General features: G+C 43.5%; 1 protein-coding gene across 1 annotated transcript; it reads left to right on the top strand.

Moving 5' to 3' along the window:
• Positions 1-50,945: 50,945 nt before the first annotated feature.
• slc32a1 (solute carrier family 32 member 1) lies at positions 50,946-53,167 on the top strand. Its single transcript, XM_078236148.1, has 2 exons — positions 50,946-51,320; positions 51,844-53,167. The coding sequence occupies exons 1-2, from the start codon at positions 50,946-50,948 to the stop codon at positions 53,029-53,031; spliced, it is 1,563 nt and encodes a 520-aa protein (XP_078092274.1). The 3' UTR covers positions 53,032-53,167.
• Positions 53,168-72,089: the final 18,922 nt, after the last annotated feature.

The raw sequence follows: 72,089 nt of genomic DNA, 5'->3' as shown, positions 1-72,089 counted from the left end.
AGCCTGTGTTACTGGACCATAATTTTGTACCCTTTCTGGTACTTACAGCAGAAGGCAAGAATAGAAAGCATCCCAAATAGTACACATCAGCCATGATTGAATGATAGAGCAGACTTGATTTGATGTGCCGACTGGCCTTGTTCTGCTCCTATATCTTATGGTCTTGTGGTCGCCAGGCCACTGTGGGCGGCACGGTGACACAGTGGTTAGCACGGCTGCCTCACAGTGCCAGGGACCCACGAACGATTCCCGGCTTGGGTCACTGTCTGTGTGGAGTTTGCACGTTCTCCCCGTGTCTGCGTGGGTTTCCTCCAGGTGCTCCAGTTTCCTCCCACATTCTGAATGATGTGCTGGTTGGGTGCATTGACCCGAACAGGCACCGGAGTGTGGTGACTCGGGAAATTTCATAGTAACTTCATTGCAGTGTTAATGTAAACCTTACTTGTGACTAATAAATAAACTTTACTTAATATTTATCTTGGCATCTTAATAGTTTATTTATGCTGGCCTATTTATACTTTTACGAATTTAAGATCAACAAATAAATGGTGATGTCTGAGATTGCAATCTAAACTTCCTCCCGCTTTTTGAACATATTTAAAAATGTTGATTTCAATAATGGACCATGAAAACCAATCATCACTCTGGTATCATTTTTTTGTAATAGAAAAGGGTTCAATATAAAAAAAAGCCTTAACACCTGCGACCCTCTCCATATTGTTATGCGTCCTGGGCACAGCCTGAACTGTGTTCACAAAGGTTATGCAGGCTTATAGGCCAGAATGTTACCACCCTGCCCGCCAAAGGAATCCGAGCGGGAGAGGGGCGGACAATGGGAAGGTCCATTGACCTCGGGCGGGATCTTACGGTTTCGGGATGAGAGAGACCGTAAAATCCTTCAGTGTAACTCATAACCATCCATTCCCGTGAAGCATTGCTATCGGTTCTGGTTGATCCTTGATGGTTTAGAGCCAGACATGAATAGGGTTTGATTACTTGTTGAACTGAATAGAATACTACTGTAATTAGGATCCTGTATTAGCAACAAAAATAGTGGTTGTATTTATATGTATTTGTAATTTATGCTTTTCTGCAAAATTGTATCCTGACTTAGTCTGACAGACAGAACATTTTAAGAACATAAGAACATAAGAAATAGGAGCAGGAGTAGGCCATCTAGCCCCTCGAGCTGCCCCGCCATTCAATAAGATCATGGCTGATCTGAAGTGGATCAGTTCCACTTACCCGCCTGATCCCTATAACCCCTAATTCCCTTACCAACCAGGAATCCATCTATCCATGATTTAAACATATTCAACGAGGTAGCCTCCACCACTTCAGTGGGCAGAGAATTCCAGAGATTCACCACCCTCTGAGAGAAGAAGTTCCTCCTCAACTCTGTCCTAAACTGACCCCCCTTTATTTTGAGGCTGTGGCCTCTAGTTCTAGTTTCCTTTCTAAGTGGAAAGAATCTCTCCATCTCTACCCTATCCAGCCCCTTCATTATCTTATAGGTCGCTATAAGATCCCCCCTCAGCCTTCTAAATTCCAACGAATACAAACCCAATCTGCTCAGTCTCTCCTCATAATCAACACCCCTCATCTCTGGTATCAACCTGGTGAACCTTCTCTGCACTCCCTCCAAGGCCAATATATCCTTCCGCAAATAAGGGGACCAATACTGACTCATTGCTTGAAACCAAGAGATCCCCAATGCACTGATTGTTTCCTTTTGTTGCCATTCTTCTTCCCAGGTTTTTCACTGCCCTTCTATAAAAATAAACACTTTTGAAAAAGTGAACATTTCATATATTTATACTTTGGGGCACCTGTGTATGTTGGCCTATCATGTTTCTACTACAATGTTTCAGCATGAATTAGCCGAGATGATTTAATTTTCCCATGCAGTTTTAACTTTTGCACTTTGATTTGATTTATTATTGTCACATATTTTGGGATAGAGTGAAAAGTATTGTTACTTGCGCACTATACAGACAAAGCATACCATTCATAGAGTACATAGGGGAGAAGGAAAGGAGAGGGTGCAGAATATAGTGTTACAGTCATAGCTAGGGTGTAGAGAAAGATCAGCTTACTATACGGTAGGTCCATTCAAAGGTCTGATGGCAGCAGGGAAGAAGCTGTACTTGAGTTGGTTGGAACGTGTCCCCAGACTTTTGTACCTTTTTCCTGACGGAAGGAAGATGTTAAAATGAGAAGGTTCCTCAGAAATATTACCAAATAATTAAATTGGTTTAATACATTCAGTGCCTTGAATGTTCATATTACTGCAGATGCAGATGGATCTCAGGATGGCTTTTTGGTTAAGACATCATTTGGTGGCGCAATGCATCATCCAAACCAGAAACTCTCGAGCTCATCAGCTGATCTGAGGTTCGACAACAGGTCTCACTGCCCCTGGGCTATGGAGAGTAAAATTTAGTAAGAATACTTTCTGATTGACATTGAAAGAACTTTCCTGGTCGAGTGTGTGCATGAGTGCAGATGAGAGAGAGTGTGTGTACATGTGTGTGTGTGTGTACATCAGCTGTGATCCAGTGTTTTCCATGATCAGGCAGCATTCTGACATTCATTGACCAGGTTCCCTTGTGCCAGTTGCCAAAGCTATTAAATAGTGACAGGCACCATCTAACAATGTCCCAAAAAAAATGTCTTCAGATCAGAGGAAGAACTAATCCAAAATCCTTGCTTTTTCATAAATCTACAAACCTATTTTTTGGAAACTATTGATTCTTTTTTGTGTTTTAACTTTATTCATTCCCATCATGCTTATGTAATTGTTTGTTGGATATTTGCCCGTGGAAATCCAGTTCAATCAGACACAATGCAGATTGATGGGAATGATTTGGTTTACTCATGATGGAACAATGTGTCTCCTCACAGCATCCTCTGTCTGCAGTGCTATACAAATCTAGCAAGGATTCATAACTGGTCGATGTGAAGATGCCTTGAGCTGAGAATTTCCATTTACTGACATGTACAGGAAATTGTTCCACTGCTAACCCTGCTCAGTCCTTTCTCTTGTGTCATTTTACTTTGGGGTTGTGATATCAGTCAATACTTGAGTCCAACAATGTGAATGCTTCTTTTTTCCCTCAAGAGCAGATTCATGTGTAAATATTCTTCAATTTGAAGGTCAGTATCTTGCAAATATTCTTTATGTGATAACTCCTACAACATACTTGCCTGTCAGAATTTCTATTGATTGAGACAATTGGGTTCAATTGATTCTTCCGATATCCGTATAAAAGCAAATTACTGCAGATGCTGGAAATCTGAAATAAAAACCAGAAAATGCCGGATAAACTCTGCAGGTCCAGCAGCATCTACGGAGAGAGAAACACAGTTAATATATTGAGCTCATATGATCCTTCCACAGAACTGAAGATAGATAGAAATTTCATGAATTACATACTTAGGCTGTGAACTTCCCCCTCCTTCTGGACTCCCCCCTTTTGTTTTCTGCGTTTTGGTTCCCCTGCCTTGTCCCAACACAATCCCACCCCTTCCCCAAGTGGCCACTGTCTCTTGTTGTTTAGTTTGGCTCCCACTGAGCACTGAGCTTTGTTTTCCTATCCACACATTCTGCTATGCTATCTTTGCCACTATTAACAGTCTTCAGTCCCTCATGGCATCATTAACAGCCCCTTTGTCTTATGTCCATGAATCTTAGTCAAGAGTTTTACAGCAGAGCAAGGGCTTTTTAGCTGATCAAGCACTGTCCATCAAGCGCCTATCTATTCGAATCCCATTTTCCAGCACTTGGTCCGTAACCTTGTATGCAATGGCGTTTCAAGTACTCATCTAAAGTGGGTGGCATGGTGGCACAGTGGTTAGCACTGCTGCCTCACAGCGCCAGGGATCCCAGCTTGGGTCACTGTCTGTGCGGAGTTTGCACATTCTCCCCGTGTCTGCGTGGGTTTCCTCTGGGTGCTCCAGTTTCCTCCCACACTCCAAAGATGTGCAGATTGGGTGGGATGTCCATGCTAAATTGCTCCTTGGTGTCAGGGAGGTTAGCAGAGTAAACATGTGGGGTTGCAGGGATGAGGCCTGGGTGAGATTGTTGCCAGTACAGGATCAATGGGCTGAATGCCCTCTTTCGGCACTGTAGGCATTCTATGATTCTATGAATCTCTCCTTAGCTCTGACCTATCACCGACTTTCCATTCTGCCCCATCTCCAAGTATATAATTCATCATATTTCTATCCCTCCTCAGTTCTGTAAAAGGGTCTGATGGCTCGAAATGCTAATTGTGTTTCTATCTTCGCAGATGCTGCCAGACCTACTGAGTTTATCCAGCATGTTCTGCTTTTATCCTGACATCCATGGTGATGAAAAGAATAATCAGAAGAAGAGTGATTTTTCTTTCCCTTTCTCTGAGGCCAACTTTATGCCAGCCTTATTCCTGAGCAGTTAACCCAGCGCACCTACTGAATTGAACTTTCCTGGTCACTATTGCTCAATTATACATTGAATCTACCCAATAAGGATGCTGGGGAGCTGCAATGGTATTAATAATGGAAATGTAATTCATTTGTTTTCCATAATAGACTGGTACATTCTTTTTATAAGTTGCTGTTCACATTTTTACAAGGTATAATTATAAAAGAAAACGGATGTCTTTTGCAAAATGACAACGTGTTTGCCATGGAGATGTCACCATTTTGACGCATCACTGCGCTGTACCTATCAATCAACTGACATGTACTTTTATCATTACAAATACTCTTCCTATTTATTATTAGACTTGTCAGACAGTCTATTTTATGACACAGTATAATTTAAAAACAAAACATCTTTGAAGTTATCTTATGTCAGTGTGATCTAATACTCTCCCCTTGTCTGGATGGGTGCAGCTCCAACAACACTCAAGAAGCTTGACACCACCCAGGACAAAGCAGCCCGCTTGATTGGCACACATTCCACAAACATTGACACCCTCCTCCACTATCGCACTATAGTAGCCGTGTGTATCGTCTACAAGATGCACTGCAGGACCTCACCGAGGCTCCTTGGACAGCATCTTCCAAACCCAAGAACACTACCATCTAAAAAGGCAAGGGCAGCAGACAGATGGGAATCCCACCACCTGCAAGTTCCCTTCCAAACCACTCACCATCCTGTCTTGGAAATATACCACCATTCCTTCACTGTCACTGGGTCCAAAGCATAGAATCATACAATCACTACAGTGCACAAGGAGGTCATTCAGCCCATTGAGCCTGCACCAACAATGATCCCACCCAGGCCCGATCCCCATAACCCCACATATTTACCCTGTTAAACCCCTAACACCAAGGGGCAATTTATCATGGCCGATCAACAAAACCCACACATCTTTGGACTGTAGGGAGAAACCGGAGCACCCAGAGGAAACCCACACAGACACGGGGAGAATGTGCAAACTCCACACAGACAGTCACCTGAGGCCGGAATTGAACCCAGGTCTTTGGCGTTGTGAAGCAGTAGTGCTAACGACTGTGCCACTGTGTTGTCCTAAATCCTGGAACCTCCTCCCTAACAGCACAGTGGGTGCACCTACACATTGACTGAAGTGGTTCAAGAAGGCAACTCATCAACATCTTCTCAAAGGCAATTAAGGATGGGCAATAAATGCTGGCCTAACCAGCAATGCCCACATCCCTTGAATGAATAAAAAAAATCTAATTAATTGTTGGAGAATTCATATTTTGAAAATGTATTGTTGAACTGTGGAATCACAGTGCAGAGTTAATTCACAGCGCCAGGGACCTGGGTTCGACTCTGGCTTGGGTCACTGTCTGTGTAGAGTTTGCATGTTCTCCCCATGCCTGCGTGGGTTTGCTCTGGGTGCTCTGGTTTTCTCCCACAGTCCAAAGATGTGTGGGTTAGGCTGATTGACCATGCTAAACTGCCCCTTAGTGTCAGGGGGATTAGCAAGGTAAATACACGGGGTTAGGAGATGGGTGGGATTGTGGTTGGTGCAGACTTGATGGATGAATGGCTTCCTTCTGCGCTGTATGATTCTACAATTCTATGATTTCCCCTTTTTGCATTTATTGCAATTTTCAGTATTCCATTATCTGATATATAGGACAAATCTCTGTTTGCTTTTGGTACAGGAATGTACCCTGAAGCACGAATTCAGCAGAGCAAATGTTATAAGATCAGCTGTCCTTATGGCTGACAAGAGTGAAATACTGTGGATGCTGGAAATCTGAAATGAAGGCAGAAAATGCAGGAAATATTCAGTGGCTCTGGCAGCATCTGTGGTCTCCACATTTCAGGATGATGACTCTTCATCAGAATAGGGAGCACTTAGAGATGGAGCAGGTTTTCAGCATAGAACATAGAACAGTACAGCACAGAACAGGCCCTTCGGCCCACGATGTTGTGCCGAGCTTTATCTGAAACCAAGATCAAGCTATCCCACTCCCTATCATCCTGGTGTGCTCCATGTGCCTAGCCAATAACCGCTTAAATGTTCCTAAAGTGTCTGACTCCACTATCACTGCAGGCAGTCCATTCCACACCCCAACCACTCTCTGCGTAAAGAACCTACCTCTGATATCCTTCCTATATCTCCCACCATGAACCCTATAGTTATGCCCCCTTGTAATAGCTCCATCCACCCGAGGAAATAGTCTTTGAACGTTCACTCTATCTATCCCCTTCATCATTTTATAAACCTCTATTAAGTCTCCCCTCGGCCTCCTCCGCTCCAGAGAGAACAGCCCTAGCTCCCTCAACCTTTCCTCATAAGACCTACCCTCCAAACCAGGCAGCATCCTGGTAAATCTCCTCTGCACTCTTTCCAGCGCTTCCACATCCTTCTTATAGTGAGGTGACCAGAACTGCACACAATATTCCAAATGTGGTCTCACCAAGGTCCTGTACAGTTGCAGCATAACCCCACGGCTCTTAAACTTCAACCCCCTGTTAATAAAAGCTAACACACCATAGGCCTTCTTCACAGCTCTATCCACTTGAGTGGCAACCTTTAGAGGTCTGTGGATATGGACCCCAAGATCTCTCTGTTCCTCCACAGTCTTCAGAACCCTACCTTTGACCCTGTAATCCACATTTAAATTAGTCCTACCAAAATGAATCACCTCACATTTATCAGGGTTAAACTCCATTTGCCATTTTTCAGCCCAGCTTTGCATCCTATCAATGTCTCTTTGCAGCCTACAACAGCCCTCCACCTCATCCACTACTCCACCAATCTTGGTGTCATCAGCAAATTTACTGATCCACCCTTCAGCCCCCTCCTCTAAGTCATTAATAAAAATCACAAAGATCAGAGGACCAAGCACTGATCCCTGTGGCACTCCGCTAGCAACCTGCCTCCAATCTGAAAAATTTCCATCCACCACCACCCTCTGTCTTCGATCAAATAGCCAGTTACCTATCCAATTGGCCAACTTTCCCTCTATCCCACACCTCCTTACTTTCATCATAAGCCGACCATGGGGGATCTTATCAAACGCCTTACTAAAATCCATGTATATGACATCAACTGCCCTACCTTCATCAACACACTTAGTTACCTCCTCAAAAAATTCAATCAAATTTGTGAGGCACGGGAAAGCAGGGAAAGGGGAGAAAAGGAACAAAAGATGGAAGGAAGGAGGAATGTCATGACAAAAGGGATGATGGTGCAAGATAGTTGGAGGTAGTAATGGGACAAGCAAAGAAAGAAAAAATGGTCCAGAAAAGGTTTAAGTGGTTCAACAGAATCATTACCAACTGCTGTAGCCAAACCAGAATATTTGTAAAATGCTCGGTTGAAAGATGAAGTTCTGTTCATTGAGCTGACATTGAGCTTCATTAGAATATTGAAGATGTTCAACAGAAGGTCAAGGTGGGAATGGGACAAAGAATTAAATTAACAGCTAAGTGGAAACTTGGAAGGTCACTTATGGCTTCTCTGAATAAGACTCTCAATTAACTAAGTTTTGTGGTATAAAATGGCAGCAACCCACCTTGACACATCGAATGTATATCACCAATCCAAGGCACAGAATATACAGACACATGAGGATGCAGAACCAAAGAAGAAATTGGTGAGAATAACCAAAAGGTTGATCGAAGAGGCAGATTCCTAAAAGAGTCTTGGAGGAGAGGGTTTCAGTCGGCAGTTTGAGAGGATGGAATGTTAATGGTGGCATGGTGGCACAGTGGTTAGCACTGCTGCCTCACAGCACCAGGGACCTGCATTCGATTCCTGGCTTCGGTCACTGTCTGTGCAGAGTCTGTACTTTCTTCCCGTGTCTGTGTAGGTTTCCTCCAGGTGCTCCGGTTTCCTCCCACAGTCCGAAAGACGTGCTGGTTAGTGCATTGGCCATGCTAAATTCTCCCTCTGTGTACCCGAACAGGTGCCGGAGTGTGGCGACTAGGGGATTTTCGCAGTAACTTCATTGCAGTGTTAATGTAAGCCTACCTGTGACACTAATAAATAAACTTTAAAAGCTTTAAAAATCAATTATCAACTGTGGGGTGAAGGAGGTAGGGATTCAAATAAGCAAATTCAGAGGAATGGGGAGCCTACAGCATTGGTGTGGAGGGTGGGGTGGAGTGGGGGTTAACAGCATTAACAGAGATTATGGAGATAGGGATAATTGAAACCATAGTGAGATTCAAAGGTAAGGACAAAAATGTTAAATTTAAGGCAGGAGGATGGAAACCTATATCCATAACAAGGATATGGTTGTACAGTGATTGGCGCTGGTTAGGATATGCGCAACAAAGTTTTGGATAAAGAAGAGTTTATAGAGTGTAGGTAATTGGTGAACAACAAGATGAGTAAAGGAGAAATGGAGCTTGGAGGTGATGAAGATGTGCATGAGGATTTTAGGAGTTGAAGTGTGAGGTCAGTCCTGAAGCAAGTGATAAATCAAAGGTAGAAGCTGGCAATCTTTTTGATGGAGAAAATGTAGCAAAAGGTCAAAAATGTAGCAAAAGGTCAAAAATGTCTGGCTTAAGCTAACACAATCACTGGTGAGAGGAGATTGTAGCTGCATCTGATGACTAATTGACTTTGGTCTCCACAATCTTAGCTGAAAGAAATTAAAAGTTATCCAAGGCTGAAGATTGGACAACTCACCTGTCCATACAGATGTAGTGGATGAGTTAAGGTAAGAGCTGGAGAAGTGAAATAGTGCGTTATCTGTGTAATGATGGGAACTGACCCAACATCAGTGGATCATTTCAGCAACAATATCTATTTGTGCCTTTAATATCGTCAAAAAATAGTCCCAAGGTACTTCACAGGGGCGTCATCAGATAAAATTTGACGTTGAATCACATGAAGAGATATTTGGATAACTGGCCAAAAAGAGGAATTTAAAAGAGAGAGATGAAGAGGAAGGGAGGTTAGGGAGAGAATTCCAGAACTTTGGATTCCGGCAGCTGAAGGCATATCTGCCAAGGATGGAGTGATGAAAATCAGGGATGTATAAAAGGTCAGGACTGGAGGAAAGCATTGATCTCATAATTTGTAGGATCGGGGAAGGTTACAAAGATTGGGAAGGGTTGGAAACATACAAAGACTCTTTTCAACCATTGCTTTAAACCTTATATTTTCCAAATGGTTAAAATTGTTAAGAATTGACAAAATAACTATGTTTGAAAACCCCAAGATCAGGAACATTTTTAACAATTTAAATTAAATATGTTAGAGGTACCCTGACACAGAATTAGAAGACGGGATACCGAATAACAATTTCTTCACAAATGCTTGGGTGTAGAAATATTTCTGCTTCTGTTCTGAATTTAGTTGGAGGCTGTTTATTACAAATATTACAAAAATTGAAGATGCAATGAGCACTGGAAGCCATACAGACGAAGTATGATTCATAGCAATGATTTATAGACATATTATCAAGCAGTTGATAATTGAATTAAGGTCAAAGCATCTGCCAAAATTAGGTTGTTAAAATTGATTTTCACAGCAGTCCACAGATTTGAATTGAGATGGAAATATAAACAGACATCCAACAATTATGTGCAAGGCCAAACCATATTCTGCAGGAGCATAAGATCATTAATGAAAACAGAAGATGCTGGAAATATTCAGCTCGCCAAGAAGCATCCCTGGAGAGAGAACCAGAATTAAAGGGCAGAATCTTCCATTCCAAAGTCAAAGTTCAGTGACGGATGTGGATATGGAAGTGGGTGTGATTCCCATTGGTGGGGTGGGGGGGGGGGGTGGTGGGGTGGTGGGGGGCGGGGTGGGGGGGAGGTGGCTGGGATAACTGAACACGCACGATCTTAGAATCCCTACAGTGCAGAAGGAGGCCATTTGGCCCATCAAGTCTGCACCAACCACAATCCCACCCAGGCCCTATCCCCATAGCCCCACGTATTTACCCTGTTAGTCCCCCAACACTAAGCGTCAATTTAGCATGGCCAATCAACCTAACCCGCACATCTTTGGACTGTGGGATGAAACCTGAGCACCCGGAGGAAACCCACGCAGACACAGGGTGAATGTGCAAACTCCACACAGACAGTGACCCAAGCCAGGAATCGAACCCGGGTCCCTGGCGCTGAGAGGTAGCAGTGCTAGCCACTGTGCCACCGTGCCGCCCATCTTACATTGTTCAGTTCATTATTTATGCATCCATGTGCAGCACGATGAATCTTGTGGGGGCGTGGTGTGCAGGTGGTCGCCCTCCTCACTGTAACCTCATGGGCTCAAAGATCTAGTCGCCATATTTAAAGGGCACCCAGACCACCTCCCTCCTTTCCCCACTTAGCCTGCTTCCTATATCTGGCCTCCGTTCCACTCTTCCACCTACCCTCCACCTCCATCCCCTGCCATCCAGCTTGGTGTAGCTTGTACTGCCATCATCTGATATGAGTGAAGTTATGAGTGGTGCCGAAGAAGGCAAAAGTAATGTCTCCTGACCTCAAAGTTGTGAAGGAGTGAAGCTCACCAGGTACACGTCACTTTCATACAGTGATAAAAGTGAATGTTCTAATTTCCCACTGGCAGGGAACTTCATTTAGGAGGGAACTTAATTCCAATGAGGTGGCCTTTTAATAAATATGCATGACTTGCTACTGTAGGCATAAAAGCTTCTTGATGTTGTTTGTCGGAAAGTTCAACCAGCCTTTAAAGTCCCAAGGACAGAATTCCGACAGTTCATCCCGGCATTCGGAAACTAATTTTTGCCCCCATGCCAAATTAAGTTCTCCCTGCTCACCGTTATTCCCACTGTTGGTGGGTTCTGAAGATTCCGCCTGTAGGGCAGGATCCTCCGGTCGCATCCGTGATGGGATCCGTTGTGAGCGAGAATGGAAAATTGGGCGTTCGAGCCAAAACTCAGCGGCGCCGGAAAATCGCAGCCGATAACGAGGATGGAAGATTTCGTCAATTGTTTCAGGTCAATGATTGTTCATCAGAATGGGATAACACTGCGCTCAAATCCTTGGAGTGGGATTTTGAACCCAGTGTGCAAACTCCAAAACTCCGGCATGGTGCCACAGTGGTTAGTGCTGCTGCCTCACAGCGCCAAGGATCCGGGTTCAATTCCCGGCTTGGTCACTGTCTGTGTGGAGTTTGCACATTCTCCCCATGTGGGTTTCCTCTGGGTGCTCCGGTTCCTTCCCACACTCCAAAGGTGGATTGGCTGTGCTAAATTGCCCTTTAGCGTCAGGGGGACTAGCTTGGGTAAATGCATGGGGTTATAGGGATAGGACCTGGGTGGGATTATGGTCAGTGCAGACTCGATGGGCCGAATGGCCTCCTTCTGCACTGTAGAATTCTATAATTCCACACAGACAGTGACCAAGGAATATAACCCGGGTCCCTGACACTGTGAGGCAGCAGTGCTAACCACTGTGCCACCGTGCCGCCCGCTCTCGAATATGATCTTCAGGTGTGCAAGTTTCAGAGTATATGGTGGATAAAATATTTGCGGGGAAATGAGGTTGAACTGAGTATGGTGATATTTTTTCAAGGGAATGCAAAAAATAACGTTGATAAAAAAAACTGTGATTCAGCGTCACCTTTGTATCATTTAAATAAAGAAATAAATACGATTGCATCTTTCTTTGGCTGCAATGTTTTTCAAAGCCCATCTTTCACTTTGTCATGTAATTCCCTTCCCGCACACCGCAGTCTGTTTCACTCCCTTTTCCATTACACAGCTGAGCGATCTGCGAATGAGTGAAGTTTGATTTTCGCAAAAGGTAATTAATTGACTTTCAACACTCGTTGCAATGCAGCAGCCCGAGAACGACAGTGGGCGCAGTTCATTTGGAAGCCTGCCAGAATAACTGAGAGTCATCATTATGTAGATCATCAGCTGTCTGTGGCAATCAAAGCCTCCGCGTCAAGTTAATAATGGCAGCTGCTGAGCTTTGACATACAAAAAAATTGTTGCGGCTGCGCACCGAATTAGGACGATGAGATTTATTTATCTTTTTGGAAGATGCTATTCAGCAGGGAAGGAAGCAAGCTAATAAATAATATTTCAAAGTGTATCGGCTGAGTAATTCAGAGGCCTTTTAGAATAGCTTGCTCGTGAATAGAATCTCTGTGTTTTAAACTATCTCCTGCTGTAATGCAGAGAAATCCATATGAGTTACATACAGGTTTAGGAATTTTAGGGCCTCCCTTCCTGCAGTGTACCTGGGTAAAATTATTTGATTTGATTTGATTTATTATTGTCACACGTAGTGGGATACAGTGAAAAGTATTGTTTCTTGCATGCTATACAGACGAAGCATATCGTTCATGGAGAAGGAAACAAGAGAGTGCAGAATGTAGTGTTACAGTCATAGCCAGGGTGCAGAGAAAGATCAACTTTTTGCAAGGTAAGTCCATTCAAAAGTCTGACAGCAGCAGGGAAGAAGCTGTTCTTGAGTCGGTTGGTACTTGACCTGAGACTTTTGTATCTTTTTCCCGATGGAAGAAGGTGGAAGAGAGAAAGTCCTTGATTATGCTGGCTGCTTTGCCGAGGCAGCGGGAAGTGTAGACAGAGTCAATCGATGGGAAACTGGTTTGCGTGATGGATTGGGCTGCATTCACGACCTTTTGTAGTTTCTTGCGGTCTTGGGCAGGGCAGGAGCCATACCAAGCTGTGATACAACCAGAAAGAATGCTTTCTATGATGCATCTGTAAAAGTTGGTGAGAGTCGTAGCTGACATGCCAAATTTCTTTAGTCTTCTGCAAAATTATATCATAATGAACTGTTCCAGATAGGAGACTTTTCAAAATTGGGCACATAAATGAATTGGATGTATCCTAATTAAAAGGAGGAACTGGCAAAAGAAAGTTCAGTTTGTAGTCGTTTAGAAAGAATGTACAAGTTACTTCAGAGGGCTTGAAGAAACTGTTTCACCTGCTCATCAACAAGATCAGAAGAAATAAGACCAGAACCATTCGGCCCCTTGGACCTACCCCACCAGTTAAAAAGATCATGGCTGACCTGACTATGGCCTTAACTCCACTTTTCTGCTTGACTATCCCCACCGCCCTGACCCCCATAACTCTTAACGCCCTCATAAAGCAAAAATCTGTCCAAGTCAATGTGGAATATATTCGACCCAGCCTCCATTGCACTCTGGGGAAGCGAATTCCAAAGATTAATGAACATCTGAGAGTAGAAATTCCTCTCAACTCTCTGAAATGGGAGATCCTGTTTTGTTAAAATATAAACCTATTCCCCTGTTATGATCCAGGCCAAAAACGCCAAGGTATTTCACAAAGCCAGCACTTTGATTTTGGCATGGGTGAGTATATAGTGTTTCACTCCAGGTATGATTCAAGTGACCCACCAGGGCGCTTTTATCAAACAAATGTTTATTTCAGAACACAGTTAAAACATAAATAGAAACTTGGTATAATTTCTACCAATTACAAATTTTAAGCATGATACAGTACAAACCTTAACAGCCAGCTAACTATAATGTTCCAAGCCAAACAACATCCGATTAACACACACCCCTTCTTAGACTTGGCACAAAAAAAGCTAGCATGCTCACGAGGTGCTGAATTTTGCAGGTTTTTAACATCTGCCGTGAATTGGCCCTTTGAAATATTGGATTACAATTGAGGCTTCCCAGTCCTGGAACTTTCAGCACACCTCGAGGGAGAAAGAGAGAGAAAGAGAGAGAGAGAGATAAAGACACCGCTTGCCTCTAGCTTCCAGCTCGCAACCCACAGACAGCAGGATTTCCAACACCAGGGAGAGAAACAAGAAACAATGGACGGAATTTTACCGGCACATCCGTCCGAGGTTTGTACAATCCCGCCCGAGGCCAATGGAGAATGCCGTTCTCCAAGCCTCACCCGCACACCGCACCCCCCCCCCCCCCCCCCGCCGTAATCAGGACGGGCGTGCCGGTAAAATTCCAGCCAATGTGTTCTGTCTCCAGTCCAAACAGCTTCTGAGCCAAAATGAATCTAAAGCCTGGGGCTTTGCTGTGGAAAAAACTGTCTTCCAGGCATTAACTGAACTGTCAATCATTCTCCACCAGCACTTCAACAGGATCATAAAAACCCTTGGACACTGCACTAGGCCAGATGAAAAACCAACATTGTTTCTATAATCCTGCTTCAGCAACAATAAAAGATACCGATTACAGACAGCACAGCATCAGTACAAAAGAATGCCAGGCCTGCTTGAAAAAACCTTGCAGAGAGCATGATTAAAATACATTTCTAAAAGGCACACTACTGTCATACCCCATGAGACAAAAAACATCTTTTCAGCATCCGTCCCTCATGCATAATAATTCTGGTAATTTTGGATTTCCCTGGAGCTGGCAATTATTTTAGCAATCAGATTGATTGAAAATGATTAAATGTGCCCCAATCATGGTATTTTCATATGCTGATCTCATGTCTTTCCTATATGGTTCAGTCTTGTGCAATCAGTAATGGTTCACCCATTCAAATTAATTGACTATAAAAATAGAGGAAATTTATGCATTTTGCTGTATAAAAACACAGCCTAATGTGGCGCTCTCCTCCATGGAAATATTTTGATTTTTACCACTGATATTTGAAAATAAGATGTTTTTCTCGAGGAGTTATTTGCCAAATTTTGCCTGACTTTTGTAAATTCTTTAATGATTTCTTCAATTTGAGAAAAGAGTAATTTCATGTTAATTTTCACAGAATAGCAATTTTGGGCTTACCACAAAGAATTGCTGTCCCAACTCTAAAACATACTTTCCCCAAACATGTTTAATGTGTGCATAGGGCGTATTAATGAACCAGGAGTGGGAGGTGATGAGAAGGTCCACAAGTGAAGCTTAGAAGTGAATTAATGGACTTATTTTTTCAGATTGAGCAGAGGTCCCAACACTGGCAGGAAATGAATGTCACCAGCACACATTAGCGGCCAATCCTCATCTCCTCATTCTGCAGGAGGCAGCCAAATAAGTGGCAGCTGCTGGTGATAGAACTCTAGTCAGGATAGAAGACCACCTCCCCCACAACCAATATCAGGGTGGCACGGTGGCTCAGTGGTTAGCACTGCTGCCTCACAGCGTCAGGGACCCGGATTCAATTCCCGGCTTGGGTCACTGTCCGTGTGGCATTTGCACATTCTCCCCCTGGTTTCCTCCCGCAGTCCAAAGATGTGCGGGTTAGGTGCATTGGCCATGCTAAATTCTCCCTCAGTGTACCCGAACAGACGCCGGAGTGTGGCGACTGGGGAATTTTCACAGTAACTTAATTGCAGTGTAATGCAAGTCTACTTGTGACTGATAAATAAACTTTAACTTTATCTGCTGGCCCACACAGAGGGTTGGCAGTTAATCCATCTCAGCAGCGCCACCAGGAATGGTGGCCCTGGTGAGGCAGGCAGGTGGGTGGGTGGGCAGACAAGTGGGCAGGCAGACATGCAGGGACCCTGCAGCCTATAACAGGTGGGCAAGAAAATGTTTTTTAAAGAGTGCATTACTGGGTGCTGGAAGGGGGATCCCTCTGGGATGTCACTGGAGCTGCCTTCTCTCACTGTGGTCCCTCTTTGCTTAAAATATCCTTCCCCGCATCCCAAGCAACTGTTGGGAGGCTGCCTCAATTCAGCTGGCGGATGGGGTCATTTGCCATTTGCTAAATGCCATTTGCACCATAATCTGGCCATTTATAGAGTTTCTGCATATCTAAATGCAGTTGACTCTCAACTGCCCTTGGGCAACTAGGGATGGGCAATAAATGCAGGCCAGCCACCGATGCTCATGTCCTAGGAATGAATTTGTTTTTAAAAATTGGCTGCTTGCCTCCATGGGGGAGATAGTCTATCCTCTTCCAGGCCAATAAAACTCCCCTGTGGCAGGCCATGGTCAGGGAGATGATCCATCATGGATCTCTGTGATTTTTCTCATCACCCTCGCATGCACCCCCTGCACCCATTCCAGTCTCCTGTGGGACAATGGAGTTTTGCCCAATGAATAACAATGTCAGAAATAGAATTGGATGGATAGAGTTATTCAATTGCATGTGTGGCTACAACTCATTTATAAATGCAGTAGTTTCATGAATGGCTGGTATTATTTTGGACTTAATGGAAAAATGGTGAAATTTACTTCCTGATAATTTCATTTTGATTTCTTGGCAGTGGGAATACTTAATGTGATTGGGCTTGGACTGCAGTGCAGAAAGATACGGATAATCTTACACCCTTTCCCATTGACTCAACTTTGTAGCTTGTCTAGCTTAGGAATGGACAGCAAAAGGTTTGATTTGAACCTACTCGTTTCCATCTGGTGCACAATGTTTTATGTTAACTAATCAAAAGAAATGATCCACCCCTGCTGCCCAAACACAAGTAAAGTAGGAACTATTAAAGGACTTGAACTACAAAATCTGCCTCCATCATTCCTGTGGTTTTGACTCCACAAGTGCCATTTTGATACTATAAGGACAAGCACACCTCCAGTGTGGATCATGCTAGTTATAATTTCAGTGAGGGCCTGAGCACACGTGTTTGGAGTGTGAGCCTGAGCTCTGCAGAGTAGGCCGATTGTGATTTCGGTCAGTATGTAGCACTGATTGGATGCCAGCACTGCCATTTGCAATCTCATTGCCCCAGCACCTTCTCCCTCTTAAATAACTATTAGTGAACATATGTGTAGCAGAAAGAAGTACCTCCCACCAACACTCTTTAAAGGGATTATCAACCATGTTCAGGTTATTTGTTTATTTGATTTCTACTGGCTCTGTCTGAGTTTATAGAAGTTTGGTGAGTTTTCTATTAAAAGTTGGTTTTGAAGGATTCAGATCCGACCACATTTTCCCATGAAATGCTGAATCATAGAGTCCCTGCAGTGCAGAAGGAGGCCATTCAGCCCATCGTGTCGGCACCGACTCTCTGACAGAGTATCTTACCTCGGCCCACCTCCCCCCACCCCGTCCCTCTGTCCCGTAACTCCATGTATTTACACGGCCATTCCCCCTAACCTAAGGGACAATTTAGCATGGCCAATCTGCCTAACCTGCACATCTTTGGACTGTGGGAGGAAACCGGTGCACCCAGAGGAAACGTATTCAGACACGGGGAGAATGTGGAAACTCCACACAGACAGTCACCCAAGGTTGGAATCGAAATGCCGAAGTTGCCATTCTCCTTGTGTTATTCTTTGACAGAGAGGCAGCAACACAAAGACAAGCTACTCTAAGAGGGAGAAGGAACAAGGGGAGAAGGCAGGAGGCCATGTACAACCAGGGCACCTAGTAAACAATTCATACACCTCAATCTAAGCAAGGAACACTGTCTGCAATGCTCCATGATATGAATGTGATGCTCACAGAAACCTATCAAGTTTTGCAGACAGCCCAGCTCAGAGCTGAAGGATTACACTCCCAGAGTGCGTCAAAGTGAACGTGGTCAGAGAAATTTCTTAATGCTGGGATCCTCCCAGGGTGGAATAGGTGACACCCCTAACATCTCCCAGTTTTCACTGCTACATAAGGGATGTGACTACTGCTTTTTACACCAGGAGAGGGGAGTACATTGTGTTCTCACTGACCACAGAGAGCACGCACATGACTTTGCCAGGATTTAGGGCTTCCCCATGGTGTAAGGTGCCATTTACAGCACACAGGCAGCATTGCAAGCATCACATCTAAATGCAAAGATGTACCACAACCACAAAGAGCCTACAGTTGGTATGTGATCATGCTCAGCATATCATGCCGATGAATGTCTGGTATCCTGGCTGTTCTGGGCCAGTCAATTGTTCCCTCAGTATTTGTTAAAACCAGAGGGTGGTGGCTGGGTGTCAGGGGTTAACTGCTTCACTCCTGACTCTGCTATGCTACCTAATCTCACTTGTACAGCATGTATATAATAAGAGCCAAGCTACCACTTGAGCAGACCATTGTGTACTCAACAAATGCTTCTGCTGCCTGGAGCACTCTGGAGGAGTGCTGTAGTATTCACTGGAATGTAATTCATCAGAGTCTGCTGTATCCTGAACAACTACAACCGGGCACAGCTCTTACTATCAGCTACACGGTGAGTGACTAAGGAGGGAGAAGCAGGATAAGGAGAAAAGGAGGAGGAGGAAGGAAGCAACAAAGCATCCCCTTTCAGGTCAGGTTTTCTATGATTGTTTCATCCAGTTGTGGTACCAGCAAACACGGCCCCAATTCCCCATGAAGCAACAGTCCCACATCTTGCCTTCCCTCTCTTACTGACTTTCACATGGTCCTCTTGACCACAATGGTTCAATAAAAGCCACAGCAAACTATTCCAAACCAACTTTTCCAAACATATCATTCCATACAGTCACACAATTGCTTGATTAGACTGTGAGTCAGCTCTTTGGCATAAGCTCCCAGATGTTGGTACGGTGGACTTTGCAGGGCTGGGTTTGCCATTGTCATTTCCAGTGCCTAGGTTGATGCCAGGTGGTCCGTTTGGTTTCATTCCTTTTTATTGACTTTGTAATGGTTCGATACAACTGATTGACTTGCTATTTCCGAGGGCATCTGAGAGTCAATCACATTGCTGGAGTCACGTATAGGCTAGGCCAAGTCAGCGTGGTAGATTTCTTTTCCTTTTTAATAATTATCCAAGTGCAATAGGCTAAAGGTTCCTCCATTTGTATATGTATGACTCAATTTTAGAGCACCCAAACTGGTGATAACAATATTGGTCAAGTAAAAAATGATTTGTGTTATTTCTACTAATGTGTTATGTTGAATATTTTAATCTTCCAGTCACTACCAACACTGCACCATGTATCAAGCATTTAGCAGTCACTCTACTTAAATCTACGAATAGCTGGAACAGCACATCTGAAAGTGCTTTAATCTTTAGCAGTAAGTGTTCTTGTTTTTATGATGCATCTTACTCAGGTAAGAGAAAAATTGGAGCACAGTCCTTTTAGATTTGTGCTGATGTTAGTCGTACTTTTATATGTTTGGAAAATGGGCTGCTGTAAATACCAAGGAAAGACAGTGAGAGGAAAATATTGTCAACAGATCAATGCATCCCTGGGTAAAATCATAACCTGTAAAGGCACTGAATGGCTCAGTGAGCCTTTGGTGTGAAACTGCTATAAATTGAACAGTTTGACAGGAAGAAACTAATCTGTTCCACATCACTTGGACAAGGGTCACACACTACAGCCGGCTCCCCAAACACCTTTTTAATGGCATTGACTTGTTTTGAAAAATCTTTAGCTAATGCTGGCTTTACAACAGAAGTGCAGTGACACTATGAAAAGCAAAGCTTGTTTCCACAAAGCAGAAATGCATTTATTACCCATGTGTTAGAAAACATGAATTTTGATTCTGCTTCTTCCTGTACAATTTTGCTCCAACCATGATTATTCAAAACTGCATGTCACTGTGCGGCAGACTACTGGCACAGGCCGAAGCTTACAATAAACTGCATGGACTGCCCTCAGCTCAATTTAAGGTTTTCTCAATATAGAAGTATAGAATGATATTTTTACTTGTACAAATGAAGATGAAAATTGCCTGTATTTGTGACACTGTGAGGGAATGTTCAATTATTCGTGTAGCTACAATACTATGAAACGTTTTATAAAGAAAATGTTAGCCCTTTTCAAATTAATATGATAAAATGCAAAGACTATCAGGTCATCTGGAACCTTAAAGCTGAGCTTAGCTTTCAACAAGCTTGTTTTTAAAGGTCATTAAAATTACATGAAAAATATTTCTTTGTCAGGAAAGAAAAGGAGCAGTCAGTCAAAGTGGACTCTCAGCTAGATTGTGCAAGAACTTTTTGCTGCTATGTCACTGTACAAGAAGATAAATGCTTGTCTTTTCTCGTTGTTGATAACAATTCCAGGAGTTGTCATCTGGTCAGAAACGATGAGATGAAAAGTCTTACATTTGCTGGCTGCTGACGACAACTGGGTAGTAGTTCTGACATGCATCCACAGGCCTAACAATGTATCCGGATTCACGATTCGTATCAACAGCTGTGTACTGAATGTGCAGTCATATCACATTAGGAGGATTCACTTGAAATACAGTTAATTTCATGCTTTATGGTTTGCTCCCCACATCCCTGAATAGCTGCGCAGAGTGAGATAACAAACACTCCCACCAGCTGAAAGCCCTCAGAGGTTGCTTTCAATCAAGTCAGCAGTTTCCTTTTAACGGATGTCAATGCTTCTCTATTGTGGGAGCGGTTTCATTCACATGACTGGTAATTAGAACAAAAAAGGAAATTGGTTAATTTTCTAGTATAAAAGGTGCACCTGATTTGCATCTTTCTGTTATACTTTTCCTTCCACTGCCGGAAAAGCACAGTTCTTGTAAATTTTGGATAGCCATTTTATTTTTGTCCAGAAGTATCTCAGCAATTGACTACCATTTCAATATCGTATCAATGCAGTGTTTTTTAAATTATTAATTTTAAAAGGCCAATTATTCATTTCAGGTCAATTAATAGAAATATTGTCTGTTTTCCGAAGAATATTTCTTTTTATGAATTTATGTGAGTTGTTTAATAAATGTCTCCACATTATTGTAAGCGAAATGCAGAAGAGAAGCATCGAACATGGGTATGTATTTCATGAGCCTTTACACATGTGGAATCTTATTAATGTGAGAAGAACCTTATAATGCATCAATTTAATTGATGAAATAACACAACTGTAATTTCAATGTGTATTTGTTTTCCTTCTATCTCTCTATAACTTTAACAAATGTGCAGTAGAATGTGAACCGAATATTTGACCATATACAAGAACATTTGAAGGCCTGTGTTATTGTTTCATACTATATGGTCCAGGAAATAAGATATGCGCATCAATCAGCCGCAATATAAAGGTAACAAAATCAAGAAATTAACTTAAACTCAGCACTATATTTTCTGGATTCCATTTACACTGAAAGGGCTTCTGTGCCAATGGGAGCTAATTTTCTGAGGAACTCACTTATCATTGTTGGAATGTTAAGACCAACATAAAGCAAGTGCAGATAAACGTCCACAAACAAACGTAATAGTGAGTGGGCTGCTGTCTTCTATTATAGAAGCTCAGTCTCAGTACACTTGAGCGGAATTTTCCCGTCCCGCCTGCCACGGGAATCTTAGCGGGCGGGACAGGACCATGCAAAGGTCTGTTGAACTTGGACGGGAATTTCCGGATTGGGGTGAGCGTGGCCAGAAAATCCTGCCCCTTGTCTCTGCTGTTTCCCTTTCAATATCATATGGAACAGGGGTAATGGAAAACGGAACAAAGTCATGATGAGATTTGGCACAAATAATCAAGGATTTTAATATTATACGGGGCAAACGGCATGGTCTTTGAAAGCAAAACCAGCTAAAAACAATTACACTCTAATTTTCTCTATATACTATAATTAAGCTGAAACTTTCCTGTATTATGCATTAGTATGGGTGCAACATTAACATATTATCTGAATATAGGTTTTATGAATGTATTCTCCTTACTTACTCTGTTACCTCACATTGTCTTCTCCAGTCCAAATGATGAACCAAAACAAATCACAGTACCGTTGTGTATCATGACACCTGTCAATAGACATACTGCACTTTAGTTTTATTTTCTAAATATAGTTAGCCTTCTTAGCTCACTCTGATATGCAGCTTTACATTAGACCTCATCTAATTGATGCATTCATGTAACTAATAAAGCTTATGTAATCAAATTGAACTGTGCATAATCTTAGTGATCAAAAACCTTATTTTATTTTATGTATTATTGACATGTTATTAAGGGAGTTTTTAAGTTTGCATTTTTAAGTGCCAAATACTGTAATGCAGCCTTAAGGAAGAACACGTAGAGTCTAACCAGGGCACATTTGGGTTCCAGTGAGTCTAGTATTTGCGGTAAAACAAAGCCAAGACTAGAAAGCTGATTGGCTGGAAAGATGGCTTGAGGACTAGATGTACCAGGGCCTCTGTTCAAAAGGGTACAATTTAAGATTAGTTTATTGTAAGGAAGCTAGAAACACTCCTCCTATCTGTCAAGAATTTTTAATACTGGGTACAAGTTAAGGTTAGCTTGTTGGAGGGAAGCCAGAAGCACTCTTTCCATTGGCTAGCAATTGTAAATATTTGGTTAGAAGTTATTAGTTGTGTTGGCACAGGAGCACATACCTTGGCCGAATGTTGCAAGAGCTGCATTCAAGGAAGGGTATGAAGATAGGGGACTATCACTGGGGTCTTTGCACTTGCCAAGGTATAGTATTTGTTACAGAACACATGGTGGAGGAATTTTGTTTGCAGAACAGAGTCAGCAAAAGAACACTTGCTAAGAAGTTAACATTTGCATAGGACATTGCCAGTCGATGGGTATTTGTCAAGGACTGAGGTGTTGCAGTGAGATTCCAATATTAGGCTTAGCCTCCGTTAGGACAGATGGTCTCCTCATCACCCAATCCCACCAAAATATTGAGCAAAGTGCTACTTCAGAATTCCTAATCCACTTTGTGTTAATGCCCCTGTCACAAATACTTGGGATGGATTCTGGACCATGTCTGACTCGTAAGCGGAGGTCCCGCCCCACCACACTTCAGGGTGTCTTCAGGAATTTTAGGCTCCTAAATTGAAGAGGGATCTTACCTTGCATATCTATTTGAGTCACAACTTACAAGTATCTATGATGCTGCCAATAGCAACGTTCAGCTGGTAAGCAGGATAGAACATAGAACATTACAGCACAGTACAGGCCCTTCTACCCTCGATGTTGTGCCGACCAGTGAAACCAATCTAAAGCCCTTCTAACCTACACTATTCCAATATCATCCATATGTTTATCCAATGACCATTTAAATGCCCTTAAATGTTGGCTAGGAATGCTACAAATGCTTTTTCAATAGTTTTGTGTTCAAAGCTTTTTTTTTATCCAGTACAATCTTCAAATCAGAATGGAAGCTAACTCATTTTGTTTCCATTCTGCAGTTCCAGCCCTCCCTAATGATAACCTGTGGTGTTGATGCACTTGTCAAATGAAGGGATGAAAGTAGGGTTGCACAGAAGCACCGAGCGTGATTCAAATTCTAAGAGATCACTGAGTAAAATGAAATAGATGTTACTCTGTTACCAGCTATTAAATCTATTAACTGCCCTTTATAAAAGTAATTAATATTTTGGTATTTGCGGCTTCAGTCAATTCTTTTCCCTTTACTTCTCTCTTCACCAGTCTCGAAGCCTCTCCACATTAGTACTCTCTCTCTCTCTTACCACACCATTGCCATGGATTATTATTGGAATAAGGAATCACTAACTTCAAAGGGAGAGGAGCAAACTATTGGTAAAAATTACTATTTTAGCTTTACCCTGGCTTATTGTTAATCCACCCATCTTCCTTTTGTGGTCTGATGTTGAAAGAAAGGAATCTCAGCCATCACAAACTTTAACTAATCTCAGAAATTGATGGAATTGCATGGTTAGTCCATAAACAATTGGAACCAGAAAATCAAATGTTTTTTTTCTCTATTCTGTATCCAAAGGTATTAAAATCATATGTGGTGCCCCAACTGTTGTTCTTTAGCTCAGTATTATTTGGGATTAAATTGTGGACTTTTGTGGGAGCCCATAATTTTTTTTCTGTGCTTTTCTATCCTTTTTCACTATGAACGGTCATCATAGGAAATGCATGGTGTTGAATGGAGAGCTCCCGTTATTTGTAAACAACAGCAGTATTGTTATAGTGACCCTATCTCTAACAGCCTAAATGGAGCTCTCCATCAGGGAGGTAATGGCCTAGTGGTATTATTCCTTGGCTATTAATTCAGAAACTCAGCTAATGTTCTGGCGACCTGCGTTCAAATCCCACCCCAGCAGATGGTGGAATTTGAATTCAATAAAAAAATATCTGGAATTAAGAATCTACTGATGATCATGAAACTATTGTCAATTGTCACAATAAACCCATCTGGTTCACTAATGTCCTTTAGGGAAGGAAATTTGCTGTCCTTACCTGGTCTGGACAACATGTGACTCCCGAGCCACAGCAATGTGGTTGACTCTCAACTGCCATCGGGTAATAAATGATGGGCAATAAATGCTGGCCAGCCAGCGATCCCCATATCCCACGAAGGAATATAAAAAAATGTCAAACATGTGTGCAGAGCTGTGCTGAAGCTCAGAGTTGTGTGAAACCATCAGTATAACTTTGTGCTCCTGCCAGTTTAAAGCAGGTAACAACAGATTAATTGAATTTGAATACAACTGATCTTTGTAGATTATAATTGTAAGATCAATTTTGTTATCACATTTAAGAAGGTTACATTGCTACCCAAGGACATGGGTAAAGATATTTGACACTGATTTATTTTTGTTATGGATAATCCCCGTTCTCCTGCCATGATTTCATTAAGCTGTTGTTTCGTGGATAGGGTGAGAACAGTGATCAGGTGTGATCTGGCCTCCCATCAGGGTAGGAAACCAAGAGAATCCTGTGAAGAACTTCAGGGCTTATATCCAAGACATACAAATTGGGAATAACTCTGCCGGGTATAGAATGAGATTGCATCAGCTGGAGAAACAGTAGGGCTATGCCAATTAACTGCAACAGTCCTGCATAAGGGGAAAAAAATTGGCCAGGACTCTTACAGTTGATATCTATATGATGATCTCTGCTGTAACTGTACATTTGTGAACACTGGGCAAAGGTAAGATCAGAGGATGCGGGAAAAGCTCAGCAGGTCTGGCAGCATCTCTAGGGAGAGAAAACTCTGCTTTTCCTCCCTACAGATGCTGCCAGGCCTGCTGAGTTTTTCCAGCATCCTCTGTTCCTGTTTCAGATTCTAGCATCCGCAGTATTTTGCTTACTTTGAGGATAGTATTGGGCTTGGTAGCGATGCCCTCCACAATTGGATAGCATGCTGGCTGTCACAATGTAGACTTTTACATGAATATTGGCCAGTTGGATAAGGAACCGGAAACCAAATGGTGCCTTTAAAATGAAATGCCAGTGAGGAGACATTCAACAAATCCAGGAGAGAAGAAACTTCTCTGTGGATCTTAGACCTTGTTTTATTAACAGTTACACTGAATACAAGAATGAGGCACAAGGTAGTCATGATTAATTAATAATGCTCTACCTTGGACCTAATAATATTTTATGAAGCCCATTAGGAACTTACTGTGCTGTTACCTTTTCATTAACATTCCAAATATAAAGGTAGTTAAAAACAGACCAATTTTAGATCAGCTTTAAAGTCTGAATAAAAGGGTTTTAGCGCTGCTTTATAGTATCACAACAATTACGGAAAAGCCAAGTGCTGATATTGCTTCAGGTTAAGATTTCTAACCCATAATTGTTGTCCCCCCCACCATAGTTTTTATTGTGCTACTGGTTCTTATGATGTACATTGGGCAGTATGGCGCGGCACGGCAGCACAGTGGTTAGCATTGCTGCCTCACAGCATCAGGGACCTGGCTTCAATTCTTGCCTCAGATCACTGTCTGTGTGGAGTTTGCACACTCTCCCCGTGTCTGCGCGGGTTTCCTCCGGGTGTTCCGGTTTCCTCCCACAGTCCAAAGATGTGCGAGTTAGGTTGATTGGCCATGCTAAATTGCCCCTTAGTGTCAGGGAGATTAGCAGGGTAAATATGTGGGGTTACAGAGATAGGACCTGGGTGGGATTGTTGTCAGTGCTGGCTTGATGGGCCCAATGGCCTCTTTCTGCACTGTAGGAATTCTATGATTGGTGATTCAAAAGACTCAAAGCCTTTTTTTTGCAGTTCCTGTGATTATAAACTCTGAACCCATAAAACGGATGTGACCCGAGTTGTAAAATTCACCTTTTTGTGTCAGTATTATTGACAAGGGTACCCTAGGAATCCCACACCTACCAACTAAGTTGATACGGTAATGGAGATTTTACTTCAAGTTGAACCATGACAGTGGAACCAAGAGATGGAATATTAAACTGAAGGAAAGACAAGTTTAAATCAAGTTTCAGAGAAAAGTTTTTTTTATGTGAAGTACAAAGGAAAAACTGTAAATGTTGCAAACTAAAATAAAAATAAAATTGCTCAAAATACACAGCAGCCTTTTTGGTATCTCTCGTACCGTGTGGTTCAGGGTGTTTAGCGTTTGCTTTTTTCATATAAAAGATTTGAAAAAAGAAGAGATACTTTGACTATTGTGTTCCAAAAATATGCTGTGTACCTGCAAGTTAAAAGGGGTGTGAGATGATAGCTGGTTGAGGTGTTACTAATGCATGTTTGATATTTACTTGTGCGGTAAATTATAAACTATTTAGTTGCCTGTCTCTGCAATTAATTGAAACGCTTTACTCCCATCATGCTGCAACATTTATCATCACAGTTTGAATGAAGATTCTGTAATGAAGCCTCGACCATATTTATTAATGACATCAATGCTGGGATAGAAAGACACATATCCAAATTTGTGATGACACATAATAGGCTGTGAATTGGAAGTGTAAAATTGCAAAGCGATAGATAATGTGAATGGACAGGACTGTGGCAGACAGACTTCAATGGAGACAAATATAAGGTCATCCACTTTGGACTTAGAAAGATAGAACAGGGCTCTTTCTTGTGGTCGAAATCATGTTTCAGCAATAGAAAGCTCTGGTTATGTCACATCTCAGTGTATGCTGAGCAGTTTTGGATGCCACATCCCACAAAGAATATACTTGCTTTGGGAGGCAGTGAAACTATTCAGATAGAAAGTCACCAGAAAAGATGGGCTCAAAAAGTCAGTGCAGAGAAGTTAATGGGAGTAATATGTGAGGTTACGGGGGATAAGACCTCGTTAAGATGCTCTGTTGGAGAGTCAGTGCAGACTCGATGAGCCCACTCGGCGCTATGCTGCCAGCCTCTCAAGCGGGAATAGGCCCCGGCCACAGATTTCCAGAGGGAGTCACATTAGGGCACTCTGTGATGCACGATGTCACAGGTTCATTCTGGAAATCACACTAAAAAATACAACGGGATTTACTCCTGTTGGGGACTTAGAATGTTTTCGGGAGAGTCCCAGCCAATCTGTGTTAGCTCCTAGAAAGGATGCTTGCGACACTTTAAGACATGGGCTGAAACCAATGAAATTTGCAAGGTGTCTCTGGCTGGCCCGAATATCCAACCAACAGATCATGACATTTCCTGTATTTACATTTACTAAAAAAGACCTCGGGTGGGATTTTCTGGCCGCGCTCACCTCAAAACTGGAAAATCTCACCTGAGGTCAACGGACCTTTGCATAGCCGGCTACCCCCGCCTGCTACAATTCCTGTGGTGGGCAGGACAGCAAAATTCCCCCTGATATATTCCAGCTCTTCTTTTCACAGGTGCTAACTGGCCTGCTTTCTTTCCATTAAGTTGATCTTTCTCTATCTATAACTGTAACACTATATTCGGACCCTCTCCTTTCCTTCTCCCCTATGTACTCTATGAACGGTATGCTTTGTTCGCACAGCATGCAAGAAGCAATATTTTTCACTGTATCTCAATACATGTGACAATAATAAATCAATTCAGTTGTATTTTCCAGAATGATCTGAACAACGTGTGGGAAAGGTTTCTCAAGGTAGAGACAATTAATCAGCTGTATTCTATCTGGGCTGCACGGTGGCACAGTGGTTAGCGCTGCTGCTTCACACCTCCAGTGACCTGGGTTCGATTCCCGGCTTGGATCGCTGTGTGTGTGGGGTTTGTACATTCTCCCTGTGTCTGCGTGGTTTCCTCCGGGTGCTCCAGTTTCCTCCCACAGTCCAAAGATGTGCAGGGTTGGTGCATTGGCCATGCTAAATTGCCCCTTAGTGTCCTGGGACGCACAGGTTAGAGGGATTAGCCGGGTAAATGTGTAGGGTTGTCGGGATGGGGCCTAGATGGGATTGTTGTCAGTGCAGACTTTACGACTCTCTCCGGGGAAATGAGGCAGAATGGCCACAATTCGTTCCCCTTTCTTTAGCATGACTTCCCCTGGTATTCACGTCCCTTGCCAAGCAATTATACGACTCCAGCACTTACTGCTTTAATGCATTGCGAAAGGCCCATTCGGAGGAGCTGCAGTGAGACCACCCCACCCCCAGCCCCCGTGTATTCCCTCTGATCGCATTTGTACTTTAATAATTGGGTTCCTTCTCGCCTCTTCAAGCCCCAGCTCTCCTCGGAGCTATTAACCAGGTCAAACAGGCTTGTCCCACTCCCGCAGTTCGCTTAATTGCCTTTTTAAAGTATATTATCGGACTCTTTATTATCCTGTCATATTTCGCTCTCTGGGGGGGTGAAGAAAACTGGGATAAAATGCAATGTTGCGCAGCTCCGTCCACCTGCTAGCCTGGCAGAGGGAGAGTTTGCTTGTCGGCGCTCAGGGCGATTCAAACTGCCTTGTTCAAAAAACCGCAGGTCCCTCTTTCTGATGGCTTTCTAAAAAAAATAATCATCAACAATTTTAATAGTTCGCCAGCAATATGAATAGCAAGGAACGCGAGCCCTCAGTCACTGATGCTACTCTGTTCTCACTGGCTCTTTGGATTAAATAGTTTGAGACAATATTACCCTCCCTGGTGCGGGAACCTCGCAATAAATACTGACACATTCCAGCCTCTGCTAAATCTCAAATAGAAGCATTCGGTACAAACGAGTCGACAGTAACTATCGACTTAGTTCATCCGCAGAAAGCTTGGACACTCTCTCAAATGGCAGTATTTGCATGAAGTATCCTCATCCAACACACCCAGACTCCTCAAGTAAAGGTGGAATATTGCCCACTGGGTGTAAGTTCCTTTAACCGCACATTCCGAAAGAAAAGTTAAAGTTTATTAGTCAAAAGTAAGGCTTACATTAACACTGCAATGAAGTTACTGTGAAATTCCCCTAGTCGCCACACAACGACGCCTGTTCAGGTTAGTGGACCTAACCAGCCCGCCTTTCAGAATCTGGGAGGAAACCGGAGCACCTGGAGGAAACCCACGCAGACTTGGGGAGAACGTGCAAACTCCACACAACCAGTGACCCAAGCGGAGAATCAAACCCAGGTCCCTGGTGCTGTGAAGTAGCAGTGCTAACCACTGTGCCACTATGCTGCCCCAAATCACAGCGGAGAATCTGGGATGCTAGTTTTGAACATGTTGGAAGTCATACAGATCCATATTACTGTAAAGGTGATGACAGTCCCACTGTCCCATTATACCACCTACTCTGGTCACTAGACAGGTATGTTTAATTTTTCTCACCAGAAGCTTCGACATAGTTTCTCCGATGGTTAAAGGGCTAGAATGGGTGGCACGGTGGCACAGTGGTTAGCACTGCATTAGAGTTAGGGTTAGGGACAGGGACCTGGGTTTGATTCCTCCCATGTCTGCATGGGTTTCCTCCGGGTGCTCCAGTTTCCTCCCACAGTCCAAAAGATGTGCGGGTTAAGTGCATTGGCCATGCTAAATTACTCCTTGGTGTCTTGGGATGTCTAGGTTAGAGGGATTAGCAGGGTAAATGTGTGGGGTTACGGGGATAAAGCCTAGGTGGGATTGTTTTGGTGCAGACTTGATGGGCCAAATGGCCTCATCTGCACTGTAGGGTTTCCATGAGAATGTGCGCTCTCTTCCCTTTAGCGTTTCTCATTGGATGGGACCAGTTGAATAAATCAGGGAGGTGGCAAAGCGGGTCTTAACGGGGAGTGAAAAGTGAGGCCCATTCGCACTAAGCAGGAGGCAAAGCTCACGGTTCATCCTGGTTCTGCCCCTGTTTCTGGTACCACAGGTATGTGTGGTGATGTGTCCAGGGGGTGAGAGCAATGAACATTGAGTCATCCAACTGAGACAATTTTGTCTTTTAAAAAACATTTAGACAGTTACGTGGGTAAGATGGGTATAGAGGGATATGGGCCAAACGCGAGCAATTGGGACTAGCTTCGTGGTTAAAAAAAAGGGCAGCATGGACAAGTTGGGCTGAAGGGTCTGTTTCCATGCTTTAAACCTCTATGACTCTATGAGGCAGAGTGGCCATTATGTGCAGTTGTCAAGCTTTCACCGGTTTGAACCTCTTTAAGATCAAATTCTTGCACGTTAATTACTTCAAAGGGTTACTGGAAGGATTGAGTTTTTTGGACACATCTTAACAATGCTTGCATTTATATTGCATTGTTCATGGCATTTGTACAAACAAAACAAGGGGGCAGCATGGTGGCACGGTGGTTAGCACTGCTGCCTCAGTGCCAGGGACATGGGTTCAATTCCAGTCTCGGGTCACTGTCTGTGTGGAGTTTGTACCTTCTCCTTTTGTCTGTGTGGGAGGTGTGGCTTTTGCTACCAAATAAACCTGTTGGACTTTAACCTGGTGTTGTTAAACTTCTTACTGGATTTTCTCCCACAGTCCAAAGATGTGTAGGCTTGGTTGATTGGCCATAAATTGACCTTAATGTCAGGGGATTAGCAAGATAAATATGTGATGTGACGGGGATAGGGCCTGGGTGGGATTGTGGTCGGTGCAGACTCGATGTGACGAATGACCTCCCTCTGCACTGTTGGATTCCATGAAAACCCTTTACAGCCAATGCAGTATTTTTTGAGATGTAGTCACTGCTGCAGTGTAGCAAGTGTAACAAGTCAATTTACACACAGCAAACTACCACAAACAGCAATCTGCTAATGCTTACTGCAACATCAATTCAGATACTTTCATCATTGAAATTCTTTCAAACTCGATCCACTGGATGGACTTTGTCAAATGATGTGCTTCTTCGGATTTTCCCCCTTCTTAATGACCCTGCTAAACATTGGCCTTTGGATTGTGCTCTCAGAAGGCAGTTTATGCTGTGGTTCATGACCTTCTTGTCAGGTGTGGAGCCTGATTTGGGGGTTTGGTCTGTTGATTGATTGGGTCTGCTGTTAACCTCAATTACATACCATCAAATGCCAGAACTTGTGCGTTTAGAGTTTAAATGTGGACATCACACCAGCCTGACCCAATAACTTAAAACATAACTCCGAAGTAGTTTTAACAGCCTATATAAATGCACCCCTTCAGATGGATTGTTCTTTCTCCACAGCTGCTGCACGGCCTGTTGAACATTAAAAAAAATATATTTACATTAGAGTATGAACAGACAAGGTGGCACAGTGGTTAGCACTGCTGCCTCACAGTGCCAGAGACCCGAGTTCAATTCCGGCCTCAGGTAGCTGTCTGTGTGGAGTCTGCATGTTCTCCCTGTGTCTGCAAGGGTTTCCTCCAGGTACTCCAGTTTTCTCCCATACTCCAAAAATGTGTGGGTTAGGTTGATTGATCATACTAAATTGCCCCTTAGTGTCAGAGGGAATGGCAGGATAAATATGTGGGTTAGGGGCTGAATGGGATTGTTGTCAGTGCAAGATTGATGGCCCAAAGTTCTCCTTCTGCATTATAGGGATTCTATGATTCTACATGTGGCAAGCCCATAATGCAGCTATCAGTTTCTGAACATACTGCAAATGTAAACCTTCTGTGCTGCAGCAAAGTGCTTTATATATTGACACTTGAATTTGTCTATAAATATGCATTCATTCCAACAAACCCATGCCCAAAATACAGCACTGGAAGAGTACTGGTGAAAACTCCATCAGATCCAGGATTTCACAGCCAAACTGCAGATATCACAAGCATCATGAATGCAATCTTCTAAACCTTGAGGACAAATGTGCAAATCCTGAAATATCCTGACACCAGTGTCACAACAATGTCAGCTGATTCCATGTGGATTTCAAAGTTCAGGAAGGAACATAGGAACATAGGAATTAGGAGCAGAAGTAGGAAAATTCAGCCCTTCAAGCCTGCTCCGCCATTCAATCAGATCATGGCTGATCTCTCCCTGGTCTCAAGTCCACCTGTTCCCGCTATCTCATGATCCCTTTTTTTATTAGAAATATATCTATCTCCTTGAAACGATTCAACAATTCAGACTCCACCGCGCTATGGGGCAGCGAGTTCCACAAATTCACCACCCTCTGCGAGAAGTAGTTCCTCCTTATCTCAATTTTAAATCTACCTCCTCTCAACCTACACCTATGAACTCTTGTTCTAGATTTCCCCATAAGGGGAAACATTTGGTCTACATTTACTCTATCAACCCCTCTTAAAGTTTTATATGCTTCGAACAGATCCCCTCTCATCCTTCTAAACTCCAGTATTGGCCCTAACTGTTTAATCTCTCCTCAAACATCAACCCTTTCATCCCCAAAATCAATCTGGTGAATCTCCTCTGAACTGCCTCCAATGCCACCTATCCTTCCTCAAATAAGGAGACCAAAACTGGACACAATACTCCAGATGTGGTCTTACCAACACCCTATACAATCGCAACTACACTTTTCTACTTTTATACTCCAGTCCCTTTACAATAAATGCCCAAGTTATCCAAGGTTTGGAAGAGCTTGCATAAATCGACAGCAAAATATTCTATCTATACTGTGCCCAGAAATGGAAATTCCCAAGGCACTTCACAGTATGTCAAAGTATGTCAGGAGCCAATTAGGAGATATTAGGTCAAATGACCAACATCTTGGTAAAAGAAGTAGATTTTAAGAATTGCCTTAAAGGAGGAATGTGAGGTAGAGAGGTGTAGGGAGGGAATTCCAGAGCTTGGGCTGAGGCAACTGTACACAGTCACCAATGGTGAAGCCATTTAATTGGGAACGCGCAAGTTTTGGGTGGCACATTGGCATAGTGGTTAGCACTGCTGCCTAACAGCGCCAGGTACCAGGGTTCAATTCTGGCCTCGGGTGACTGTTTGTGTGGAGTTTGCACATTCTCCCCAAATCTGCGTGGGCTTCCTCTGCAAGCTCCGGTTTCCTCCCACACTCCAAAGATGTGCGGGTTAGGTGGATTGACCATGCTAATTTGCCCCTCAGTGTCAGGGGAAATAGCAGGTTAAATATTGTCTGTGCAGGATCGATGGGCCGAATGGCCTCCTTGTGCACTGTAGGGATTTTACAAAGTTGCCAGAATTAGAGGAGCACTGATATCTGGTAGAGTAATGGAGTTGGGGAAGATGACAAAGATAGAGAAGTGTAAGTCTATGGAGGAATTTGAAAATAAATATAGGGAGAGATTAGCATTCAGTTTGCTTTGTGAAGCATAAATGTAACCTTGGATTTAAAATATGCAAAATGTCAACGAACAAAGCTCATTATTCCAAATACTTGCTGAAGCTCTTACATTTCTTTGTCCTTCTAAAGTCTGTAAATACTCGAACCACAGTGCCAGAATCCTCACACACAAAAGCCAACGCAAAGAAAACCTTAGCAGGAACTGCAAGAGCAGCCATTGACCTTGGCAGACAAATTCTGACTGCCTGATACATCAATGGGGCCAAAGTAGAAATGGTCAGGAGCTTCAAGTTTTTAAGTGTCCAGATCACCAACGATCTATCCTGGTCCCTCCATGCGGCACTATAGTTAAGAAAGCCCGCCAACACCTCTACTTTCTCAGGAGACTAAGGAAATTTGGCATGTTCGCTACAACTCTCACCAACGTTTACAGATGCACCATAGAAAGCATTCTTACAGTTGTATCACAGCTTGGTATGGCTCCTGCTCTGCCCAAGACTGGAATAAACTATAAAAGGTCGTGAATGAAGCCCAGTCCATCAAACAATCAATTTCCCACCCACTGACACTGTCTACACTTCCCGCTGCCTTGGAAAAGCAGCCAGCATAATGAAGGACCCCACGCATCCTAGACATACTCTCTTCCACCTTCTTCCGTCGGGAAAAAAATATAAAAGTCTGAGGTCACGTACCAACCGACTCAAAAACAGCTTCTTCCCTGCTGCCATCAGACTTTTGAATGGACCTACCTCGCATTGAGTTGATCTTTATACCCTAGCTATGACTGTAACATTACACTCTGCACACTCTCGTTTCCTTCTCTATGAACGGTATGCTTTGTCTGTACAGCGCGCAAGAAATAAGACTTTTCACTGTATACTAATACATGTGACAATAGTAAATCAAATCAGAATGCTGCTGCTGACAGAATAGTTCTGTCTCTGGACAGGCATGATTTCAGCACATGCTTCTGCCAAGGTGGCATAATGGATTTGTCACTAGACTAGAATCCACCAACACAGAGTAATGCTCCAGGGACTGGGGTTTGAATCCCACCAAGGCCAATGTGAAATCTGAATTCAGTAAAAATCTGGAATTAAAAGTCTATTTATGACCCTGAAACCATTTTCGTAAAAATCCACCTGGGTCACGAATGTCCTTTAGGGAAGGAAATCTGCTGTCCTTACCCTGTCTGGCCTACATGTGACTCTAAAGGGCAATTAGGGATGGGCAGCAAATGCTGGGCTCAGTCAGCGATGCCCACATCCTGTAAAGTGAATTTTAAAAATCTAATGACTTTTCAGGGATAAACACTCGATAAATATCACAGAACTGCTGAAATGACTGCATTCAGCAAGGGAAAGGATCAAATAGATAGCCCATCTCAAAGCACCGAGATAGGGTGAAATGGAATCTCATTCTGGTAAACTCTGGCAGGATAAATAAAGTAAGAGTTTTAACAACACCAGGTTAAAGTCCAACAGGTTTATTTGGTCGCAAATGCCATTAGCTTTCGGAGCGCTGCTCCTTCATCAGATGGAGTGGATATCTGCTCTCAAACAGGGCATACAGAGACACAAAATCAAGTTACAGAATACTGATTAGAATGCGAATCTCTACAGCCAACCAGGTCTTAAATATACAGACAATGTGAGTGGAGGGAGCATTAAGCACAGGTTAAAGAGATGTTTATTGTCTCCAGACAGGACAGCCAGTGAGATTCTGTAAGTCCAGGAGGCAAGCTGTGGGGGTTACTGATAGTCTGACATAAACCCAAGATCCCGGTTTAGGCCGTCCTCATGTGTGCGGAACTTGGCTATCAGTTTCTGCTCAGCGACTCTGCGCTGTCGTGTGTCATGAAGGCCGCCTTGGAGAACGCTTACCCGAAGATCAGAGGCTGAATGCTCATGACTGCTGAAGTGCTCCCCCACAGGACGAGAACAGTCTTGCCTGGTGATTGTCGAGCGGTGTTCATTCATCCGTTGTCATAGCGTCTGCATGGTCTCCCCAATGTACCATGCCTCGGGACATCCTTTCCTGCAGCGTATCAGGTAGACAACGTTGGCCGAGTTGCAAGAGTAGGTACTGTGTACCTGGTAGATGGTGTTCTCACGTGAGATGATGGCATCCATGTCGATGATCCGGCACGTCTTGCAGAGGTTGCTGTGGCAGGGTTGTGTGGTGTCGTGGTCACTGTTCTCCTGAAGGCTGGGTAGTTTGCTGCGAACAATGGTCTGTTTGAGGTTGTGCGGTTGTTTGAAGGCAAGAAGTAGGGGTGTGGGGGTGGCCTTGGCGAGATGTTCGTCTTCATCAATGACTGTCCAACGCCAACATCTCCACATCAGGATAAATAAAGACATGCGTCACCACTCCTATATTTAACCATCTGGCCCAGTTACTGTACCAGATGCCAGCAAAACTTGCATCCGGAACTTGACAATAACTGCAACATTTGGACTTTGCACGGTTTGTGCACAGATCCATTTCCAAGTCCTGTGAAGTGCTGCAGCAGCCATTGACCTTGGCAGGCGAATTCTGACTGCCTGGCGCTGCTGCTGACAGAATGGTTCTGTCCCTAGACAGGGGCTGATTTCAGCAGCCGCTCCTGCTCGCTACTAAATGCACTGGCGGTCCCCTTCCAGCCAGATGTGCAGCCAAAGCCATTGCTTTGCATGAGCTGCAGCATGCTGTGGGATAACCCGAAGCAAACGTGATCCTGACTTGTCTCCCTAACCTCCGCCAATCTTCTAGAACAAGGTCCCGCCACACCTAAACTTTCCCTTTCAAAAAAGCATAATTCCCAGCAAGATTTCAAACTCGCAAACAAAACAAGAAAGTCGACAGCCTCTTGTTCCTCGCCAGATGCTTGGTGACCCGCTCGTGGTCCCCAGCTTTTCTCTGTTTCTATTTCGAGGTTATTTGGACTCGGATTCACTGCGAGAGAAATGAAGCGGCGAAAAAGACCAGCTTTCAATGTAATCTGCCTGGTAGGAATTGTCAGTCCCGCCTGATAAACACAGTGCAAAATAATTGGTATGTGTCACGGCGTGACGAATTGTTAAATAGAGGTGGAGGGATAGAATCAGTGCAGTGAGAACGCAATCCCATTACACGAGTGGGTGTCAGGGTGGGAGTTGCACACCAAGTTAGCAGTGGGACAAAGCAGACATTGATTTCGACCAAGAGTTAATGTAAATGCAGCCTGGGGACAGGACCATTGGCGGAGAGGCAATCTCATATCGCCCACCTAACATATTGTGGAGGGTAAATTCAGTCTAATCGGAGTCCCGGGGGCTCCTTCATCATTCCGGACTTGTTTTAACACAAAACAGCATTCGATTCACTAATGCTTAGACTGCACTGCATCTGCAATATCTCTAACATGTGACCACTGAAAGAAGAATTGCGTATATCGTATATATATGATATATATTTTTTAAAGGGAATCGGATAAATACTGTATTAGAGCAATTTTCCAAACAGCAGCATTCTCATTCCAGAAAGACCCTGTGCTCAGTGTGAGATTCGAAGGCATCCTGTAAGTTTTTATTCTGGGATTCACCTACTGCCAGTGCGGAAACTTGCACCCAGATAGCACACAGTGTGATCCAAATCGTATTGAAGAAACTATGCATCGAGTTAAGGTCATATTTAAGCCCAAAACTGTGTTTCAGAGAAGTTGAATGTTGGAACCATGCATTAATTTCACAGTCAGTTTATTTTTATTGCCAACAACAAGACCCCTCCGGCCGGCACCGTTTCAAAGTTCAACGCATAATGTTATAGACTCAGCCACTTCCCAAACCCTGCCCTTGTAATTCAAAGCACCGTTCGGCCCAGTGACAGAATTGGCTGATAAGTGTGGACCGGTAGGATTGTCCAAGGGGCGATCAGGGAAGCTTTCCCTGGTGATTCCTATCGTTTATTCAGAAGTCTCAATTTGGGCGAGGAAAGCTGGCCATAGAGCAAGCATCTCGAGTACAGAGTTAAAAGAAAAGATATATATGTGTGTGTTATTTACACTTTGAAGCAACTCAATTGTCTGCATCTGGTCCTGTACTGATCTACAGACGACACAGAAAATCCACATGTAATTCTCCAATACTGCAGTGACTTATCCAGCCTGGAACAATGTCGTACGTGATTGACAGTCGCAGTTTTTAAAAAATGCTTTGGGGGGGAGGGGGCAATTTAAATTGAAACAAGGCGTGACCGAGTCATATTAAAATTCGACCGTTCGACGTTTGGATCGTATTTAAAATAAGCCTGGTAAATCCTCCTCAGAGCAGCGATGAGACGACAAGACTCCAAGCGTTAGGTCATTGTCTGACTGTTTCATTTGCCTCACGTTTATGGACCAGTTCCGTCAAAAAATTAAGTGTAGGTTGGTAAGAGTGACGAGTCTGAAGCAATTCTTTTTGTCTGTAGGTACAGTGATTATGGATTAGCGTGGGAGAGTGTGTAGCAAAATGGGAAGCACACTGTTTTAGATCAGTTTAGGATGTCGCTGTGGAAGACAAGATTTTTTTTGTTCTTGAAGTGAACTGGCATTGGTTCGTTAAAATAGTTGTTGGTTTTATTGGAAGCGGTTTGTGCGTTACACGATCTGAGAAATGTGCACTTTAAAGTTATCGCATTGCACAGTACGACATTGTCTAATTTACCCTCAAATATTTAGATTGAGATTCTTTTCCACGGATTTGACAGGCATTCAAACAAGGGACTGCAACCCTATGTAAAGAATAAAGTTTACGGCATTGCCTAATTTACCCTCAAACATTTAGATTGAGATTTTTTTCCACGGATATGACAGGCACTTAAACGAGGAACTGCAACCTTATGTGAAGGATAAACTTTAGTTTTATATTGGATCTTACAGTGCTTTCAGTCAGGTTGTAAAATAGCTGATATTATCCTTTTGTTTTACACATTTTGCTTCCTGTTAAGTAGATTTGCTTTAATGTTAAGACATGTCTCAGCACAGTTACCTGAGCAAGTTTAGTCACTCGGTAAATCACTTGACAAGATTTTAGCAAAGCTGGGTTAACAAAAAAGATATTACAAATATGATGAATAATGTTTCCTGTTCAGCTTTCATTTTTTATTGCTCCTGTTAACATATTCATTTTTGAATGTATCTAACCTGATTTAAACATCTCTGCATCACTGAAGATATCCTATTAGCATAAGTGAAGGACCCTTCAATACAATGAAGTTGCAGAACTGTTATCAGTTAGATTGTGGTGCAGGGCAAGTCCATCACACTATAAATCTTACAAGAAAAATAATTATATCCTCACCTGTGTTCAGTCTTTATTCTGGATATCAGTACAAAGGGGAAATTCCTCATTAGATTGTAGTGGTGAAAGTTCAGTGAGGTATTAAGGCCAAAACTCCGACCTTACACAGCCAGTGTTTGGAGCACTTACTCTTGAGACATGGTAGAACACTAATATAAACTATAACTGTAATGATAAACTTACTCCAGAAATCAAAAAAACAAACAGATCCAAATTTCTCACAAATTGAAGAGGTAGGATTGAAATCCTCAAATGACTTACTAGGAAATTGAGACACATAAAGGGAAAATGACAGCCCGCCAACCCAAAACTCTGTTAACTCTTATTTCTCTCTTCACTGCTGCTCCCTAAGCTGTTGAATATTTCCAATGCTTTCCGTTTAAATTACAGTTTCCAGCCTTTGTATTAGTGTTGAAGTCAAATGAAAGACTCAATTTTCACCTGTCCATCACGATTTCCAGTGCATGGTAATTGGCGATGCATTATTATGAAATCTAAAACTAAACAAATGTTGAATGGAGATCATTGCATCACTGCTGCCTCACAGCACCAATGACCCAGGTTCGATTCCCGACTTGGGTCACTGTCTGTGCAGAGTCTGCACATTCTCCCTGCATCTACGTGGGTTTCCTCCAGATGCTCCAATTTCCTCCCACAGCCCGAAAGACATGCTGGTTAGGTGCATTGGCCATGCTAAATTTTCCCTCAGTGTACCCGAACAGTGTGACAATGAGGGGATTTGCACAGTAACTTCACTGCAGTGTTAATGTAAGCCTACTTATGACACTAATAAATAAACTTTAGGGAAAAAGGTGATTGAGTCTAGAAAAAAAGCTCAATTTGTAATTAATTACAGGAGACTTAACACTGTGGTTTGTGTCCATGAAAAATGATTTGACAGTTAATTCAATATAATTCACATAATATGAATTTGAGAGATCTGATCAAATTCTGTCAATTAATGTGAACCATCTACAGCAGCTAATGTCTCAATGGTTCGGTTTCTTGGCCACATAACCAAGAAGCATGATGTCAACTTCAAAAGCTTCAATTGGCCCATCAGGAAATTTTTGAACTTGATTTTCCTGTTGTTTAATGTATGATAAGGTGCCATAAAATGTAACAATAATCTGAACCCTCTTAAGAATTGTTATGTGCATGTATCCATATGTAAGTATGCATGTGTACCTGAAGGGAATTCAGTTTTGCCAGGGAACAAGTCCTGTACAACTTAACTCAGCTGTCTCACAAGTTTTGAGCAGGCACTCATTTAAGCCAGCCAGCTGTAGCAAAACAACCCATTGGTTTTTGGATGAAACATTCCAGAAACATGCCAGTGTTGGCTGTAAATTTTGAATAAATGCTCAGTTTTCTACTTCAACAGTGACTAAAAAGTACAAACATTCCGAATTCTGATACAATTTTATTTAGCAAATTGATCCCTGTATTTTTAGTCGAGATTATTTTCAAGTATAAGAAGTTCTATCTTCTCAGGTAATATCAAATAAGTGGGACCCATCTACGATGAAAATAACAAGATTCACCTCTTCTTAGATTTAGAAGTAAGGCGAAATGAAGATTCATCTCCTTCACTAAATTTCAGATGGGAGCTTGGAGATTATCTGGAGCAAAGATGCAAATACATTTCTGTGGGAAATCATTTGGGATGAGGTACTGAGGTGGCAAGTTGGCACGTTGCCAGAAGATAAGTGTAATTTACAGTTACTGTAAAGTGGTAAACTAAGTGGGCTATTGACTTACCAGGATGGCAACAGTTACAAGGTTTCACTAATTTGTTTATCAAGGTGTGAAGATTGTTAATATTTTCATTGCCTGACTATTGTGAAGAAAGCATCTGAATTTCAAAACAAAACATGTCATCATAACCCCAAGAACTTTCTTGTGGTCTTCAGTGTGTATGCCATGTGCTTGCATGTTCTATAGCTCTATAAAGATGTTTCTCAGAACTTGCTGAGTGGAACTATCAAAACAATGGACACATTTTAAACAATAAATCCAGCTTGCATATATTGCATTGAATAGTATTTTGCCAATTTATTAAGCTTCAGTTTAATATTTTAAACTGTGAATAAATATGGATTTTAGTTTTAATCTGTAAGCTATGGCTGATGAATGTAATATTTTCACTTTCTGAAGATTGAGGGAATGTAGTTGGCACTTACATACTCCCTAGCAAGTTATTTACCTTATTTTAAAGTTAATTATTAGATCTAGACGATGCTGATTCATACACTGTAGAGCATGAAGACAGCAATTTAATTTCTTAAGCCTAATAATCTGCTCATTGAAAAGGTAGATATTTGGTTGTGGGTGAAAATCTTTGATGCAAATAGTTGAATGTTAAATAAAGCAAATTAACAGTGAGGCCCTGGTAACTTATATAACAGAGTAATCCAAGCTCATTTTTGATAAGTCAAGGTCACCCCAAATATTGCAAAGAAGCAGTCAAGTCTGGCAACAGTGAATAGTATTTGGATGTCTGTCTAGGGATTTAAAGGACATTGCACAGTTTAAGGAAGATGATAAAAATGGCACAGTGGTTAGCGCTGCTGCTTCACAGCGCCAAGGACCTGGGTTCAATACCAGGCTTGGGTGACTGTCTGTGTGGAGCTTGCTCATTCTACTCATGTCTGTGTGTGTTTCCTCTGGCTGCTCCAGTTTCCCCACACAGTCCATAGATGTGCAGGTTAGGTTGATTGGCCATGCTAAATTGCCCCCTAGTGTCAGGGGACTAGCAAGGTTAAGTACTTGGGGTTACAGGGATAGGGCCTGGGTGGGATAATGGTCAGTGCAGACTCGATGGACTGAATGACCTCCTTCTGCACCGTAGGGATTCTATGATTAAAAAAAGCATTGATATTGCTTGTAAAGTAGGAATAAAATGACAAAACTTGTGTTCATATAACACCTTTAAGATAATAAAACATCCCATTGTAACAACATTTGATGCTGAACTCCAGAAGGATTCAGTAGGGCATTGTACAAAACATTGGTCAAAGTGATAGGTTTTAAGGAACATATCAAAGGAGAGAAGAGAGGTAGAGTGATGAAGATGTTTTGGGAGGAAGGTCCCAAAGATGTGCGGGTTAGGTTGATTGGCTATGCTAAAAAATGCCCTTAGTGTCCTGAGATGCGTAGGTTAGAGGGATTAGTGGGTAAATATGTAGGGAGGGTGGGATTGTGGTCGGTGCAGACTCGATGGGCCGAATGGCCTCTTTCTGTACTGTAGGGTTTCTATGATTGATCTATGAAGGTCCAGATTTTAAGGCCAACGGCAGGGTGATTAGAATTGAGCTGCACAAGAGACAAGAATTAGAAGAACGCAGATGGAGAGGCGATGGCATAGTGGTATTATCGCTAGACTATTAATCCACTCAGCTAATGTTCTGGGGACCTGAGTTCGAATCCCACCAGAGTAGGTGGTGGAATTTGAGTTCAATAAAAAATATTTGGAATTAAGAATCTACTGATTATGAAACCATTGTCGATTGTTGGAAAAACCCATCTGGTGTACCATAATGCCATTTAGGGAAGGAAATCTGCCGTCCTAACCTGGTCTGGCCTATATGTAACTCCAGAGCCATGAGGTTGACTCTCAACTGCCCTTGGAAAACGAGGGATGGGCAATAAATGCTGACCAGTCAACGATGCCCATGTCCCATGAATGAATTAAAAAAAGATATCTTGGAGGATTGTGAAGCTCTAGGAGATTACAGAGATAGGGGTGAACAATCTCTGGAGGAAGTTGAAAACAAGGATAAGATTTTTGAAAATGGAGGTGTTGCTTAACTGGGAGCCAATGGAGGTTGGTGAGCACAGGTTAGCGCTGCTGCCTCACAGCGCTAGGGACCCTGGTCAATTCCTGGCTTGGGTCACTGTTTGTGTGGAGTTTGCACATTCTCCCTGTGTCTGCGGGAGTTTCCTCCGGGTGCTCCAGTTTACTCCCACAATCCAAAAGACGTGCTGGTTCGGTGCATTGGCCATGCTAAATTCTCCCTCAGTGTACCCGAGTGTGGCATCGGACTGTGGCGACTCGGGGATTTTCACAGTAACTTCATTGCACTGTTAATGTAAGCCTACTTGTGATTAATAAATTAACTTTAACTTTTAACAGGGTGATATGTGAGCAGGACAAAACAATCAATATCAAAGGTATTTGTTGTGAAAGATCTACACAAAAGGTTTCCTATTGCCGCAGGGAAATATGAGCAAGGATTCAATAAAAATGGTTCAGAAGTGAAAGTATCATGGTTTGTAAATTAACATTAAATGTGCTCTGATGGGAAAGAGAATAATTGGGAGTGATTCTCCCAACCTGCTGTGCTCCCATTGGGCAGTGCCATCAGCTGTGCACCGATTTCCGGAATAATAAATTATTCAAATGGGGGTTTTAATGTATTTGAATATCATTAGCGGACCTGGGATTGAATCCTCCAGGCCTGCTAGCATTTCCCCCTCCACCAGAAGTGGTTCACTCCAGCTGGGTTTAGTTTAGCTCCCCACTTGCCTGCTGGAGTGAAAGTGGGGCAATTGAGGCCACGCAGAGGGTCGGATGCTGGGGGGTGCCCCTGGGTATTGCCACCTTGGCAGTGCCAGCCTTGACCCACTGGCACTACCCAATAGATCAAGTGCCAATGCCCAGGGGGCATCTTGGCATTGCCCACTGGGCCTAGGGCAGTGCCAAGGGGGTGGGGCCTAATGGTGGTGGGGCCTGATGGGGGCAGGGCCTCTGGGGGGGGGGCGGGGGGGACGACAATAGGTAGGGTTCCTGCTGCCACTCTGCACTTTGGGCTGAGTGACAGAGGGAGGGCGGCCAGCGATCGGGGCTGGTCATCAGGGTGGGGGGGAAAGGCAGCCTGCTGAGGATCAGGGCTGCAGAGGCAGCCAGGACTGCTAGTGGGGGACTGGGCTGCCAGTGGGGGTGGGAAGAGGGGGGATGGATTGGGAGATGGAGGTTGCGGGGAGCGGGGAGGGGAGGGGTTTCGAGGCTGGCCTGGGCATGTTCAGGAGGCCAGCGATCGGGCTGCGGGGGGTGGGGGCACACTGCCAGCGATGCAGGGGTCAGGGGGCTGGCCAGGGCTCAAGCTGACCAGCAATTGGGAGGCCGGCAGACAGGAGCCACTGCGTATGTGCCAATCTCGACACTGACAGATTGGCGCATGCACAGTGGCCCACTCAGCGCTATGCTGCCGGCCTCCCCAGTAGGAGTAGGCCCTGCCCGCTGATTTTTAGACTGATTCACACTAGTGCACTCTACAGTGCACAGAGTGTGGGAGATTCATTTTGAAACTCCCACTGAAAAAAACCAAAATGGTTTACTCCAGTTTTTACGCAAATTTGACACTTAAAATGTTTTTGGGAGAATTGCCCCCCAGTGTACTGGAGAGAGAAATTTCAATGAAACCATTCACAGAAGGTTAAATTTAAAGATGAAACTGGAACAAATTGATGCATGCCATAACCTGAAGCAATTGAGAAAGATATCATAGATTTTTTCAAAGGGAAAGATTACAAAATGTTGCAATAATGAAAAATAGAAGAGGCTACAGACCAACATAAACTGTATATATTTTTGCAAGGCTTATTATCAGAACATCGATACAAATTATTTACAAGTCCATAAAAACAGATTGTGATAATACAGTACAAAAATGGATGTATTTTAGTATCTTTCTGCTCTCTTCACAGTACAATGAAAACCAAAATGATCCACTAGCTAAGGCTGAAGTGCACCAGGACACCAACTGTTACCATCCCCATTTGAAGCTGATGCCACTAGATATACAAATTATGGATCGGTTACAAATGATGTTGATAATAAGTATGGGTTTTGACATGGGAGGAATACAAAGGTCTGATGATGGTTAGTGAGGAGCCATGTAGTACAGGGGGAAGATGGTGACATATAGTGCTTGTTCTGGGTTCCATGGAAGTACACACCTAAGTTGATCTCGTTTCCAAAGGATGAGGATTTTAAAAGTTTAAAGTTTATTTGTTAGTGTCACAAGTAGGCTTACATTAACACTGCAATGATGTTACTGTGAAATTGCCCTAGTCTCCATACTCCAGTGCCTGTTCGAGTACACTGAGGGAGAATTTAGCATGGCCAGTACACCTAACCAGCACATCTTTCAGACTGTGGGAGGAAACTGGAGCATCTGGAGGAAACCCATCCAGACACGGGGAAAACGTGAAAACTCCGCACAGACAGTGACCCAAGCTGGGAATCGAACCTGGGTCCCTGGCGCTGTGAGGCAGTAGTGCTAACCAATGTGCCACGTGCGTTCAACATTCAGAAATATACTGCTATTTCCACATGAGTAATGTCAAATTACAGTTCACTGCATTTCAATCTGCTATTGCCCAAATGGAATACCAATGTTGTCAGCCAGCAGTTCAGATTTAGCTTCACTTATGCACAATATCTCTGATAATTTGGAGTTATTCGGGTTGAAGCTCTCTCATATATTGTCATTGCCAGTTTGAACTGACTTGGAGAGAAGAAAGCACGAAACAGCAAGGATGGGCATTATTCAGTTTTTACATTGACAATTTGGTCGTGCAGCTTTCTCCCCATGCAACTCCCTCAACTGGAGAAATGTTGCTTACATTCACAACATAAGAGAGTGAACCTGCCAAAATGTAGCAAAGTAGTCAATAAAACAAATTATCTTTTGATATACATTTCAGTCTGTCATTATTCACTCTGCAGAAAATAATATGCTCGTCTCAAAGCTAAACAAAGTGTCTGACTCCTACAACGGCCCCTGTGGAAAATCCCTCTAGCATAAAAGTTGAGGATATTAGCAACTGACTCTATAAAGTGGAGTGTGGATGGTTGATTATTCCTGATGAATGAACTGTCGTGTCTTAATCTGATGATTCTGAACCTCCTCATACTTCCTTTCTGTGCATCAGTTGTGGCTTAGTGGACATTTCCCTCTGAGGCACAAGGTTCTGAGTCAAAGTCCCACTCTAGACCTTGAGCACACAAATCAAGACTGACAGTCCAATGCAGTAGTGAGGGAGTGCTACAATGTTGGAGGTGCTGTTTTTCAACTAAATGTTAATTCAAATACCTTATGCCTACTGAGGTTAGGTGGATTCAAAAACTCCCATGGTCCTAGTCTGAAGAAGAACAGCAGAGTCATTCCTGGTGTGCTGCCTAATATTTATCTCTCAATTAACATCCAAAGGCAGATTATTTGCCATTATTACATTGCTGTTTGTGTGAGTTTGCTGTGCACAAATTTCCTTCTGTATTTTCAATATCACAACAATGACTTAACTTCAAAGGAACTTCATTGGATGTAAATTACTTTGAAACATGCAGTGGTTGTGAAAAAACACTATATAAATGCAAGTCTTGCTTTCTTTCTAAAATGTGTCTATATACCAGAATCTGTTGTCAAATGTTCACTTCCTGGGTAAATACAAGCTGCAATTAGGCTTCATCTACAATGCAGCACTGTGCTTTCCTCCATTTCCATTGCAATGTACATACCCGTATACCATGTTCTTTCGCTGCTCTGAATAATACTTCCAATGTTTCCCTTTGGGATCTAAAATCGCAAGATTCGGCCTGGATTTATTATTATTGACCTTTAATAATATAGAATCATGGAACGGCAAGCAAAAAACACACTTCATCACACTATTGATAAACTAGGTTTTTGTGGACTGAAAGGTGGACTGTTCATGTCATAATTAAACATGCACATATTGTCTTTTGGTGCTTTTCCTTAACATTACACCATTTCATTTTACTTTAATTTATTTAATACTAGATTTCTTTATTTATTCAAGGGATTTAAATGTCTCTGCCAAGGCCAGCATTTCTATGCAAATCTCTAGTTGCCCTTAAGAAGGTGTGATCTTGAACCCTTGGAGTCCATGTGGTGTAGATTCACTCACAGTGCTGTTTCTGTGGCAGACTGATACAACTGAATAACTACCAGAGAGATCAATTAACAATCAGTCACAGCACTGTGGATCTGGAGTTGCATGTAGGCCAGACTGGGTAATGGCAGCAGATTTCCTTCCCTAAAGAGGCATTAGTGAACCAGATGGGGTTTGTATGGTATTCCAGTCACTTTATGGCCATCAAAACTGGCTTATTAAATAGTTGAACTTAAATTTGATCAGCTGCTGTGGCAGGATTTGAACTCATGCTCCTTATGTATTAGTCTAGGTGTTAGGATTGTTAGTCAGTAACTTTACCACCACCCTACCCCACCTTTATGCATGGACTCGTCATGGAGTCATTATAACACAGAAGGAGACCATTTGGTGCCTGGAGTCCATGTTGGTTAACCAAGAGAAGAATCTTGGACCCTACATGAAGTCTATCTATATATAGAATATACAACTGTTTTGCATATTTCCAAATATGTAATTTTAACACAAACACATATTAGCGCCGGAGTGACATGAATCCTGGTTATCCCTGAGCCATTCAGATGACCCACCTACAAATTCCATAGTAAGAAATCTCACAACACCAGGTTAAAGTCCAACAGGTTTATTTGGAATCACCAGCTTTCAGAGCGCTGCTCCTTCATCAGGTGAGGAATGACGCTCCAAAAGCTCGTGATTCCAAATAAGCCTGTTGGACTTTAACCTGGTGTTGTGAGACTTCTTACGGTGCCCACCCTAGTCCATCGCCGACATCTCCACAGCATGGCTACAAATTCCATGAAGGCGCTTTTCATATATCGAGCTTGGTTCTAACACAGTTGCAGTGACCCGCTCGAGTGAGCTATTGCAAATACCCATGGCGCCACTGCACTTAGGATGAAAACCTTACTCAGAGGTTGAACGACTGTTTTCGGCTTCGTGTCTCCGAACCCGCTTTGCATCAATTGAAGCAGCACTAAGCTCCAGTTACCGTTCCATTTTGCACGCAGAACGGAGACAAAACCCCAATAAGAGCAAAATAATGTGTTTCGTGTCAAAAAAAGAGCGGATATTTTCTCCAGAACGGATGCCCCTCTGTTCGACCTCCAGCATTTTCCTACACAACAGTTCACGACAATTCCGAAAGTAGTTCATCTGATGAGAAGTGATGTGAGACGTCCCGTGGACGTGGAAGAAGCCTTTTAAAAAAGGCAAATTCATTCTTCCGTGTCTAATAAAGCTGCGTGCTGTCCAATTGCATGTGTGAATCAGATAAGCTGCCAAGAAAGTAGACCTCTGAAATTCTATTTAAACCCTTTTCTCTAAGAGCACGAACTTGGGAATACTAATCTAACTTCAACGGGGGATAACGTAGAAATTCTGGGATATCGTTATCAGGCCATTGAAATGAAATCTCTCTCGCCCTGGGCCAGTCGAGCCTGGCTTTATGTTCACAGAAGCATTGTCAGATATTTTTGCGGCATTTCTATATTGAATAGCTATTACTGCAAAATGGCATGTTTAAAAATATATATACTTCGAGAAACACTTAAAGCGCAAAGAATTTGATACCAGCATCTTTTTAATACCTGAACATATATTTTTACATTGTTAAAATCAGACTGGATATTAAGTTTGCTTTACGTTGAAACATACACTTAATTTGCCCATTATACTGACTTTCAATCTTGTAATCAATTGAAAATATGCCGCACAAATTCGAAGATTTCGCAATGAGTTTAAAGCCCACGTTGTGTCTCAAATTCTGTAGACCAATTTCAACTGGTTCTCCAGTTTTCTCAGTGCCGGGATTTGCGTTGTTCCATACTTAAGAAGTTTCTGTATATCGCCAGTGAAGGGGCAATCGGAACCTTTCGTGACTGAAGGAATTCGTTGTAGTTTTGAGCCACTTGTCCCTTTCCACTCGTGCGCCCGTTTATAAATCATCCTACAATCTCACTTGGGCACACGGGAACATCCTTTGACTCCCGAATGCATAGTGTGGCTACCCATTCGGAATCGGGTAAAGTTCAGTTTTGACACCTTAACGCTACAAATCCAGGGGCAATCGAAACAGCAGCGTGCGGAATCGCTGCGAAAAAGATCTTCCGTGTCCTTCATTCATCAGAATTGAAGTAAAATGCGGGGAGGACGCTACCTTCTGGGCTCATCAGCCAGAACTTACATTATTCAACAAAAATGCGGAAGAGACCTGCAGAAGGGGAAGATGTAAATGTTATGCAGAACGCAAAATTAAAAATAAAATGTGTGGAAAATGAAATAGCTGTTATAAGGTGTGAAATAACTAAAAAACTATCAGTCAGTTCACAGCATTGGATAGTATGAATTCAAATTGTCTGTGAATATAGTGTTTCCCTCTAGCCATGGTTTGTGTATCATTCCAACTATATAAATATATATTGCGTTTATATATATTTCCCGTGCGGGGTCGGTATGGCCAGATATGTTCCAACGAACATCCCCGTGGAAGACGAATGGAAACGCGTTCGATGCCGACTTGGCAAAATGGGAATTTCACTGGTATAAGAGAGTTAATTAGTGGCAGCAAACTCACTTCCCGCCGATCCTTGGGAGAAATGCGAGGGAAAAAAAAGGGGGTGGCTCCCCTCAACCAGAGAGCCACTCAAAACGTTCTGATAAAAAACTTAAAGAAAGGGATTGTTGTTTGAGTTTATTATGGGAGAGTTCTGGAATCTGCTGCATTAACCACACACACACACAAAAGGGCAAATGTGAGTAAGATTTCGCCTTCACCGTCGCCGCGGCGGTGATCACCAACAGATCTAAAAGAATGGACTATCCGTGAAAGTTAAAAAGGAAAGCAGATCCGAAATCGGCATTTATTTGGGAATATATTTAGAATCAAATCCTTTAAAAGGTCCGCTCTCTTTAATCACGGGAAGATTCTCAGTCTCTTTTCATGTTGAATTTAGAAGTGGATATTTGTGACTCTTAACTATTGGACACTAATTGTGGGGGAAAAAATCCATTCGAATGTGCATTTTTAAAAATGTGCTTGGATTGTATTTGCTATCGGGTGAAGACTAGTTTCAGTCATTTTTTGGGGGGCTCTTTGTACTGACTGTCTTGTGGCTGCTGCCCTGAATTTCTGAATGGAATAAGGCACCGTCATTAATTTGCTAAGATTGCATCGAAAAGTATTGAATTCAATGACCGCGTTTCATTGTTACAGGTGAATGGTGCACTCAAGTGCCTTGATTTCAGCAAGATCTGAATCCGGTTGGAAAACGAAATGAATGACGGATAGAAGATTCTGGCGTCTCTGTCTCCCGGCGGCGAAAAAAGGGGAATTTTCCTTCCGCGTTGTATAGTCTGGAAGTTAAAACCCCGATTTAGGTAAGTAGTGTTTTACTTTTTGCCGATCAGAATAAGGATTCTAGGAAAGGAGCGTGTGGGATGTCACAATCCAGGTCGTCCTCTGGGTCAGAAGATGGACACTCGAAGCAGGTTAAATTTATAAAACGAAGTATGTAATACAAGCCTCCCCTTGTGGCAATGTGATTTATATTTCAGAGAATCAGAGAATGTAGGATGAGATCTTCATTCGCTGGGACTTTTATTACTTTGTACTTTAATGTGGGTTTGTGGGAATATTAGCGCAGGACTTGTGATTTTCTTGCATCGCAGTAAAGGGGAGACAATATTGTGGGTAGGACGGGGGGGATCGGGTGCTCCTCCCACCTCAAATGCATGCAACCTTTCTGGTTGATGGATGAACGTGTTGGATTTGGGGACGTGGTTGGCAAAGCAATGGCTTGCGTTGTCAATTGGATGACACGTCGCCTTTCATTCGTCCCCCTTAGGCTTCTCTCCACAGCGAGATCTGGCATCACTCCGGCTGACGGGGACCAACTGGGATCTCAGCGGCGCAGAGCCGGCGAAAAAACTGCGCAGAGAGAGAGAGAAAAAAAGGGGAGCTGGAAGCCAGGACTGGCGTCTGATCCAACTGTTTGCTGCTCGCAGTGAAGGGAAAACCGCTTTAGGATGCGGGAGGAAAGGTTGTAGACTCCAACTCGAGGAGCTGTCATGAGCCACCGGAAAGAAAGGTACACTTTCAGTAAGAATTGGAGATAGCAGTTTTGGGGTCCTTTCCCCCCCTCCTCCACCCCCTTACCCTCCCCCCTCCCTCTACAAAAGATTTTCTGCGCAGATTTCGAATTGATCCCCTTTTTGTGCCAAAAAACGAGAATTCGAACCTCCCAAAAACCAGGTGGAGATGGCGACCCTCATAAAAAACAAGCTTTCCAATGTTGCCACTTCGGTCTCGAACAAATCTCAGGCGAAAGTTAGCGGCGTGTTCGCCAGGATGGGCTTTCAGGCGGCGACCGACGAGGAAGCGGTGGGTTTTGCACAGTGCGATGACTTGGACTACGAGCACCGGCAGGGGCTGCAGATGGACATCCTCAAGACCGAGGAGGTGGCCGGCGAGGCACAGCCGGCCACCGAGGGCGACAGTCACTACCAGCGGGACGGCACCGGGCTGCCTCCCTCCACCTCCAAAGACGGGGAGCCGTGCGTCGAGTTAGCGGCTCAGGGGAAGCCGAAAATCACCGCCTGGGAGGCGGGCTGGAATGTGACTAACGCCATCCAGGTAAAGCAAACCTCTTTCACCCATTACATTCAACATCTAAATCCACCTCCCAGTCACTCTGGTAGCGAGCAGCTACTTTGAATTCATAATTGATAATGGGCTAAAGACAAAGTTAGTGCGGATATAGAATGCAGCTAATTTCTTTACTGTTTATCCGGAGGAACGTGAACCATTTGTCATTTTAATTGAAAATAGCCTATAACTGGAACAGAGTCTAAATTTAGCTTTATAAAACGATGCATTTTATTACACCCAGTGGCGAACAAGCATAACATTGAAACGAAATGCAGAATGTCGTGAAAAATGTGTATTTAATCAACCATTGGGGATAAATCCCCAATTAAACAACGGATGACCCCTTGTATAATGTGAATTATTGGCTGTAGATATAACGCCCTGCCTATAAATGTCTGCTCACATATACATCTGAACCGCAATATCCGCTCTGCTAATACTTTCTGATGTGTTCTTTAAAAAAAAAACTTGACCAGTGTGCCCACCTTGCCTTGTACCTGTCTTCCAGGGTATGTTCGTCCTGGGTTTGCCCTATGCCATCCTGCACGGAGGGTATCTCGGACTCTTTTTAATCATTTTCGCTGCTGTGGTCTGTTGCTACACGGGGAAGATTCTGATCGCTTGTCTGTACGATGAAAACGAAGACGGCGAGCTGGTGAGAGTAAGGGACTCCTATGTAGACATTGCCAATGCCTGCTGCGCCCCCCGCTTTCCCAAGCTGGGCGGCCGGGTCGTGAATGTAGCCCAGATCATTGAGTTGATAATGACCTGCGTTTTGTATGTGGTGGTAAGCGGCAACCTGATGTATAACAGTTTCCCGAATCTGCCCATCTCTCAAAAGTCGTGGTCTATTGTGGCCACCGCGGTGTTATTACCTTGCGCGTTCCTGAAAAATCTCAAAGCAGTGTCCAAGTTTAGCTTGCTCTGCACTCTGGCTCATTTCGTAATCAACGTCCTAGTGATCGCCTACTGTCTGTCTCGAGCCCGGGACTGGGCCTGGGACAAAGTCAAATTCTACATTGATGTCAAAAAATTCCCAATTTCCATCGGCATTATCGTTTTTAGCTACACCTCACAGATTTTCCTGCCATCGTTGGAGGGCAACATGAAAAGCCCCAAAGAATTCCACAGCATGATGAACTGGACTCATATAGCGGCCTGTATACTGAAGGGACTGTTTGCCTTGGTAGCTTACCTGACCTGGGCGGATGAGACAAAAGAGGTTATCACAGATAACCTCCCCTCTACTATCAGGGCAGTGGTCAACGTTTTCCTAGTGGCCAAAGCCTTGCTCTCCTATCCCCTGCCATTCTTCGCAGCTGTAGAAGTCTTAGAGAAGTCCCTTTTCCAAGAGGGGAGGATTGCAATGTTTACTAATTGCTATGGGATAGATGGTAAACTCAAATCATGGGGCTTATTGTTAAGGTGTGTTCTTGTGGTCCTGACTCTATTGATGGCCATGTATATCCCCCACTTCGCTCTGTTAATGGGCCTGACTGGGAGCCTCACGGGTGCCGGCCTCTGTTTTCTGCTCCCAAGTCTCTTCCACCTCAAACTCTTGTGGCGAAAACTGCAGTGGCATCATGTCTTTTTCGATGTCTCCATATTTGTCATAGGTTCTATATGCAGCGTCTCCGGGTTCATCCACTCGCTAGAGGGACTAATTGAGGCTTTCGATACCAACACAAGCGACTGAGGGGCATGCTTCTCATTTCTCTCTAGATCCCACCAAAACATTTCAGATAGGCGCCCATTTTAATTTTGCGCACGACTCAAATTGTCACCTAAAATGGTCAAGTGCAGAAACAATCCCATTAGGGTAAAGAGTCTACAATTAAATTCTTACCGCATTGCGGCAACCCGTGCAACTCCAATTCAACATGATACGATTGAGGATGACAGGGCCAGACTTAAAATAAAACACACCTTGCTGTCCTTCCAGAGTACTTCAAACATGCAGTCCTGGCAAGGTTGTGCTATAATTAACTGGCTTCCCAACCTTATAGGGTTTCGACATTGAGTCTCTAGACTGGAAGAGTTTTAAAATCCATGATTATTATATGGAGAGAAATCTATGTGCTATCTAAGCGATTATTTCATGAACATGTGGAAATGTTTTAAACCGTATGTGTGGTGTGGTTATACATGGCGGAATGTATAATGCGAAGTTTATCTTGAAGTATACATTGTGTAATATAAATATATATATACATATATGGCATAATAAATGAGAGTATATAATACATTTTGGTGGTGTTATTTGTAGCAATTAAAAGTCTTTTTAATTTATGGACAATTAATTATTGTGCAAAACGGCAAAAAAAATCAAAAAATGCCACATTTGATTAATTTCTCTAACACGTTTAAAGAATAATGGTGTTTGCGTTCTATATGTTGACAGTGGACCCCGTGGTACAAGCCTCACGCTATTTGCATATGAATGCAATATTACATCCATCCAATTCAAAACACTTACACACCGTCTAATCCGACCATTGTTTTCAGACTTTATTGTTTTTTGGGGGGAAGAGTGAACTCCAGAAGTCGATGTATTTTATTTTGAGGCGTTTGAGTGGGTGGATGAGGAAATCGTGGCAACTAAGGCTACGTATATGTAAAATTAATCGATGAAATGAGAATTAGTAGTTAGAATTAGATGCATGCTGTTGGTCCACAGAATTAAATGTTCGCCCTCTTCGCCCTCACAACGGTCATTTTATTCTGATATTATGCAACTCATGGCGTTTGATTTCACAACGAATTCTAAGTTCCACAATGAGAGCGAGATCTACATGTTTGATTTTCGGTGGTGCGGTATTGTTGAATTAAAACAGGAGGTAGTGGGATGATCTAAAGTACCAAAGTTATTTTTTGATCTAATAACGCGAATTGTTGAATACAGATTCTTAATTTATATTACATTAAATACTATATGTGTGTGTGTGTGTACATGATTGGCATCCCACCATCAAATTTAGCGAATGTGCCAGACTTGCTCCTATATATATTGTATATCGAGTGGTTATTTCAAGGACAATCAGTACAGTTATCGGAAAAGAGAGATAGCATGGAAAACGGGATTTTACCGAATGGGTACTCGAAGGATCTGATTTACAAATTAGCGGTACAATAAATGTATCATATAGCTATTTCCAACCAATCACGCGCATATTTTATAGGCGTTTAATATTTCCACCTTTATTTTGGCTGGAGATTTTAACGCGTGACCTTGATTTGAATTTAAGATAGCCGGGTTATTGGGTTCTGTATTGGTAGATAAAAGATAAAGCCACCTGGGAATAAAGAAGCTCGCAGGAAATTGGTCGCTGCTGGTTGGAAGATAAGCCAGTTTAGCCTTCTCTCTTACAACGCTCAGCATTCTCCCAAAAGGTTTCGTGGTCAGAAAGACCTGATAACCTCTTGTCCGACTCTGATGAACTCACGCGATTGAGGTTTAAATTGCAAATAAGTGAGCGCCACATTTCTTAAATCAACTTATTTATGACAGGTTTCGGAAAATATTTAAGCATTTCAGTCACAGGCTTGTTACAGGCAGCTTAATTCCGCTCTGATACATGTTGTTTTTAAGCAAACAAGTGATAAGTCACCCTACGTACGGGTAACAATCGCCTATCATTTCACCCCCTCATCGGGTGAGACTGGTTTGAGCTAAATTGCACCGACTCGAAGGGCCGAATGCCCGCCTCCTGCTTTGGATCAATTCTATGATTCAATCGTATCTCATCAAATAAGGGGGCACAGTTCACTACAACCTGCAACGTTCAAGGTCACCGTGCGGGCAGAAATATTTAAGTATAAAAACTGCTTTAGATTATTTAGTACGACTTTCGTTTCTCAATGTGGTGATTTTCTAATATTGCTAATATTTTCGAATCGTTAAGCAGGACAATTTGAAGATTGCAATTCAGTATTATCTAAACTGGAATTAGCCTCGCAATTCCATTCAAACAATCTACTAGTATTTATCAGTCAGAAAATAAAGCTTCTGTGAGAAATAAAGTAACTCGATGGTTTTAAAAGGTTATAGGCAACGTATTTGTGTACTGACTAAACAAGCCGGCAATATTTCAGACATAGAGTACTGCACAACCTTGTTCTAAGCAGGTACAGTTGGTCTGTTAAACGCTTCCCTATTTGGTAAACCCATTTTAAGTTGACTGCTAAAATAAGTAATCGCACCTTAATTTTATTTGACACCTACCATTTAATCTTGTCACTGATAAATACCATTCGAGTTTTCATACCAAACATACCGCATTTGTTCTCGGATTCTTGGCGAACCGTAACTATTTTCCAGACACCTCTTGGAAACAATCTTCTCGCTCTCTCTTGAGTTTGAGGCCCTGATAGAGAACGCTTAATTTACATTAAATACAACTTTGGACAGACCCCGTTTTTGTTTAGACAGGATTGAAAAGACTTTCACCTTGGTTAAAAGGGAACCCGTGGTGGAATTTGAATTTATCATTGGAATACAACGCGGATGCAGTGCGACATTTGGACTTGCCTCTATGTAAGAAATCAAACACCCCACTGTACAGCACATTGCTACATAAACCAATACCAAATCATCAAATTCTTAAATTGAACGCAGGGCAGAGAACTGAATTCGAACCATTCATTCTCGTGCGCTATGTTAACGGGGAAAATCGTGAGCTGTTCGTTGAATTTCTTTTGTCCGCAATCGAAGAAGGGAGAGAACTGGCCAAGCGTTTTGTGTTAAAATCACAGACATGGGAGGGGGAGGGGGAAGGGGGTTCAGAAGGTATTTGTTTTTGCCCTCCAGTGCTTTGAGGGAATTGTCAGTTTTGATCTGTAAGTGCGAATTGTAATGCATGCCAACATCATGTCTCCACTTTGTCGGAATGCATTCCCTGCACGCCAGGAATGGGGGATGGGGGGAGGGGGGTGGAGGGAGAGGGGGAAGGGGGTGTCCCTGCAATGCGGTAAAACGGGAAAACAAGCAGAGCGCTCCCAAACGGCCATTTGTTCAACTGCACCTTCTTCATCATCATGTTTTCCAGAGGGAGTGGTTGGAGGAATGCAAAGTGAGCAGCAGCCCGAACAACACGTCTGCCTGTAATGTCAAAGGAATGTTTACACTCAGCAGAGTACATTTTCCTGAGCCCTGGTCACGCGTCCTTCTGTTTCTGATGCTGATTGACCTGTTGTGCCTTCTCAACAGTTCGCTTTTATTTCAGGAGTCCGGAATTCATTCCTGCAGCAGAATGTCTCGTTTTGGAGTGGCGGCCGCGTAAACACAGAGGCAGACACTGCAGGAATGTGGGCTGAGATTTGCTCGCAATGGGTCATCGTTACTCTCCTGTCAGCCTGAGGACTGAGAGTTTGTCAAGGGTAAATTCAGCACAACAACCAGTTAGAAATTAATCGCCTACTGTAGCAACCCATTTGTGAGAAAATATGGTAGACACCAGGGCACTTAGAAAGATACATTTTCAAAGACAATGAGTTAAGCAATAATAAAAAAATAATGGTACCAACTTCAACTGTCAAAAAGACTGAAAAAAACAAACGCAAATTGCAATCGATTTCTTTGCAAATGAAACATTGCTGAATAAAATTGCATTTATATATTTTTCATATCAAAATGTTCCAAAGCTCTCCACACAATGAATTCCTTACACAGTGCAGTAACTACTGTTTCACCTATTTTAATAAAACATGTTCGACTCTAAAATCTGAACTCTTAAATTTGCCTATTCCTCGCAATTAAGTATTAATACGCATTTTGAATTTGCCTGTTGTTGTCGAGCAGGATAAATATTTCACCAGTAAAGTGGAAGTGCCCTGGTTAATAAAGACGAGAATAGGCAATAAGGGATACGAATGAAGGCCACTGAATATTGCTAGTTGTCAGCAAGTGCCTTCAAAGCCAGTAATTAAAAGAAATATCTTTATAATCATGCTGCCACTGCCAGCTAATTCGCAGGATGAGTCAGTGTGGCCATTTTTGCTATCTTAATTCATCCATACAGAATCGCCATATTTTACTCCCATTATGCACCCCAAGTACTTCTGAAATGATTCCATGACTTTTACATCCACTGCTGGGAATTAATCCGTTTATCACTCTGTGTCCAGGCAAATGTTCAAATACAATACCAAAAATTGCCTTTCACATCGATGGGACCTACAGTTTATTGTGTTACACTCAAAATTTCCTTTTAAGAAATTATACCAGATATACCTTTTCTATCTACAAGACCTCCTCTCAGACACTTAGTTTCCAGGGTGAAATATACAATTTTGGCAGTCTCTCCTCAAGCACTGCGGGCTAATCTTTTTGGATCTTCTCCACACAGTCAATCACTTGAATATCTTTCTACGCTCAGTGACCAGTGCTGGATGCAGAGCACAAGGTGCAGTTTGGTCAGGTATGGTCTATGCAATTTGAATGTCATTCCCTTTGACTGTTTGACTGTGGGGTCCACCATCTGAAAGCAACTGTAACAACATCACCTAAGTGAGGTTGTAGTAGCAAATGTTTAAATCAATGAATGCCAAAATGAATTAAAGTTTATCTTTTCATCAGGAACTCCATAAAGAGAATTGATTAGAGTTTGCAAGAATATAGAACATCAAGCGATTTCCTTAAAAAGTAAGTCCTGAATGCCTTTCAAAACCAAGTTGCAAGGCACATCTGCACCTGATCTGTTAAAAACAATGCAATAAATACCATTGACAGCTTTTTCTTTTTCTTTTTCCTTTACACCGACTGGCCTTTTCCTCTTTGACTTTACTGTTTCAGTCATGATAGACCCATAAGTACCAGCCTGACACAGGTGGTAGCTCTCTTGCCTACAAGTTGGAGGTTTATGACATTAAGCTCCAGTTGATGGAGCTTTGAACTGTTAGGGATAATGCCCTTTCAATGACATTCTAAATTCAATCTCCGGTGTTTTGGGGATTCAATTGTATGTAACATTATCAAGAGCGAAGTCCATTGGTTATTAATTTCAGTGTTGTGTTTGGGGCTTTAATGTGTGCAAAACAGTTATTGTCTTCACTGGGTAACCGCACAAAGTCATAGAATCCTACAGTGCAGAAGGAGGCCATTCGGCCCATTGAGTCTGTACCGATCACAATTCCACCCAATCCCTATTCCCCATAACCTCATGCACTTACCCCAGCTAGTTCCCCTGACACTAAGGGGCAATTTAGCATGGCCAATCCACCTAACCCACACATCTTTGGTCTGTGGGAGGAAACCGGGGCACCCGGAGGAAACCCATGCAGACACAGGGAGAATGAGCAAACTCCACACAGACAGTGACCCAAGCCGGGAATCGAACACAGGTCCCTGGTGCTGTGAGACAGCAGTGCGAACCACTGTGCCACTGTGCCACCCCAAAGTCAGTCACCATATCCAAAATACTTGAGGACATTCCTGGGAGACATTATAAGGTGTCCTCTCAATGAGTTTTCTACTCTTGTCGATGGTTTTTAGAAACAAAATATAATAATGGCAGGGTGATGGAATGCATTGAAGCACTAAAATGCAGTGGGAGGATTTGGTTTTCATTTCCCATTCCACCGAATGCGCGATCTGAGTTCTGTTGGACAGGGTTCCTCCCTGCGGGAGGAGAGAAAATGACACAATGGTCATTGAGACATATCTGTACAACTGTTTGCAATGAGGGTTTAGCAACCTTCCTACCTGCCTATTTTCTTTTTGTCTGGGTATGAAATTCAGGTTGAAAAGTACATATGTTCAATGAACTATTTCATGAAAAAAACATTAGAAACATATTTTTACATTGAGCTTCATATTAAGCTATATTAGAACTGAACCTAATAATGTTAAAAAGTAAAGAACATTAATATACATTTCATTCAGTTATTTTTTCAAAGTTCAGGAAATAAAGCCACATTTTACTTTTCATATCAACATTTGGCACAGTTTATATATGTCTAGATTTGACAATGCGCATTTACATTAGCACAGATGCAGCCATCACACAATTCCTCTCATCTTGCGCTCCTCTTAGGCAGACAGTGTCAGCTCATTGCCATATGTATTAAAGGCCTTCAGTTCAAGAACAGCCAGTGAATGGGTATGAGTCAGTGAGGGCAGAAACCAGGAAACTGCAATGGGATTTAATGGAAGGTCGCAGCTTCATGGGGAAATGGCGGCAAACACAGTACTGGAGAGAGATTCTATGAAAAAGATTTGAACAATAAGGAATATGTACATAGAAGGCCAGTAGTGCTTGGCCCAGGGAAAGATCTGATCTTGTAACAGTTAGGGCACAAGTTATGGGAGGTGTTAATATCACCTCCACAATCTCCAGATCAACAATGCATGGTAGGAAAAACTACCGAGAATAGGAAAGATAAGTGTCTCACCCACCCCAGTAAAGATCATGCAATTTGTACCTGGTACATTTTCATCTTGACACAGCCAATGTTTCACATTGGAATTGCTTGTCTGGACATGTTTGCACCCTAAGCTACTGTTTCACCACTCTCTTTGAATCCTACCTGAATAATACACAGTTGCAAGCACACCTCATGCATCCCATTTGGACTCCAAATGGAATGAATCTTCTAACTGGCACAGTTACTAATTTAGGCCTATGAATGCTGTCCCTTTCTTTTATAAAACTTTGATAAGCTGAGTGAACTGTTGTGTGTTACAATGAAAATAAAGTGTGCTGTGAAAAACTCAGCCAGTCTGGCAGCATCTGCGGAGAGAGAACCGAGTCTAATATGACTCTTTTTTGGACATTCTGATGAGTTTTCCTGGCACTTTCTGTTTTTATTTCCGATCTCCAGCACCTGTAATTCTTTGATTTTATTGTTATGTTTTATATTTTTTCCCAGGAGAAGATGGTCCATTATGTTAAAGAAAGATCATGAGAGGATTGGTGGAAAGAGTGGAAATATACCCGGTATTGCTGAAGAAAGAGACATGGGCTAGGATTCTCTCAAAAATACTCTAAGTGTCGAATTCGCGTGAAAACTGGAGTAAATCGCGTTGGTTTTTTTAGCGGAGCTTTCAAAATGAATCTCTCACATTCAGTGCATTGCAGAGTGCACTAGAGTGAATCACGCAGAAAATCCAGCAGCGAGGCCTATTTCCACTGAAGAGGCTGATATCAGCGCACTGAGCGGGCCACTGCGCATGTCCACTTCCTTGGGAGATCGCTAAACAAGCCCTCCCAGCAATGAAATCGCTGGCCTCAACTCCCCCCATAGACATTGCTAGCTTCATCACTGGCCTCTCACTCCCCCCACAGACATCGCTGGCCTGATTCCTGGCCTCTCAACCGAACCCCCCCCCCCCCCCCTCCCCACCCCTCCCCTGGCTCACAGACATCGCTGGCCTCTCACCAACCCTCCCGCCATGGACATTGCTGGCCTCCCCATCCCCCAGTGACCCAGACCCGGACATCACTGGCCTCCCATCCCCCAGTGACCTGGACATCACTGGTCTCCCATTAACCAGTGACCTGGACTCGGACATCACTGGCCATCCCCACCCACTCCTGGACACAGTATATTGTTGACTTAACCCAATTAGCACCTTTGCAGATGGCTCACCCTCTATTGAAAGCAGGTTGCCTGTACATTTCTCACAAGGAATTTTAACTAACGGGCCCATCACTGGCACAAATTGACTGCACCTGGACTCCCCTAACAGGCCAGAGCTGTATATAAGCTGCAATGATGGACACACAGCCAATCACGCCAGAAAGATGGTCCCAAAGAAATCTGCCCCGAGATTCACAGAAAATGAGCAGGCCTGTCTGCTGGATGTGGTGGAGGAGAGGCGCTGATCCCCACTCAGGGACAACGCATTGTGGGAGGTGGTTGCATCCGCAGTTAATGCCAGGACTCTGACACCTCAGTCCGCAGAGCAGTGCCACAAGAAACTGAACGACCTTCTTTCGGCAGCAAGAGTGTGTTGGCATCCCATTCTGAAACCTGCACATACATGTGCTGGATTAACAATGTCAATACATCCCCAGACACCTCTCAAGTCATCCAACAACTGCACCCCCCGCAAGCTCTGGAGCCTCTCAGCATTAGCCCTCTGAGACTGGGCTAAGTTGGCGAGAGTCCCAGCCATGGCCACCACTGTCTCTAACATGCCCCCGACACCAGTAGCCATGGACCGATGTGTCTCCTGGATGCTGGTGACAGTCTGGGCTGTGGCCCACTGTATCTCCACCATGGCCTGATGTGTCCCCCATGTGGTCAACTCCCTGACCCAGATTTGCGGCTGCAGATGCCACACTTGCAGTGTTGGCCTAGTTCACATGCTGTGCTGGCATCACCTCCTGCAACAGCACCCTGTTTGACTCCTCTAAATAGCCTTGCAGTCATAGCATGGTTGCCTCTGCCTCGGTCTTGGGCCTCTGCACAGCCATGACCTCAGCGGGTAGCACTTGTCCTCCATGAGCCATCCCAGCAACCTGGGCTGGTCTTCAAAGAGCCCAGGGATGTCCGACTGTCTCAGAACAAAGCTGTCGTAGACAGTCCCTGAGTGGCATGCACAGACCTGCATGATGTTCATCCTGTGGTCACAAATGATTTGCACATTAAGGGAGTGGAACCCCTTTCTGCTAATAAATGGTTGTCTCTCACCTTGCGGGGACCGCAGGGCGATGTATGTCCTATCCACTGCGCCCTGGACATGGGGCATCGCGGCAATGGTGGCACAGCCTGCAGCTTGGGCCTCCTGCTGAGCCTGTCTGATATCAAAATTGATGTATTGGCCTGCCCGGATGAACAAGACATCTGTCACCTGGCGCACACATCTGTGGAGGGAAGCTTGAGAGATTCTGCACAGGCTCCCGCTGGGTGTTTAAAATGACTCTGTTGCGTAGAAGTTAAAGGCTGCCGTCACTTTAACTTCGACTGGCAGTGGGTGTCTGTCCCTCCCCTCAGGTGCCAGGTGTGCGAGCACCTCACACAGGTGCCGGACTGTGTCCTTGGATAGGTGGAGCCGGCGGCGACGACACATTACCTCTGACAGCCCCTCAAAAGATATTCTGGTCCAGTACATTCTGGCTGTCCTCATCCTCCTTCTCCTGGCCACCCTTTCAGGAGACTGGTCTTCCACCTCTTGGACATCAGCAGCAGCCCCCTACCATCCTCCTTCCTGAAGGCTTGCCACTGGCTGCTCCTGGAGCGGCCTCCCTAAACCCTCCACATCCTGAGCCGCCTCCTCCTCCTCAGCCGCCACCATGAGAGCAAGCTCTAAATCAATCAGTCCCAGATCCATTCTGCACGGCGGGGGTTAGAGAGAGAAAGATTGATAGATACATGTCATAACTTGCATCTACCCCAGCAAACCCCCCCCTCCGCCCCCCCCCCCCCCCCCACACACACACACACACACTCACCACCTTCCCCCCTCCCACAGTCCCTCACTGGGACCAGTAGCCCCACTTGCGGATGCTGGCAACACAATCTGGGGTGCATGCGTCACCTGATTAGGTTGCATGTCATTGGCATCGTGAATGTGACAGGCAGGGAGGGCATGCAGGTTGGTGTGTGGGCATGGCCATTGCGCACCCTTGAGCCAGTGCAATACAGCATTCCCTTCCAGGCATGTGTTGCAAGTCAGTGACATGGGGCAGGGACAGACTGCTAATTATCACAAAATGGGTTCCCATTCACTGAAGAGTGCATGCATTATGAGTGTCTATGTTAACCAGAGCACCCCTGCTTGGAGCACCAGCTGCCGGATATGATGAGCCCTCAAGCAGCACATGGTGCATTCCCCCCTCCACTAAAACCCCAGCACTCAGTCCAGTCCCTCACCACACCCCACAGAGAGAACAAAGGAACAGCCCAGTGGCTGCAGACAGCTGCCTGACCAGCACTCAGTAAAGGACTCCACCCACTCCACAGAGACTACAAGGAACTTCCCCGAGCCTGGGGACAGCCCTTCCAGCTCTGCAGGAACATTCCCACAGCAAGCAGAAAGTTTCCAGACCCTGCCTCCACTCTCCCCTGCACTCTGGGGGCTGTAGCCCCACAAGACTTACCTCCTTACTCTTGTTCAATGCTGCCACGCCAGCTCCGACTTTTATACAGCAGCTGTAAACTCCGCCAGTGTGATGTCACGCCAGAGTGGGGGGAGATGCTAGCGGGGCGGAGATTCTAGTCGCAGACCCGCTAATTATATTTAAAGATATGTAAACGCAACGCTGACCTCCTTTACACTCATTTCAGCAAAAAACTTAGTCTGGGAGATGCGCTCGGGGCCGGATGCCCAGCGCGAATCCCACGAATCGGCTGGCACTCGAATCTTCCGGCCCACTGCGCTAAAAAATGAGTGCAGCGGGATGAGAGAATCACCTCCCCTGCTGTCAAAGTTTTTGTTTTATACTCACCAGGACAGATTCGCAAATCTCAAAGGGGAAAACAATTCATACTACATGAGAAGAGGGTAGGAATTGGTTGGCAAGTGGACTCTCATTGATAAAGGCATTGCCATGGAGAATGCACCAAGGAACAGTTAATATCCAGGTTTATGCAGGGCAATCTTTCCCCCCCCTCTCTCAGAGAGGTGTTCAGCCTAATGGAGAATGTAGAAGCCAAAGTTGTAGGAAATAGAATTAATAGTCAGCAGGTGGCACAACCAGGATGAATTAATTGCATTTATTAAGTCTTTTGTATTATGCAGTCACGATAAGCAAACAGGTAAGGCAACAATATTATTGCAGCATCAGGTATGAAGGGGTAGTTATTAATCAGAAATCTCATAAAAATTCTTATTATTCTGTAGTCTCATTAGATGAAAGACATTCGGATGTGGCTGATGAAATAGATGAGTCCTGTCACTCCAGCCATAATCTTGCAAGAGCACTTTTATTCAGGCCATAGTTCATTCCTTCATTTCACAGTGCAACCTGAATACCAACCCCTGTGCATAAGACTAATGCTAGGGCAAGGGTAGTCCATTGGGTGAAATACAACTTACAAGTGACCAGAAAGAAGGTAGGGAGGATGGAGCAGTAGGACAGTGACATCTGTAAGTAAAGTGCACAGAGAAGCCAGACTGTAGCTCTGGAACTTAGGGGCTCTCATTTCATGGGTCTTGCTTTCAGACTAAAGATGATAGGAGAACATAGAGCCGGTGTGCAGGCATTGCTGAATGTCTCCAAAATATATTTAAGACAGCTGGTTTTCTCAAGATGTGTCGCTAGCTTTTGGAGTACAATCAAGGAGGGTTTCATATCATTGTAATATTTTCAGGAGAGAGTGGCAACACATGGAAGATCGACAGAGAATTCTGCTGGTAATGCCATCTTGCGGTAGCTTATAATGCTGCAATGCAGACCTTGGGTGTCTACCAGATAAACATGTTCAACACTCATATGACGATCAACTGATCATTAGCTTAACACCAGCAGCATGGTTTCACATGATGAAACTTTTCCTAGAATCTGATTCCATTGTGGCAACTAGTCAGACCCCCAGTGTCAGAATATACTGGTTCACAATAGGAAAACTTTGTTCCCTCATCATCAAATTTGAAGATTTAATATTCAATGACCTCTTTCAAGATGGGAGACAGCAACCAACTCAGTTCCATGACATCACAATAAATTGGGAATAACAAACACCCTCTCAGGGAACTATTCGATGTGGTTCATGCTTAACTAGTTATTACAGAACCTGGAGTGACACAAGGGAGGCAGTGATGATTAAATATATTTTGCAGTGTTATTCATACGTCATTGTAATAAATTGATTTTGTTCATATATAATAACTTGTGAAAAAGGGAGGTGTTTTGAGTGATGACTAAGGGATTCCCACAGAAGGTATGGAGGATCATGCATTGTAATGGAAGGATGTAGTTGTTTTAAAGCATTTTTAGTTTTACTCATCTCAGGCACAAGGAGATTCTATAGATTCTCTGCATTAACGTTAATTTTCCACTTCGAGATTCCTTCTCTCTCTTTGGTGGCTCCTCTTCCTCCTCAATGGTTTAGTGGGGAATTTTGAGTTGCAGGAACCCTAAGAAAATGTGTTGGCCATATCATTTTTAAATCTATTACGTTGTTTTCCTGTGTATTAATCACTTGAGTCCCCAAAAATTCGTAAACTATGCTTTTTAAGTAAAATAATATTAATGCTGGTAGGTGGTAGGTATTTTATTTTGAACTTTGTGTTATTTTGAATCATTAGTCTTTAGAGCAGATAGAATTTCATTATGTAACATTTTACAGATCAAGTATGCTTTATCAAAACCCTCAAGGCCGATCGCATTTTGGATTTCAGATAATTAGGCTTTTCAGATACAACATACAGGACTAATCCTACTTATATTACAATAGCTTAAGCCTAGACTACCATTTGGCCTGAAGTCAATGACATGGCAAGAATATTAGGAGTATCAGTGAGTAATAAATGGAGGGTACCTGTTATAAGTTGCCAATCGTGACACCATCTTCAATCCTGCTTGTAGGAGAGGGTTCAGAGTGTCGGTGTGCTCAGCTGGGAGGCATTCTTGAACAGTCTTTCCAGCTTCATCTGCCTCATCAACATTGGCTTAGTCTTTTATTTTATAGATTAACATTTTTCCTTGTTCACTTGTAAATGCACATTATTCGAGAGTATTTAGTAACCCATCACACATATATAAAAATGTCAAAGAGCACCTTCTCTACTGGATTCACTATGTCATCCTCGTCCTCAATGTTTTTATCATTTACATTTCATGATCTGAAAATTCCCTTGGTCCATTGGTTGAGTTAATGACATTACGTGGTAGAGTGGGAAAGAATAAATAGTGAAAACATTGTTCTTCACCAAGAGTTTGGCACAACACCAGGTTAAAGTCCAACAGGGCCTTCATGAATACCTTCAACCAGTAAAGGAATTGAACCCACGCTTTTGGCATCGCTCTGCATCATGAACCGGCCATCCAGCCAACTGAAGCTGTTCAGGGGGAGTTGGGTTGATCACGGGGAGCCACGGTTGTTCAGGGGGTGTTGGGATGATATGGGGGGAGTTGGGTTTGTTTGGGGGGATTCATGCTGTCCGAATGGGCATGTGGAGATGTCGCTGGTTAGAGGAGGTGCCAGAGCAGTGCTCCAGCATATTCCAGCAGTAGTGCACCACTGCTCCTCTCCTTCCTGCCCCTCATCCTCCTCTTTCTCATACTGCAGCAGCTAAAGTTCTCTTTCTAATGCAAATGTTTAGAGCCTATCAAGGTCTCATGACCCTGGACAGTTAAGCTGCAGCATATCGAAGAGTGCTACCAAATCTACTAAACTTTTGGAATCTAGATCTCTCTGAGGGCATAGCCTCAGAGTAAAGAGACGAGATGCGGGTGGTGAATCTATGGAATTCATTGCCACAGAAGGCTGTGGAGGCCAGGTCATTGGGTGTATTTGGACAGAGATGGATGGATTCTTGATTGGTAAGGGGATCAAAGGTTACAGGGAAAAGGCGGGAGAATGGGGTTGAGAAACATTGCCATGATTGAATGGCAGAGCAGACTCAATGGCTGAATGGCCTGAGCCTGCTCCAATATCTAATGGTCTTATGATCTGAAATGCCCTTCTTTCACCTGCACCACTGAAGACTAATTCATCATGGAGACATCACGGAAACTTCCATTAAATTTGTCCTGAGGACACAAACTGATTGGATGTTGGGTGATTAGAATTGGCTCTCTTTCGTTCTTCAGCTCCCTCTGCTGGTCACAACAAGAAATGATCCCTCCCTTCACGGACACCTTTTCCCAGTCCCATAATTTACGTTTCAAAAGGAACAAATTTAACTCGGCTTTCTTGAGTTAAAGAACTGCTAAAGAAGCAAGAAATGGTAAAACACATGCATATCCATTCATACCGATTAGAAGTGAGAATTGAGTCCATTGTAAGTCATTTGTAAAAAGGTATTCGAACGAATCCTCGGCTCAGAAGGAGTAGATGATTGAGTTTTCTGGCCATTGCAGTGGTGACTTCAGCAGGTGGATGGTCGATTTCCAGATTATGGTGCTTTGTAGATTAATGGAAAAGCTTTCCTGTTTCTGTTTCAGCTGTTGCCTGTGGGATCGCCATAATGGCTAGCACTGCTGCCTCACAGGGACCAGGGACCCGGGTTCAATTCTGGCCTCGGGTCATTGTCTGTGTGGATTTGCATGCTCTCTCTGTGGGTTTCTTCTGGGTACTCCAGTTTTCTCCTACAGTCCAAAGATGTGCGGGTTAGGTTGATTGGCCATGCTAAATTGCCCCTTAGTGTCAGAGAAATTAGAAGGATAAATGTATGGGGATAGGGCCTGGGTGGGATTGTTGCCAGTGCAGACTGGATGGGCTGAATGGCCTCCTTCTGCACTGCAGGGATTCTATGATTTTACTTTATTGGCTTACTTCAACAATCCGAGAGAGTGGTGGAGGTATGCCTGCAAAATAGCAGGTCTCTAAGGGTACACCCACCAGCAATTCAGCCAGGGACTGACTTTGCATCCTCAGCTAACTTTAGGAAAATAGAAGATAGGGGCAGGAGGAGGCCATTCGGCCCTTCGAGCCTGCTCTGCCATTCATCATGGCTGATCGTCCAACTCAATAGCTGAATCCTGCTTTCTCCCCATAACCTTTGATCCCATTCACCCCAAGGCTTTGGGCTCATATATCCATTGTTTATAAAACTCACAGATCTTATTTAAAGTTCAATGTTTCTGAATGCAATTTGATGTTTTTCCTTCATTGTTATGACAGAATTCTGTCATCAGCCAATGTTTTGATGGCTACAAAGTGCAACCCACAGCCTCTCGCATTCTTGAAAAGTCTGCCACTCTGCAGATACTAAAAATCCTCTCATGTTAGAAGGCTGCCTCCACTCAGACTGATATGAATTCCCCTGTTCAAATGAACAATGTGCTATCACTTGTTTAATGCATCTATGTACAACATACTGAGATGGATTGCAGAGATCATTAACACTGAACTGAAACAATCCTAAAGCACAAAAGTTGTGACCTTTACCTGTATAGACAGAGCAGTGCTGTTCCTAGATGTTCTCCCAGTCAGGTTCCCATATTCTGTAAAGGTCACAGATTTTATGAGGTATCACCAGATCATAGAATTGTTATGGCACAGAAAGAGGCCATTCAGCCCATCGTGTCTGCACCGGCTCTCAGAATGAACATTATGACTGAGTGCCATTTCCCTGCCTTTTCCCCGTACCCCTGCACATTATTTCTATTCGAGTAACCATCAGATGACCTCTCAAATACCTCGATTGCACCCAGTCAAGTCTTCTCTCACATCATATTTGCTTCTTTTGCAGATTATTTTAAATCTGTGCCCTCTTGTTCTCGATCACTTTATGAGCAGGAACCTTTTCTCCCTATCTACTCTGGCCAGTCCCATTTCATGATTTTGAACACCTCTATCAAATCTCCTCTCAGCCTTCTTCTTCTCTGAGGGAAATAGCCCCAAGCTCACCATTCTAAATGGGAAGAAAGCAGGCTGCAGGGATGTGCGGGTGTAAAATTGGGCAAATTGATATTTCATGGGAGAGACTTGGTGGAATGTCGTTTTCAAAGAACAAAGAAAGAACAAAGAACAGTATAGCACAGGAAACAGGCCCTTCGGCCCTCCAAGCCTGTGCTGCTCATTGGTCCAACTAGACCATTCATTTGTATCCCTCCATTCCCAGACTGCTCATGTGACTATCTAGGTAAGTCTTAAACGATGCCAGCGTGTCTGCCTCCACCACCCTACTTGGCAACGCGTTCCAGGCCTCCACCACTCTCTGTGTAAAAAACGTCCCTCTGACATCTGAGTTATACCTCGCCCCTCTCACCTTGAGCCCATGACCCCAAGTGATCATCACCTCCGACCTGGGAAAAAGCTTCCCACTGTTCACCCTATCTATACCCTTCATAATTTTGTGCACCTCTATTAGGTCTCCCCTCATTCTCTGTCTTTCCAGGGAGAACAAGCCCAATTTACCCAATCTCTCCTCATAGCTAAGACCCTCCATACCAGGCAACATCCTGGTAAACCTTCTCTGCACTCACTCTAAAGCCTCCACGTCCTTCTGGTAGTGCGGCGACCAGAACTGGACGCAGTACTCCAAATGTGGCCTAACCAGCGTTCTATACAGCTGCAACATCAGTCTCCAGCTTTTATACTCTATACCCCGTCCTATAAAGGCAAGCATACCATATGCCTTCTTCACCACCTTCTCCACCTGTGCTGCCACCTTCAAGGATTTGTGGACTTGCACACCTAGGTCCCTCTGTGTTTCTATACTCTTGATGGCTCTGCCATTTATTGCATAACTTCCCCCTACATTAGTTCTTCCAAAATGCATCACTTCGCATTTATCTGGATTAAATTCCATCTGCCATTTCTCCGCCCAATTTTCCAGCCTTATCTATATCCTGCTGTATTGTCCGACAATGTTCATCACTATCCGCAAGTCCAGCCATCTTCGTGTCATCCGCAAACTTGCTGATAACACCAGTTACACCTTCTTCCAAATCATTTATATATATCACAAATAGCAGAGGTCCCAGTACAGAGCCCTGCGGAACACCACTGGTCACAGACCTCCAGTTGGAAAAAGACCCTTCGACTGCTACCCTCTGTCTCCTGTGGCCAAGCCTGTTCTCTACCCTTCTAGCCACCTCCCCTTGTATCCCATGAGCCTTAACCTTCTTAACCAACCTGCCATGAGGGACTTTGTCAAATGCCTTTCTGAAATCCATATAGACATCCACGGCCCTTCCTTCGTCAACCGTTTTTGTCACTTCCTCAAAAAACTCCACCAAATCTGTAAGGCACGACCTCCCTCTTACAAAACCATGCTGTCTGTCACTAATGAGATTGTTCCGTTCTAAGTGCGCATACATTCTGTCTCTAAGAATCCTCTCCAACAACTTCCCTACCACAGACGTCAAGCTCACTGGCCTATAATTACCCGGGCTATCCCTGCTACCCTTCTTAAATAACGGTTCCACATTCGCTATCCTCCAATCCTCAGGGACCTCACCTGTGTCCAATGAAGAGACAAAGATTTCCGTCAGAGGCCCAGCAATTACATCTCTTGTCTCCCTGAGCAGTCTAGGATAGATGCCATCAGGCCCTGGGGATTTGTCAGTTTTAATGTTACCTAAAAAACCTAACACCTCCTCCCTTGTAATGGAGATTCTCTCTCATGGGTCAACACCTCCCTCTGAGACACTCCCAGTCAACAAGTCCCTCTCCTTTGTGAATACCGATGCAAAGTATTCATTTAGGATCTCCCCTATTCCCTTGGGTTCTAAGCATAATTCCCCTCCTTTGTCCCTGAGAGGTCCGACTTTTTCCTTGACAACTCTTTTGTTCCTAACATATGAATAAAATGCCTTAGGATTCTCCTTAATCCTGTCTGCCAAGAACATTTCGTGACCTCTCTTTGCCCTTCTAACTCCCCATTTGAGTTCTTTCCTACTCTCTCTGTATTCCTCCAGAGCTCCATCTGTTTTCAGTTGCCTGGACCTAACGTACACCTCTCTTTTCTTTTTGATCAGATCCTCAATTTTCCTGGTTATCCACGGCTCTCAAATCCTACCCTTCCTATCCTTCCTTTTTACAGGCACATGCCTGTCCTGCAGCCTTATCAACTATTCCTTAAAAGACTCCCACATGCCAGACGTGGACTTACCCCCGAACAGCCTCTCCCAATCAACGGCCACCAATTCCTGCCTAATACGGCTATAGTTAGCCTTCCCCCAATTTAGCACCCTACCCTTAGGATAACACTCGTCCTTGTCCATTACTATCCTAAAGTTAACAGAGTGGTCACTATTTGCCACATGTTCCCCTACCAAAACTTTGACAACCTGACCGGGCTCATTTCCCAGAACTAGATCCAGTATAGCCCCCTCTCTAGTTGGGCTATCTACATACTGTTCCAAAGAACCTTCCAGTACGCATTTTACAAATTCCTCCCGGTCCAGACCCCCAGCCCTAAGCACTTTCCAGCCTATACCAGGGAAATTGAAGTCTCCCACTACAACACCCCTATTTTTTCTGCACATATCCAGAATCTCCTGACATATCTGTTCCTCCACTTCCCGTGGGCTGTTGGGTGGCCTGTAGTATACCCCCAGCATAGTGATTGCACCTTTCCTGTTTCTGAGCTCCACCCACAGTGACTCATTACATGACCTCTCTAAATTGTCCACCCTCTGCACCGCTGTAATATGCTCCCTAACTAATTTGAGAGAAAGGAAAGGAACTTTCATTCGTCCTGAAGAAATTGAATAGTTTCCTTTTTATGTTCAATTATTTTTAACTCCCCCACCTTTTTTAGCCCCTCCTCTGTCTCGCCTAAAACACTTATACCCCGGAATATTCCATCCATGTTAGCCAGACCCATGCAGATGTTTGAGTTGGTGTGGACTGGAATATTGAGGTTACAGTGCATTTTACCTGTCAACCCCATATGTCACAGGAACTGATTGGGTGCTGCTGTTTTTTGCTGGACCAGTTAAAGTACTTCAGTTTCTACAATATCCCACAGCTAAGCTCATGTTTCAGCCAGGTGAGCCTGTTTCTTCAGCCTGATGTCCTTCACAAAGTTGCAGTTGGGTTCTACGAAGACTCATAGATTCATAAGAGATAGGAGCAGGAGGAGGCCATTTGGCCCTTCGAGCCTGCTCCGCCATTCATTATGATCATGGCTGATCGTCCAACTCAATAGCCTAATCCTACTTTCTCCCCATAACCTTTGATCCCATTCGTACC

The sequence above is a fragment of the Mustelus asterias genome, chromosome 20, assembly GCF_964213995.1.
Source record: "Mustelus asterias chromosome 20, sMusAst1.hap1.1, whole genome shotgun sequence".
Lineage (NCBI taxonomy): Eukaryota > Metazoa > Chordata > Chondrichthyes > Carcharhiniformes > Triakidae > Mustelus > Mustelus asterias.
This window is presented reverse-complemented; position numbering and strand designations above follow the sequence as displayed.

Coding starts and splice junctions, on each gene's coding strand:
- slc32a1 (XM_078236148.1), top strand. CDS start 50,946: ATGGCGACCCTCATAAAAAACAAGCTTTCCAATGTTGCCACTTCGGTC. Junction 51,321..51,843: donor ATGTGACTAACGCCATCCAG/GTAAAGCAAACC, acceptor CCTGTCTTCCAG/GGTATGTTCGTCCTGGGTTT.